This window comes from Capricornis sumatraensis, chromosome 9 (assembly GCF_032405125.1).
Source record: "Capricornis sumatraensis isolate serow.1 chromosome 9, serow.2, whole genome shotgun sequence".
NCBI lineage: Eukaryota > Metazoa > Chordata > Mammalia > Artiodactyla > Bovidae > Capricornis > Capricornis sumatraensis.
In genome coordinates, this window is record NC_091077.1 from 60,481,479 (window position 1) to 60,553,567 (window position 72,089).

At 38.1% G+C, this 72,089-nt stretch overlaps 1 protein-coding gene across 5 annotated transcripts; it reads right to left on the minus strand.

Moving 5' to 3' along the window:
• Positions 1–11,094: 11,094 nt before the first annotated feature.
• On the minus strand, positions 11,095–59,363 carry CSNK1A1 (casein kinase 1 alpha 1). Of its 5 annotated transcripts, none has more exons than XM_068980239.1 (11): positions 58,773–59,363; positions 58,053–58,159; positions 33,440–33,566; positions 30,243–30,341; positions 27,790–27,873; positions 23,807–23,946; positions 22,853–22,931; positions 22,057–22,131; positions 19,929–20,035; positions 18,787–18,899; positions 11,095–11,725 (listed from the first exon to the last, which is right to left on the minus strand). In XM_068980239.1, exons 1-11 carry the CDS (start codon positions 58,893–58,895, stop codon positions 11,718–11,720), a joined length of 1,062 nt encoding a protein of 353 aa, XP_068836340.1. In that variant the 5' UTR covers positions 58,896–59,363; the 3' UTR covers positions 11,095–11,717. The 5 variants fall into 5 exon arrangements, with proteins under 5 accessions (XP_068836340.1, XP_068836338.1, XP_068836341.1 ...); XM_068980237.1 differs by having other exon boundaries at positions 18,751–18,899; XM_068980240.1 differs by lacking the exon at positions 27,790–27,873 and having other exon boundaries at positions 18,751–18,899.
• Between the last annotated feature and the right edge of the window lie 12,726 nt (positions 59,364–72,089).

The following is a 72,089-nucleotide window of genomic DNA, read 5'->3' on the forward strand; positions in this document are numbered from 1 at the left end:
GGGCCATGGTTGTCCAGCATGTCCTCTTTTCCTTGCTCCACTGGACCATTTTCTATCATCCGCCTCAGGACGGGGAGTGCAGGCTTTTCTGGGTAGCCACCCTGGGGCAGGATAAGCTCTCCAGGTGTCCTCAGCATTTCCTTCAGCAGACGGGTAGGCTAAGTGCTGCCCAGACATGTGGCTACTGTGACTCACCCGCACCTGCCCCAAGAGCTGTGGAAACCAGCTGGGTTGGTCCCATCTGGGGAAGCAGCCTGTGCCCCCCAGCCCAGGCCTTGATGAGGGGCTTATGGAGATAGCGAACACACAGTTGACTGTGTGCTTGGCAATGCTGTAGCAAAATATAGCACAACTTTTGCCTTTCCCTTGATCCTGGGTAGCAGGAGAAGACAGAGTGAAAAAGTGTATCCAATTGTTTAGCTACAGTAATTGAGTGTCGGGAGTGAAGGAAGGCTAACCGGGGCAACTGTGGGTGAGACTGAAGTTGTGTAACTTTGGTCTTCTGTCTCCATCAGCTTCCGTGCTATTTCTGAGGCATCAAGCCACCTTCCAACAACACAGAGGATTCTGGTTTTTGTTTCACAGCAAAGGTTAAACCTGGAGGAAGTCACCAAGCCACCTTCCAACAACACAGAGGATTCTGGTTTTTGTTTCACAGCAAAGGTTAAACCTGGAGGAAGTCACCAATCTACACAGCTTTGATGTTGTGACTCCATCGTTATTAGAAATGGGAGTGAGCCAAAAGGAGGCCCTGGTGGAACCTGAGGTAATGAATGTGGTCAGAAAGGCACAAATCCAAATAGGCTCAGATTCAAAAGCAGAGCTAATGCCCTGAACTAAAACGCTAACAGAGGCAAGTTGGGGCCAGCACCACCCAATTTTCTAGAGTGGTTTAGTGAACTGAGCCTGCTACTTTCCTACATTGTGTAAGAGCTGATTGTAAATGGCTCACAAAGCTGACACTGAACGCTTTCAGCAAACTTGTCTTTTAAAAGACACATCATTTTGAACCTGGGAATTGAATGTGGTAGGCCAGCCTGCAGAGGCCATCTTTTGCTGGATGTTGTCAGCACCATCATTTTAGATTAGAGTTAATTTGCTAACTATACCAGTTGAATCTTTGTCCTGCATAGAGAGTCAGCTCAGGAAGAGGGATTTTAATAGTGGGAGGAATACAATCCAGGTACTCAGACCAAGAGAGTTTCAGGCACCAGATCCAGAGATTCAAACCTGGAGAGGGAAAGGAGTTAAGTGAGAGCCACAAGGAAACTATTGGTGACCCCTTGTGGGCTTAGGGCCTGAGACCTTGAGGGGAGCCCTGCCCTGGAAGTTTCCACTCTCATGGGCCTCCACGTCCTTGTGTGCATGCTCAGTCGTGTCCAACTCTTTGAGACCTCATGGACTGTAGCCCACCAGGTTCCTCTGTCCATGGGATTCTCCAGGCAAGAATATTGGAGTGGGTTGCCATGCCCTCCTCCAGGGGATCTTTCCGACTCAGTGATGGAACCCACCATCTCCGATGTCTCCTGCACTGCAGGTGGATTCTTTATCCACTGAGCCACCTGGGAAGCCCCATGGGCCTCCAACCAGTAGGCATACTGTAAAACTGCTCTTCCTTGTTCTAGAAGCTCCTTCAGGGGAATGGCCTTAGAGAAAAGAGGTTGCCATGGTACAACATTGAAGAAAGTTCTGAATTGTTCATTGCTTTTCAGTAAAAGATCTTTAAGTGATTTAGGCATGTATCTTGGAAAGATTGCAAAGAATTGAGTGACACCACAATAACAAAACCTCTTCCAGTTACATATAATTTTGTGAAGACTTCTAATAAACATTAAAAAATTTTTTTAATCCTCAATAACTAACATTTAACTCTCCATATTCGAATTGTTATCAAAATGCATTTAGGTGATTGTGATCAATTAGGTGTAATAACTGAATGGCAACTCTACCAGAATAAATAACACTTCAAGGTTTATGGTCACAAGAAATTAAAATCCTCACTAAGTGCCACAGCTTCCTAGAGCTGTTTGAACGGAACAAGCGGACATATTGGAGAAGAAAGTATATAAAGGCACAGTGAATGCTGGAAACTGCAAGTGAGTGTAGGGTGTTGGGATGGAGACTGGGGCTGGGGATAGAAACCAAGAGATGAGGCTGAATAGCTTGATGAGCAGGCGACAGATTATGGACTTTGGTCATTATCCTGAAAGTAAGGGGGGGAAGGGGTGGCACACTCACGAATGGAGTGGCTAAGTTATATTCCAAGTAAGGAGATTATATTAGATGCTAATCTAAGAGTTCAGAGGAGAGATGATACAGGCCAAATTAGGCAGAACCAATGAGGAAAGTGAGGAGATGGACTTGAGAGATGAGTCAAGATGGCTCCCAGGGCTGTTTGGGAGTTTCCATTCAAGGGAGAATTAGGGATTTCTCTGGTGGTCCAGTGGCTAAGACTCCGAGCTCCCAACGTGGGGGTGGGGGTGGAGTGGGGAGGGGCAGGTTCAATTCCTTGGTCAGGAAACTAGACTCCACGTGTCGCAACTGAAGAATCCACATGCAGCAACTAACCTGACACAGCCAAATTAATATTTTTTTAAAAGATTTTTTAAACAATTGAAATAGGTTTAAGGAGGCAAAGTAGTAGGTTCATTTGCAGACATGGTTAATCAGTCTTGACACTTGGTCCTTGCCATGCATGAATCCTGAACCTAAGGTTACACGAGAGCCACAGGTGAGCTTATCACACACTACATGTGGCAAATCATCAGGTACACAAGATTACCAAAGTAACAGGCCAGCTTTAGTGTGGGCTCTGAAGCCTAGTAGTAAACATATCCAAATAAGTTTTCAAGTCATCTTTCACAGTCTTTAGGAAAGAAGGGATAGAGGAACAGCAGGTTCTTAAGGATTAGGCAGGAGAAGGCAATGGCAACCCACTCCATTACTCTTGCCTGGAAAATCCCATGGACAGAGGAGCCCCGTAGGCTGCAGTCCCTGGGGTCGCTACGAGTTAGACGTGACTGAGTGGCTTTGCTTTCACTTTTCAGTTTCATGCACTGGAGAAGGAAATGGCAACGCACTCCAGTGTTCTTGCCTGGAGAATCCCAGGGATGGGAAAGCCTGGTGGGGTGCTGTCTATGGGGTCGCACAGAGTCGGACACGACTGAAGCGACTCAGCAGCAGCAGCAAGCATTAGGCAAACATAAGAAAGCACTTCGGTTTTCACGTCAACTTGAAGAGTTAGCACGGTTTGGAGGGAAAAAAAAGAACTAAAGTTGTCAGATTTAAGTAGGCCTGCAACACTGACCATTTGAAAACACACTTAAACACAACATAACACACACATACGTTCCAGATCAAGTACTGGTAAAATTCCTTTTACAGTTAGGGAAATTGTAATTCTATTAACCTGGTTTTTCCTGATCTCTTCTGGGAGTAGTATTGATTAATGGTGGAGTCATCTGAAGTCTTTGAATCTAAAATCATCAGCAGATAGGGTGTATTTTTTTTTTTGCATAGGTCCAAAATAGATGTGGTCTGGCAACAGATCTTGGAAAAAGAGATAATCCAGGTTTTAAATGACCACAAATTCAGCGAATCAAGAGCATTCTACCGCTGAAAGAAAGCTAATACTACCCTAGTCTTCATTAACATTCAACAGCGGTTTTACCAGCTATCATCTTGTTCTAAACTAGGAATTCGTGCATATGTGCTCAGTCACTCATTGGTGTCCAACTCTTTGCAACCCAATGTACTGTAGCCTGCCAGGTTCCTAGGCCCATGGGATTATCCCAGCAAAAATAATGGAGTGCGTTGCCATTTCCTCCTCCAGGGGATCTTTTTGACCCTGGGATCTTCTGTGGCTCTGGCATTGGCAGGCAGATGCTTTACTAGAGCCACCAAGGAAGCCCAAACTAGGAATACAAGGGAGGGGAAAAAAGTTATGGCTTCTGCTCTACAAGAAACTCCTTTTCTAGGAGAGTAGATGCATACAAACTCTCTTCTTCCTATGCCAACATGGATATATCTCCCAAAAAGGGCAAACAGCTGTTGGTCATTTATGGGAAAGTTGCAACGCTAAACCCTCAGCAAGTTTATTTCTTGCTGTTTATGTATTTCCTAGCAACAGTGACTTCATGGCTTGTTTCCCTATGTGACAATCCCTGAAGAGAGGCAAGGAACCCATGCCAGAGAAGCCATCAGAGTTTACTGGCTTCAGTTCTGGCTTCCTGGAAGATCTAGCCTGGATACCTAAGAGTACAGAGGCCAGTCTGGTGACACAACCAGCTTTCTCCATCACAGAACTTGCAAACCACCTGTGCCCCAGAGTTTATAAGCCTCCTCTGCAGATAGACTGAACCTGACCAGTCCTGGTCAATGGTCTGTAGGGAAAAGTGACACATGTCAATCCTGCTGAGGCAGTTCACTGCTGGTGTGCCTCCAGCATCCGGCCCCTGATGCATCAACCTGGGAGGATGAAGGCCCCTCTCCTCACAGAGAGCTTATCCTTGCATAGAGTCATTACTCCACACCTTGTCTTTTGCAGCAAGCAACACCAAGTACCTTGACTAGTAAACAATGCTGCTTCCTTTCGACCCCTCCATATGATCTTGATGAATTTCTGGATGTCCTCCTTTGTGACTGCTCCCCACTTTTCCTCAGTAACTCATTATTCTTTATACTTGTGTCGCCCCAGATTTCTGTCCTCAACCCTCATCACATTCAGATCAAAAGTTGAGTCCAAATACCTCTGGCTTGGGGCACTGCTGGCCTTAAAAGCTATTCAAAATACGTGAGCGCAAATGTGTATGTATGTGTGTGTTCATGCACACATGCACTCCTGCAGTGCTTTGAAGGATTTGAGGATAATTGTTTTAGATAGTGAAGTCCTGCTAAGATGTATAAATCAAATTTCTTTCCTAAATTAAGTTTCCAACGTGAAGAGATTCTACTACCTCAGTCACTAAAAAAGTCACCAATTTTAACTCAAGATCTGTCCTTTAACTCAAAGGAGAAAGAAACTTTACCATGTCACCAGTGTGGAGTGGTGAAGAGATGCAGCTGGATTCTTTCCTAGCTCTGCTGCTAATCACCTGTGACTTTGAACAAGGTATTATTCAAAGGAAGATCAGAGCACTTCAAGATTCAGTGACATTATTGTTAACTTTCCATGTTAACAATAACTGCTATTTTCTTATTTATCCATCTTAGCCTGCTATCACTGCATGTGTATTATCTAGAGACAAAAAAGCAGAGCTGGGTACCTCCAAATGTCACAAGCAGCAAAACATCCAAAAGACTTACAAGTGGCATTTTAAGACATTACAATGTATTTATCTTACAGGAACAGAAAAACCACCTTAAAATACTACAAAGACTTGCTTTAATATACAAGAGAACCTGGAGTCTTCACCACTACTAACTTATGACGCTGCTACTTAGCAACTGTTAGCTTTGTGCACAGAACATTGTAGCGGGCTGGACCCAGCGCAAGGGAACTAATTAGAAACCCTACTACTGTTGGGACTGCTCTGAAACCATCCTATCGACCACCCACGTGGCCCAATGCATTTCCTTACATGTTGCTGCTTGGACTTTCTCACAACTTAGCGCCCTCCTCTGCTTCTACCACTTAAGGTCATTTATCTTATTATTGTTCTCAGATCTCCTTGATGGTCATGCGAAGCTTAACTGTCTGGAAAAGAACATGGCTGCACGGAACTTCGCCTTCTCCCTAAACTTCTGTGTAATTTTAACTTTTTGTTTAAAAAAATTACATATGACTTACATACTTCCCTCAGGTATTTGCTTCATCCTTCAAGAGGCAATTCAGAGATTTATCTTCTCTGACTGCCACCTGTACCACTAGTACTGAATCCATCTTGGTTAACATCCCATATTGCAGTCTCATGTGAACTGTCAATGCCTGAATTCCCAGGGAGTGGCACAGTGCCTGGCACTGAAGAAACCCATTAAATATTCCTTAAACATTAATCTGTTTTCTAGTATAATTAACCCCTATTGTTTGTACAAAACTTGAACTTTTGTACACAAGCTTGTTCATATTTTTTGGTGGTCACACACTATCTGGAGACTAATATATTTCTTTTTACTGTCTATATCGAGACTAAAACATTACACTTTTAATGCAATCGCATGTTAGCATAGTGCAAACCAATTTTGCAATTAATGAAAAAATATTTACTTAGCAACTGTTGAGAGCGGTTTCTAAAAATACCCACCTCCCACCTTTCTTCCAATCCTAAAAATCTAATATAGCACTTCATCACCAAGATTTGTGTCACTGTTCACTGGCAGAGAACCAATGGATGGCTGCCTGACAAAATTGTTTCCAATGGTTATTCAAACTATTTCATATCCCTACATTAGTAAGGCTGACTTAATATGGTAATGGTGAGAAAGGGCCACATTTTTCTACCTAATACATTCTACTCCATAAATAATCAGACTACAAATGTACTATGGTACTAGAGGGTGAGAAAATCCTGTCAGTGAATATACTAATACATTAGAATAGCATACCTCTATAAACCTGATTACATGAAAATGCTCCATAATTGTAAATATTTACCATAGGTAAAAATAACCTGATCAAATTTCTTATTCAGTAGAATGCAGACTTTATTAATGCATCCTCCTTGTATTTGGTCCTAAACATGGACTCGACTAATAGCCCAAATAGCTGAAGTGGATGACTTGTTTATGAAATCCTATCTTATCAGTTTGGATTTTAATTCCTCCTACACTACTATCCTGTTTGATACTCATTTAAGACACACAGACCATAAATTATAAGGGGTATAGTTAGCTCTCACTTATGAAGCCAAGAGTAACGTAAATACCCCCTCCAATCCTTTACTTTCATTATCTTCAAAAGTAAAATGGAGACAACTTACCTTAGGGGAAGCTGTGACAATTAGGCATATCCAGGTAAAGTGCTTAGAAAAGTGACTGGCATACAGCACTAAATAACATTACCAATCTCAGGGTTTAAAATGGTGAAAAATGGTGATGAAGTGCTATCTTATTTTTAGGGACACCACAGTCCAACAGGCTGAAAAACTAAAGGTTATCAGGTTTAGGTCCTTGCTCTGCAAAATTTACTGAGCTGTCTTGCCTAAGGTAGTCCCACTGTCCTCAGTTACCCAATGGGAGCAACAGTAACTTTTTCACTGTTCAGAAAACTGACATGCTGCACCTAATTTTGAAAAAATCAAAGTTTTACATAAATTCAATTCTGCACTTTTATGTTTACTCATCAAACTTGTGCCTTCTCTAATATATCATTCATCTTTTATTAGCTTTGTACTCCTCCTTCTCATTTTTCTATCAATGTGGAAATCATGTGTCCTTGTTCAGTAAGTTAACTTGCTATCATTATTTTGATAATGTAAATGATAGATCTGGCCAGTAAGAACCCTTCAAGTGAGTCTTGTGTCCTTCCAACCCATACCTAACACTTTTTGAGATTTCTTCTCTGACACAATAGAAAGTTCCAGGTTCATTTTGTACATTCTCTGCTCTAGCCCTGAAGTCAGACATTTCTCCAAGCAGCCATGTTTTCTTTTAGTATTTAGAAACCAAGACTGAGGTCTTACATGTGCTGTGACTGCAGTATCATGCCTTCTAGGCCCTCAGTGAACACAGCTGGCAAGTAAAGGAAACATTACATGGATACACACAAATACTAAACTCATAGAAGATAAAGGGTAAGGAACTGTCCCCAGTTAAAGAATGCCACATACACAAACCAAAGCAGATACATGGTCCTTCTGTTGGATCCATGAGAGGACTCAGGAAAAGAAAGTTATCAAACATTAGGGTAACTGATGCAACTGAATAGACTGGCCTAGAAAGTTGGGTCAACATTAAACATGTCTCATTTCTTAGGAACTCTACACTTAGGTGTAAAGGATCATGATTCTGTAACCTACTTTCAAATAGCTAAGTATATGTTAAAAGAGCGAATGTACAAACATAAGTGTTAAATGGGACAATGTTAACAATTGTTGAAGCTGTTTCAAGAGCATTCTGCTTTGAATAATATCAAGATAAATTACAAAATTAAAATGCTTAAAAGCATCTCATCAACTAAAGGACCATTAACACAGGGTAAAGCCTTGATTCAGCTCATTAAGATGACCTAGCATTAAAGAAGCTCTGGCTTGTTAGTTTGAACAATGGCTATATTATTTAGTAGATAAATGGGTAATTCATCAATGAAAAGCAAGACACAATGAATCTGACCAACTTAAAATGTGTCTTGAGACAGTTGATTTCTCTAACAGCTCTGATATTGCTCAACATTTCCACTGTATACCTGCACATTTTCAAAAGCGGCCTAACAGGTCATCTCAGAATACAAAGCACTAAACAATATACCTTTTGACGACTGACTACAAAATGCATAGCATAGATTCAGGTCATGTTACACCTAATGCATTAGTCTTGGGCAGTTTCAAAAGATGAGAGGTGTACTAAAAGTCAATAAATATATTCCAGAGAAGAGTGGAAGTTATCTTTTTCTGAGGTGGGAGGGAATCCCTAAAATGTTGTGAGCAACCATAATGTGCTTATAGTCTCACTTCAAAGGGACCAGCACATCTCAGATTCATAAAATCATTGGTCAGTTATCACTGTCTAAAAAGTGACAAAGAGAAAATCTGAAAGTCAACTATCTCCCAGACTACCGACCAAGTTTTAGGAGCAAAGCTGAAAACATCTAAGATGCCCCTTTCCAAGGTTCACTCTAGTCAAGTTGCAAGAACATAATCCTGATATCTCAGCAAATGTTAGAGAAAACTAGCTCAATGGCTTGGCTTCTAAAATCCTTTTGCTTGGTATTTTTATTACAATGGAATTAAGTTTATAAAGTATAGTTTGCTCAAAACATTGCAAGGACTAGCAGAAATAGGAAAAAATCTCTTAATATCTGTTGATGGAAAATAATAGCAAAAGCAACCCTCCAAAATTCCACTCGTAGGCCATAGGAGCATGAGCACATCCATGTGGGAGGAGATAACCAGTCTCTCCCTTCATATATTTTTATTTTCTTGTTATACCTTCCCAAAACAGAGACATTCAACAGTAGTTAGAATGGCCATCTCCCAACATTTAAAAAAACTGCACCCCCCAATGGGTGAACAAAGTAAAGAGTAGTAACCTAGAGTTCAGCTGAGTAAGCCACTGCGGAGCCTTAAGTGGTGAGGTCTTCCAATTTCAGAGTGATGTGTCTTCAACTTGTATCATCATTTTAGTGGAAAAACATAATTTAATTTTGGTGAAATGAGATTCATCTCCCGACAGGATTAGTAACAGCATTCACTGAATTTCACATTCTTCTTCCGTGAACTGTGAAGAAAATGAATGGTAGCTAGAAGATCAAAGAGATTCCAACTCCAGCTGCAGATGGAACGACAATATACCAGGACAAAAACACCTATATTTTGATTTACAAAGCTAACAGCAGTTTTAAATCTGCAACTTAATTACAGACCAACTACACCACAACCTTTTCAAATGGCAAAAATACAAAAAAGTTAAGTGTTACAAAAATATTTCAGAAAAAGTGCATAGTCTAAGTGCATAGTAAATAAAAGCACTGAAAAATATCTTGCTAGAGGGAGTTCAGCTTGGAAAAGTTATTACCAAAGCCAAACATTTTTATTTTACACAAACTATACTCAAAAATAGCTTTATGAGACTGATTTCTGGCTAAAAGTATCAAAGGGTTTATTAGTCAAGAAACAAATACCTTAACCAACACGGGTGGATAGAAAGAAAACAAAGAAGCTGCCTACCCCAAAGTTCATATTCATTAAGATTTCTGCAGTATGATGGTGCTAATATATCCTTTAATGGCAGAATGTGGTAATCACTGAATTAATTATTGCTAATGTAGTTTTCAAATTAAAAAAAAAAAGGAAACAAACCTGACACAATCTGACCAAACACGTGTCAATTTACAATTTCAAGGTTATTTTTTACAAAATACCTACATTTACACAATAGGTCCCTGGCAGCATTTTTAGACAAGTTTTTAAATTTATTCTGACATGCTATTAATGAATAAATTACACTAACTTCCCTTGTGGCTCAGCTGGTAAAGAATCCGCCTGCAATTCGAGAGACCTGGGTTCAATCCCTGGGTTGGAAAGATCCCCTGGAGAAGGGAAAGGCTACCCACTCCAGTATTCAGGCCTGGAGAATTCCACGGATTGTGTCCATGGGGTTGCAAAGAGCTGGACACGACTGAGCGACTTTCACGCTACATTAACGAATTAGTCATGGAAAGCTTTTCTTTTTCTTGGGTCAGAAAAAGAGCCACAGTAAGACTGAGAGATAAACTGCAGATAATTTATAGAAATGGGTGGGGGCTGGGGAGGATCACCAATCACAAGAATCTCTCATGGTATGCTCTCCAAGATTAGGAGTCAATCTGCCCAATCAACCAGGAATTTAAAGAATAGCTTCATTTTATAGATAAACCCTTTAACGCTTTCATTCTTATTCAAAATCAGTCCAGCTGTTAGTCTGAAGCTGCAGAAGTTACAATACCAAGTCCTGGCAGCTGCTGCAGCACTAGGTATTGTGTCTGCAAGTCACTAAAAAAAAGAAAAATGAAAGAATGCCTTTCCGCTTCAGGGCAAAAAATTTTTTTTAAATAAAAAATTTGAGAAAGTTATGACAGTAAATCTAAAATGATTTGCAAAAGAATATTACATAACAAATGGTTTGAAGTAGTCTATTAAAAAATTGGGGAGATTTTGATTTCATAGTGAGTCAGCAAGGCATTTTTTTGTTTTTTAAAAAATCTCATTTCCTTACAGAAACAGTTTATAGTTTTTAATGAATTTGTAAACAAAAAAGCTCCCATTTCAAAATAAAAACAAAATCCCAGATCATATAGATGTTTACAGTGATTACATTTATCTAAGCAACATACATACATGTTCAGTTGTAAGATGTTAACTAAATTTCTGTGACAAATATGCGCGCTTTTTTTTAATACCGAGAACATTATAGTTAATGCAGAGTCCTAAGGATAATCTAGTAGTCACTAAGTTTTTCTTAAAGTCTTCACTTTAGATGCTGTTATTTCTAGCACAGGTAAGCAGGCAGAGTCTCTCATATGCTCAAACACTGGAATCTTTGGTTGCTACCATATCAGCTGGCTTGCAAACAAGAAGCCAACCATTTTAAGAATGTTTTAAGTGAACAACTTGCAAACCCCAGGGATGGATAAACCCTAAGAATGCACAATTGTGAGCATTTACAACCATCACAACTGTGGCTGAAGACTGTTCATGCCGTTCTTCTGAAATGAGATCTCAAAGCAGTATAGTTCAAAATAAAAGATTTTAACAAAAAATTGGCATATGCACAATTTCTCCACCAATTTGTGTGTGTCAACCATTTAGTGAACTTTTCCACTTGAAAAAATGCAATAGAAAACTGACACCATGTTTCACTATCTCAGTTAATATTCACAATTACAGCGGCTACAACTCAGGACACAGCATCCATCACCAATGCTGCCCAGAGCCAGTTTATACTGAAATTAAGTTCTTTACACCAAATAAATGGTTGTCCACAACCACTGGCTAGTGTACATATGAACTAAAATTTCTAGATTTGGGGAGAAACAAATGCTGCTCCGATCATCTGCTCTGCTTCTTCTGTTCCTTGATTCATGCTTAGAAACCTATTAAAAAAAAAAAAATCAAAACAGAAAAACAGGTTAAAATCCAAGTTAAGTACATTTTCTTAACCACACCCAAAGTAGGGAAATAATTACTTTAGAATGATACTCATGCTATTTTCATCTATTTGAAAATCAACAGGTCAGGCCAACTGTTTAAGAAAACAGCAAACTTCTGTTCAGGATGCCTCTAGGCAAGAGTGGTATACAGTGAATTAAAGCCTTCTAGTCCAGCATACAATTCTCAAGATGGAGAATTAGTGTTACTTCCAATAAGCCTATTCACTTTATTTCTGTGTTTTTAATACCTAGAATACATTATATGTGTTTGTCAAGTTAAAAAAAAAAAAGGTTGCTTTATCAACTAGAAAATATAGTTTTAATCACATTATGATTAAGAACTTTTCTGTACGTTATTTCTTTTATGAATGAGGGACAATAGGCTTTAATAACAAATGTATTAAAAGCACAATTATCTGAGTTATTTCACTGAATACAAATCTGGCAATAAGTATACGTTTTTTATACAGGAACCATAGATCTTTAAAAATTATCAGTTACATTAAAAACACTAGTTTTTACCACTGATTTGATGTGTAAAAATGAGTGACGCCTTCTGGCTTTACTTCAAGCCTCCCCACTATGTAAATATAACCCTCCTCTTTCACAAATTAGACCTTAGGGCTACTACATAAAGGCAGGCTTAAATAGGAGGAGGCTTCAGGTATCTAATTGCCATATTCTACCTACAGCTGAAGAGAATCAGAAGAAATAGGTCTACCTCTAATGCCTGTAAGCTTTACCTGTAGCTAAAAGGAATATACTATCTCTCAACATTAGGAATATCCCATCAGCACCTTCTCTCACCTAGAGGCATCAATGCCCTCTTGGTCCAATCCCTCCTCTTAAAGCCTATATATATATATATCATTCTAGCTTACTCCATTGACTCACTTCCTCAGCACAAATTGTTTTGCCAATCATAAGCTGGTTTTTTTTTTTTTTGGTACTTCTTTTTAGGACCATCTCCGACAGGTTTTGTGCGATAAATAAACAGTTCTGTAATTTACTTTTTCTACATACATGTCTTTGTTTTTTCATTTAAGGGCAGAAAGTCATCTTTATTCACCTAAAAACTAGATTGTGACAAGCTCTGAAGACAAAGATGTACTTTGTCTCTGCATAATGCCTAACAACAAAATAGGTGTGAAATAGGCGTTTGCTACCCATCCTAGTACTAAGTTCACAAAGTAAATGCTAAAAATGAAAGATAAAACTTTCTGAAAATGTAGTTTATCACAACAAATACCACCTTGCTGATGCATATTAAGCAGGATTAGCAGTATAACCACAAAAAGGCTGTCAGATCAAACCTGAATTAAAAAAAATTCTGACCATAAGCTTTAACTTAGTTTCAATGCTAAAATACAGAATATTTTGAAACAAATTGAAACTATGGGTTAGCTAAATAGCAATAAGCCTTATCCTGATGAGTACTTGATGGCTTCAAGTCTTGAAATTATTTTTTTTGCAATTATTGAAAAATACAATAAAAATGTTTTCACAGCCACTAAGATTGCTGGGTCTTCATTTATCATAGCTTCTTACACGATTACATTACAGTGCATAATTTAATTACCAGTGTCCCCCTTACTTTTCAAAAATTCACTGTATGCCACTTGATATAGGAAAGATCTACATTAGAACCTATTTTAACTAACCAGAAGAAATTCAAAGATATTTTGCTTTTACAAAAAAAAAAAAAGGCAAAATCAAAAATAGTGTTCAGTGTTTCACAGCTGATCTAGAGGCAGTATGCACCTTGAGTAGTAAGAATGGCACCACCAAGTTCTTTCCCTGGGAACTGCTCTCAGCCCTTAAACTGCCACAGCTCTGAACTGTGTCAGCTAGCATCTAAGCATTATCTCAATGTATCAGCAACATTTATCCTAAGCTAACTGTTTTTTCACTTTATGCCATTGTAGCTTTGGAAAAGCTTCAAGAACACCCTACTTTCAGGTAGAGGGCAAACCTGTACTATGCTGAATATCCAAACAGCTTTAAAATAAAAACCACTAACAAACTAAAAAGAAAAGTTACATCATCAGTCAAAATATTAGAAAACTCTTTTGTCTTTAATAAGGATAAGAATTATATCTGTTCATCTTTTTAATCTTATATTTGAAGAACTGTTGGGTTAATTAATGATTACAATTGTTTAGGGACTGGTTAAATGCTGGCCTAATAATATTCCTGGTAGAAGAGAGGAGTCAAATCCAGATTCAACTCTTCAGACGGGCCAATGGTAGGATGTTCCATCCAGATATAAATGTTTCTCCAGTGAATTGTCCTAAAATGTTACAGATGTTTGTTTAGGAAAAATCTCAATAGGAGCATTCAGCAGGTATTCAATCTTCAAGTATTCTTTTCCCCAGTGTGCATTAGTCCTTGGTTTGTCTTGTAGTTGTTCAGGTGGTGTCTCCTGGCTTCTGAAAGTCCAAAACCCATCTTCATTACAACAGTTAAAATAAGGAATGAATCCATCTGTTCCTAAAAAAAAAAAGAAAGAGGAGGAGGGAAAAGTTAAAACAAGGCTGGAGGACTGTGACAAATTCAGGAGTTAATAGCTACATTTAAGATTTAACAAATCTGCAAAACGAGAAAATATGCTCATTTGTATACAATTAACAGGAGAGTCTATCCCTCAGTCTGATATCTGAAAAGTATATATTTGATCCCATTTGTAAATTAACTTCATATGAACTTGACTTTGTTTTTCAATAGAATCACAAACTAGTTTAAAGAGATATTTATCTAATACTAAGGCTAGGAAGTTTGTGATGAGCTTTTAAAATTTAGAATTCTTTAAGACATTACTTTCAAAAATTGACAAAAAAACTGACTATAGTATTTATATTCACTATGAATGCCATTTATATTAATGAACTTTTTCCTTTTTCCTATAATACGCTTGTGTGGTTTTTTTTGTTTGTGCACAATCAGAATCAAGCTTGGAGAATTCTGAATCAGACTGACAGTATAGAAGTTAAAGAAAAAAAAAACTTCAAAGAAAGAAGAGCTACAATAATTCTTCCTTTTCCACAGAAAGCTAAAAAATGTATTCAGTTGGGAAAGATAAAGGACACATTCTTATTACTACAAACAAAATAGATGACAACTTGGTATAGAGGGTACACATCATCCTTACACTGCATTTTAAAAAGACTGATGATCTGATTTCTTGTCTTTTCTTTTACACAATTAATTCTGCTACAGATTTTGAAGGATGTGAATTTTAAAATACCTGTTACAACTGATTGCTTCCCCAATTGGTAGATGGTCTGCATTATACACCACAGAGTCGGCAGCACTGTGCTCTTCTAGGTCTTCTGACTGTTGCTCTAGGTCTTCTGTGGTTTCCAATCTGACAAGTTGAAAAGTTTGATAGGTCCAGCAAGCCTTAGAGATGTGGGCTTTAGATCATGTCAAATCAACTCTTAAGCAATCATCTTCATTTCCTGTTGGGTTATTTGGTTCTCTTTTCTCCAGCTTTATTGTCCACGGTGAAAAAAACACCTGATAAAAATTTCAGCAGCAGCTGAAACTGATGCAGCTCCCTGCCACTCCTTTGGGATTGAGAGTATTCAGAGCAAAGCAGTCTCTTCAGATATTTCAAGGTCTTCCCCTGTGATCTGGTTTACGTTGCTGAATGACCAGCCACGTTCCTAGCAGCAATTGGTGAAGCCAGAAAAAGTTAAACTGGACATAAATGGTAAGTGAAGCCCAGTAAATACTGGAAGGCAATTCAAGGAAGATTACGGACGTGTAGCATAATGTGATGGGAAAAGTATTTCTAATCTATTAAATGCCAACCATTTGACATCCATTTACACTATGATACAATTATGCTTAGTAGCCAGTGGAACAGTAAACAGATGGGTTAAGATGATGAGTATATTAGAATTCTGAGAGGATCCACCTTTGGCTTCACTACCTTCTGCAATTTTCCCCATCTCTGCCCTATACTAAAGAAACAGTGAACTTAGGTGAATTCTGAATGTTCTAAAAATATTTCTCTTTCCTTTACTATGTCTTAAATGTCCTTAAAAGTACCTTCCCTATAATCAATACAGTTGAAGAAAACGGAGTGAAAAAAAAAAAAGAAAAGGGAGTGGAAATGCATTTGGAAGTGTACCAGATGTAAATCTTTTCTTTTCCTCTATAATGTGTATAAAAACAGTAACTGTAGTCTTGTGGCACCTGAGCGCTTAAAAACAGCAGCAATCACAGTCAGCTTTACAGGAGATGCCTTGTTTCTTAGTCTTTCGATGGCCTTTGAAATGGAGTATTTCAAAAGATCTTTTCTTTACAAAAGTAAATAGAAGTCTACTACACATAGGAAGTCCATCTTAGCTAAGTCAGACTTTGAAGTCTTTGCACATTCTTAGGCAACTGCTAAAACAAGTTATAGCTTTTGATGGAAGAAATACTAGACGTGGATTTTTCCAATATTATTATATAAAACATATTAGTAAAAGCTACTATTTGGGGGATTCCCCCCCTCCCAGGAATGCATGTGCTTGCAATACAGAGATTTACCTAAAAACTTACAGTAGGGAATCCTAAGATAAGAGATGCCTTCAAACACCTTTATTACTTAGAAACTCCAGGCTTCACAGGAGATTTCTTACTGGATGACCCAGATAACGGAACTGTGGGTAGAGGTTAGTTAGGGGGAATAGAGTCTCCATTTCATGCCACCTTCAAACATGCGATGCTTTCATGGCTTTATATATGGATGGGTTTGTGTAAGATTTGGTTAGGGCACTAAGTTTTATATCCCAAATAAAACAAGTTAAAGAATTTTGTTCTTAGTAGTCTGTGGTGGTATGGGGTATGTTTTATGAAACATCCATGTCTGTGTGATATTTGTATAACCCCAGTGTCTAAGAATGCTATGAAATTTTTACAAGATTTTAAGTTGCTTTTATGAAAAATGGCTACAATACAAAATAAGGATCAAACTTCAGTTTAATTACAATTTTTTTTCCAAGGAAACATACTAACTCAGCGGATCCAACTTCTCATCTTTTAGACCTGGATAAGGCAGGACAAAAATTCTGCTTGTTTATTGAGTAAGAGATACAGTAAACTAACAACGAAACTAGCTCAAAATAAGGTTATTCTTTCTGAAGGCTGCTGAATGCCTGAAATAAGATGTTCTAGGTCAGGTAAGATTTCAATCTAATTTTAGTTCTAGAAACTGCAACTTGTGATGATCCTATTATCCCAGCTAGCTTTAGGCAAAAATTTGTTTCATTTTGTAAAAAAAGCACAAATACACTAATACACTGTAGGTGTCAGGTCCTCATTTAGAGAGTCTTTGTGGTCTTACCCAAATGGCAGAACCACTTCTTAGCAATACCAGCTAGCTAGCTACCTACCTCATTAAGAAACTGTTGACACTATGATTAGAAAGGGACAATTAAATCCCAACTATGATGCAGAGGCAGAGCACAGGTCGAGCACTGGTGTTTGCCATCTCTAAGAACTCCCACTACATCAAACTTTCAACTCCGGATCCTTCCCAAATACAGAAACATGGAAGTGAACTACCTCAACTTCACTCTAGTAGATGAGCTGCTGGGATGAGGATGACATCAGTTAACTATACTACTTGAACAGTATCCTCAGATTAGAGCCTGTGGGCTTCCCTGGTGGCTCAGAGGTTAAAGCGTTTGCCTGCAAGGCGGGAGACCCAGGTTCAATGCCTGGGTCGGGAAGATCCCCTGGAGAAGGAAATGGCAACCCACTCCAGTATTCTTGCCTGGAAAATCCCACGGATGGGTCGCAAAGAGTCGGACACGACTGAGCGACTTCACTTCACTTCACTTATATTACAAAATTTTTTAAATGCAACACTAATAACACAGACCAAAGAAAATCAAGTTCAGACTAGAGCAGTCATTCAGAAATTACGTAATTAGAAACAACAACAACAAAAAACCCCAAACAAACCTTACCCACCCACTACACTTTTAGAAAGTAGGCAGGTATCAGGAGTTAAGACCCAGAAAGGGGAAAAGAAAAACAGACAGAAAAACACAGGAATTGAACTGTGTGGCAACAGTGATAAGAAATGGTACTGTGTCCTAACAGTTCTACTCCTTAGAAGTACTAACAATGCCAGAGAAAGAGAAGGGAAATAGACTAGCGGCCAAGCGGCATTCGCCCCAGTTTTCCTTTTTTTCCAATTTGCAAGGAGTTAACTGCAGAATTCAGTTCTACAGTAGACCCCATTTAGATCTTGAATATTTGTACAATTTAAAAAACTGAAGCCCTAAGGAAAAAAATCATTTTAAGAACACATGTTGGTAAATAGCAACTAAAAACAAAAGAGATTTATTTTTGTGATGAGAAAGGATGTGTCGAGCTTTTCAGTTATTTGAGCATTTAAGAGAGTAAATGAGGTGCTCTGCAACTGAGAAGACAGACACTCCAGGGGCAATGCCAGACTCTCCCCTTGAAATTAGATCATGTTCTCAATGTTCCATTTTAAATGCTAAAGCATTAACATGCAGAAAATTCTTAACACTGTTAGTTGAAAAGTCAAAATACCATAGCTAACCAGATTCATTATTAAAAATCAACAAGTGTTAGGTCTAGGATTTTGGATTGATTGATTATACCATATTCCCAACACCGAATGTTTATTTTGGTAAGGGTTAATGAATGAGTAAAAAAGATGCAATTGTTAAAAAATGACCCAAAATCCCAAGAGAAATGATATAATATACACACATATATGTATATACAAATACATATACATATATATATGAACAAGGACATTTGGGATTAAAGTTAGTAGTCAAATTTTCCAAGGACGTCTTTTTTTAACAACAAAGAGCCAAATTTTTATGTATTTTAAAACCACCTCCTCGATCTAACACTGTTACAAATGGATGAATTACCCAATTTTGTGTTTAATTTTTTTTCCCTGTAACGTCACTTGGTTCTTGGCTACTAACCTTTCATGTTACTCTTGGTTTTGTCAGTTTGCTTGCCTGTGGGGGTTTGGGCCTGCTGACCCTGCCCACTTGAAGAGGCTGCCTGCTGTGCTGCTTTCTGCTTTAACATTGTCCAATCAAATGTGTAGTCATATTGGTGATTCAGGGTCCTAGAAAATGTAAAATTATATGTTAATCCATTAACAACAAGGTCCAATTTAAATGCTCTACTGAACTTTCAAAACAGTGAGAGCATTTTTTTTCTTTTGTGGTAGCTCCTGTAAGATTTCTTTCCCTATAGTTGACTTCCTTTTTGATTATTTTACTTTTTACACATTTTGATTGGAGGGAAATGTCACCACTTTGGTCTGCTGTATTCAAGAATAATTAAATTCTTCCCCTTTGCAAAAAGAAGCTGCTTTTGAACTTTTTTGAAAGGAGCAGGAGAGTGGGAATGAAGGGCAGCATGAGGGAATTCCCCAATTGTCCAATGGTTAGGGTTCCGTGCTTCCACTGCCAAGGGCAGTTCTATCCCTGGTTGGGAACTAAGATCCCAGAAGCTGCTCTGTGCGGCCAAAAACAGGAGGGCAGCATGAACAACAAAAATACTGAGTCAAGCTATCAGTTATCTGGGGGAATATTTATAACAGACGGTATCCCGTGAAGACAAATCAGAGTAGACATGGAACTGTTAAAGTTTGAGAGAGAGACGTCTATGCTGACTTTGTCCATGCAAGACTTTTGTAGGATTACAGCATTATCCCTAATTCTTCTCTTCCAACTAAGATTTTTGAGTCATATGTACTTTATTTTTCCCTTTTGTTCAAGATCAATTATAGGTTGTTTACATAGGGATCTGAGTTTGGGCCTACCTCTACAGTATCATAAATTTTGTCCGATATTTTAACTGTTATTCATTTTGGTATTAAACAGGATTCTCTACCAAGTTGGAGAGTCCCCAGTTCAACAACAGTTACTTGTATCTAATACTTACAATCTACTTTGAGCATGATTCAATGGTTTCTCCATCCGAAACTACAACACTTCAAGGACACTTAGAAATAGAAAAATGTCAAACTCAGTTCCTTAACATTTCATTACTACTGGTTAGATTGCTTTTATCTGCTACTTGTCAGAACAGGTACATTGAATGGATTGAACTAATTTCCCTCACCGGAGTTTACAGTCTTAAAACTGACCTGAAAAGAATGCGGAATAGCTGCCTCAGGTACATGTAATCTGGGGCTTCCTCAAAGCGCAGCCCACGACAATAGTTTAAGTACATGGCAAATTCTGCAGGAAATCCCTACAAGTTCAAGAGTTAAAACATAAAATTAAAAACAATTATATGACTTGTTATCCACATGAATTTAACAGAACTTCATCATCCAGACCACCTTATTATGTATAGGTAAAGGAAATGTATATCCTTTTCTTACAGTACCAGGTTCTTAAATAATTTAGATATCACACTTCTTAACCTATTAGTTTATCAATGTCCAGTAATTGGATGGCAACAAAGAATAACTAAAATGAGGCCTGTAATGTTCTTTGCCAAAACTGGACAATTAATGGGTGTTCTTTCTCCATTCTGAAATTACTTTTAAAAATAGTACTATAGACCTATATTAACAGAGAAGTAAAACCACCAAGAGTGTAATCAATCATACAGAGCAATCAAAATTATGATACAGATCAATCCAATGCTTCATCCTATGAATCAACTGGGTTTATATATTTTTTCCCATAACTGTTATCATATTGCACATATACATATTCTCCTTTCCATCAAAAGAAATCCATTAAAACATTCTTCTATATTATTTCCAACCTCCCCATGAACTATTTAGAAGTTCATAGCTGGATATTATTTGACCTACTGAATATATCCTAATTAACCTGTTCCCTATAATTCGACATTTGGAGTATTCCAGTTTTTCTCTATTATACTAATAAGTACATCTATGGATATAAACTTTTTCCATGTTCGGTTTATCAGCAAAGATTCTCAAAGATGTATATAAACATTTTTTAAGGCTATAAATATTAGTCACCAAAAGGATTTTGCCACTAGGAATGTAGAAATGCAAACTATTAAAACAAAAACTCCCAAGTCTCTTCCACATGAGTAAATGTGAATGGCGATGAGTTACAGAGGTAGTCTCTTCCCACAGCCTTATGGTTTTGAGAAACTTCTCATATACAGAAGGTAGGACTGAATGTGTATACCTACAACCTTTATTTTTATTGATTATACTGATAGAAACAAATTTAACTTTTACAAAGTGCTTTTATGCTATTTCATTTTTTGGTAGACAGTTAAAAATAAAACATACTGCACAATTTAATTTTTAAAAATCTTGTAACAGGGCTTTTCACTTTTTAATATACATTCACAGTCTGTATTAATAGTGTTCCATATTTATCATATGAACTTGCTTTTACAAAAGAAAACTACCAACGTTAAGTGTTACCTGGTAAGTTATTTGGGTGAACTATAACATATGAGTATTTTACTCATTAGCCTAAAATTTATTTCATAATTTAAAACAAAGACTCTCAGAAAGGGTCTTATTTTCTCAACCCATCCCCTCTATTCCTCCAGATATGCAGAAAAGGTGAAAGCCAATTTGTAGGTGGGGAGAGACATAAAGACATCACCATTTTATACCCTTCCACAAAGTACAATTTCAACTCATGCTGATTTTTCCCTTCTACCAGACAAATATATAATTATATATTGTTTCCTAATAAGTTCAGGTATGCAACTGTCACAAAGATGACCATGTGGTCTTCTTTCTATGGAAGAGACATCATGACACAAATATCTTTCTATTCTCAACTCACAAGCTTCTGTCTATAATGTTTGAGATTTCAGAGAAATGAGCCTGATTCAAACTACCATCTATATACTACTGGACACTTCCTATTTTTGGATTGTTCTAATCTGCTTGCCTTTGTTTCCCTAACTCTTCAATATGCCAATTGTGGATATTCTTTCTTCTCTGGCACCAGCTTAGGAATAAGGGGAATGTTTCTTAATTGAATTTTCTCACAGATCGGTGAGATTCCATTAGATAAGTTTACCTGATCTCTTATTTTTCCTCTAATTTAAAATGGATCATAGCATGTAAACCAGAAACAATTATTTAAAATGACTCATATGTTCAAGTCATTCTTAAAGATACCAAGAATCAACCAAAAGTAAAGTTAAAACAGTAAACAGCTACTCAATAGGAAGTTTAAGTTCTGAGGCTGGGAAATAAAATGTTCCTTTTTGGTTTTGGATCATTTATATTTTTAAACAAATCATCAGTGTACACTTACCTTACATAAAACTTCAACGGGTGTGGACATCTTCTTTTCGCTAATTTTTTCATATTTTTGCTTTTTTGTTGCAGCCTGTGGAGAATAAGAATCAAACCACACAGACATACTCAATATTATGAAAGATTCTTTTAGTTTAACTTGTTACACATAAAAGTAAATTTGAGATTCAAGAGGAATCATAACCTAGGGAAAAGAGGAATGAAAGCATAATACATTTAAAATTTTCCCCCTAAGCTGTTAACTTTTCATATGACTTTCTGCTTCAAGAATGTTTTTAGCTAATAGCAAAGAGTGAGTTTAACAGGAACATCAAAATGTATGATTTAAGTAAAAATAGGTGGGGTCAAATTTTAAATTAGATTTCTTAACAGATATTCAGCAAGGGCAAAGGTATAAGCAGATCAATACCAAACAAATGTGCTCATCATTTAGTTAACATTAACAACTGTTGTTACTTTTCCAGTGTAAAAATATTCACATTGGATAAAGCTATCCACCCAGCACTGAGCAATGTGTCAAGCTTACAGGTGCTCAATAAATATACAGACTATTTACCTTGAAAGAACCAATAAAGTACCTAAATAGTCATTAAATTCTTGAACACAGTAATTAATCATTAATTTAATAATACAAATGTAATGGCAAAACTCCTAATTAATGGAAACAAGTAATATGTTAGGACAATTAAATAATACAGAATTACTGGATAAACTAAACTGTACATGAAAGTAGACATTTTCAACATAATGGCAACACACTAAAACAAAAAGCAGGCAATTTGAATCTGGTTTACCTTTAGTCCTTGCCATGGCAGGCTGGTTCTATTAAAGTACATCAAAACATATCCTAATGATTCCATGTCATCTCGGCGACTAGAAAAGAAAATGTAAATTTATAAGCTGAAGTTATTATGAAGAACATGTGAAAGAAAGCCAGGTATACAAGGAGAAATATTTCCAAGCAAGGAGAGAGTAATTTGGTATCATGAGCAAGTTAAAGTAATTTAAAAAAGCTCCTAATGGGTTACTTTTAAACAAAATTTTCTCATAGAATCCAAAATTATAAAATCCAACATGATCCTGCAACTTAACTTTTATAGAGAAAAAAGAATTTAGCTAAATAACTTTCTTTTCATTAAGTTCCCTAACCTGGAAGTGTTTAATTTGTCATTTCTATGCTTATTTTAAGGGACAAAAAGAAAAATGATTGACAAAAGATGAAAGTAGAAGAAAAACTAGAATTCAAGTCAAAAAAATAGAAAAAGTACAGAAATTATGACCATGTTTAAACCAAATCCTTTATGTAGGGGTGGAAGAGGAGAACAGAGGATGGTCCAACAATCAAATTTTGATTCATTAGGAATCATGTAATATTTTCCATATAAAAATAACCAATATATTCTTTCCCTAAACTCAGCTTGCATCACTAATATATAAAAAGCACAAGATCACCATTAAGGAAAAAAGTATTGTTTTTAGCTGCAAAAATAAAGTTGCCTTTACACTTCTAACTTCCAAGGTGCAATATTTCTTCCCCAAGAGACAAGTTTCAACAAAGAAAACAAAAAGGCCTCATTTAATTGGCTTTTCTGCAATGTCTAAAGAAGCAGGTTAAAGGATTAATACGTGTCTTTCAAATCTTCAGCCAAGAGACATCTTTAGATATTGTAAGAAACTAATTAAAATATTTCAAAAACCCATAATGGCTTTTGCTATAGATTTGATAAATGCATTCATTCCAAACTCACCTTTGTTCAATACCAAGATGCGCATTGATGCTAGCATACCGGGCAGTGCCAGTGAGATTTTTATCTTCTCTGTATGGTATGTGTTGCCTTGTCCTGTTGTCTCTGTACTTTTTGGCCAAACCAAAATCAATAAGGAATAACTTTAAAAGAAAATAAAGAGACATTAGATTCCCAAGCTTACTCAGTCAAACTGCTTCTTATTTATTAAATGGCATTTATTCTATTTTGTTCAACCGTATCAAAATAAAGCATCGTAAGCAGAACAGATAATGAACAAACTTAACATTCCAATAAGCTTTTACTAGACCTCATCAATAAATCAGGTTTAAAAAAAATACAGTTACATCAAGCAGTTGATCCCTGTCAGCTGAACAATTTCACAGGCCCAAGCTCATTAGACATTCAAAAGCCTGTCTCTGGAACCTCCAGCATAGTGGACAAATGTACACGTGCTTGATAGCAGAGTTGCTGACAAGTGTGCTGTGTGCCATATGAAGCCTGGCATCCTGTTACTAGTGGTAAACAAGCAGGGGGTTAAAAAAAAAACCAAAAACTAGACATAAGCCACCTGGAACTCTTCCATTCTACAAAGGCCACTCTTCAGTATGCCAACAGAATGTTCATTATCTGAAATAAGACAACTCTGAAAGTTTGATATTGACAACAAAACCAGGATTTTTATTTATAATAAATGAGTACTTTAAAGCAAGCATACATTTCATTTTATTCCCAAATGACATTTACACATGTGATCAGCTTAAGCTTCTGGAAAATATAACAAGTTGATCTACTACTTAAGTCAAGGTGGCTTACAATTAGCAGCTTAAATGAGCTAACTAAAAACCAAAGTATTAATAGTATTTCAAAACAAAGTAACATTTAGTGCTGTTTCGTTTATATGATACACAGGGAATAAGATGTTCATTTATAACGTAGCTAATTTTTTGAAATAATTCAGGTTTATTCTCCATGATTAAAACTTTTATAAGAAGAACAAAAAAAGCAAAAGTATTTTTAGGGGAAAAAACCCAAAATATGTTCATGTTTACCTACCTTCTAACGCAAAATAATCTTAACTAAAAATTTTATTTAGCCTTTACCATAAAATCACTTATTTAAAGTTATGCCTACAAAATTTATTAAGCAAAGCAGATCTATGTGCTCTTATACTATGTGGCCCTACACTATTCTTTACCTCAATTTTGTACTTTTTCTTCCTATTAGGCTGACATTGGGCCCCTTCTGCTACAGTTTACAGTGTGTGATGTACTGGGAAACATGATCACCTAGTCTGTTAGGGTCTGCCTCAAAAAATAAATAAAGCAAGTTATTGATTTAAGTGGAAAAGATACCACCAAGTGTTTCTTTTAGAAAGATGAAAAATACTTATTGCAGGCAGGCACTATAATCTAGTCAGTTAGACACTGGGTAGGAAAGACTGAGATTTGTGGTTCTGTAACCATGTTAACATCGAAATACTTATTTTCATCTAGTCTACTGCAAAGAATAAAGATTAAATTATTAAATACAGATAATAATGAAAGTTCTTTAGTATGATTAAATGATTGAACAACTGAGTTACTATAAAATAGGAACAGAGAAGTTAATGCATTAAATCGCTAAGAGAAATAGGAGACTTAAAAGTATGAGCTTTAAGTTTCTTTTGATATGAAAACTGGCTCAGTACTCAAAATATTAAAATGAGCAATCTATACTTCTGTTAAGCAAAACAGAATCCATGACTAAGTTCTACAGATTCACACTGGGAAAAAAAAAAAAAAAACAAAGGAAAAACAAACACAAAAGGACGTCCACTTTCACAGCATATTAAAAACTATCTCTAAGAATTATGTGAGTTATGAATAAAAGGTGATTAGGACAGACTTTCTTCTAAGGACTATCTTCTGAGATTGTTTTCTTTAGTACTCCAAAATGGAGAAGAAAACAATAACCAACTCTGATAGGGTTAAGTCTGCCAGTTACATTCATGTCTAGATTCAACAGCTTCATGTGCAACTCAATAACCATTTTGTTAACTAGAAGACTCTGAGAGTTCTTTCCTTCCACAACTCTAAAGGACAAAATCTAACTTATCAAGGAAACAGAAATGAAACACTATCTTAACTATCTCAGTCTTAGTATCAAAGTAAAAAATTACAAAGCAAATGAATTTAAAATTTTCTCCTCCTATAAAAACTGAAAATAAGTCAGGGAAAGTAATGTCACTGATAAACAGGTATTCCATTTGAAGAGCAAAACAAATGAAAACTACTTAAAATTTTAAAAGTTTAATTCTCTTGATAATTCATTATCTAATGGTACCTATTCATGCATGCTTCTTTAGTAGCTCTCCATGCATTGAATTTAAACGAATAAAAACATACATAAATGGGAAATGTTTACATGAAACCATGTGATACCAAGGATACAACCAAAATAGCCACAGATATGTAAAAACCGAACAAGGAAAAGTCAATACCCAATGTCATAAAATAATGTATTTTTATAGGTCTGCATATACAAAGGAGACATCTAAATTCTTTGGTGGTCAAGCTGCCTTTTTGTGGATTTTTAAACTACATGTTCAAAAATTTGTGCCTGTTTTAAAGAAAGCAGCATATTCTTCAAAGGCATGTGGAAATGAGTTAATGTTGGGTATACTGAGATAACACATTTAGCAGAGGTGTATTTTCTTCAGAAATACTACTGCCAATTTCAGGTTTTAGTATTTCAACCATTTTTCTCTTCACCAGCAGTCACATTTCCTTGCCCTTTCAAGAATTCGCAGGAACACTTTTCCTTATAACCCAGAAAACCTATAAGTAATTATGCTGTAAGATGAGTAAAATGTGTGAATGTATATGGATAAAAAATAGGGCAGTAAAGTTGCCTTACAATGTACCTAATTAACCACCATTCTCTCTCTGCCCAGTCAAGACCTAGTTACCACAGTTGGTTATTTCTTTGTCTGTGAATAAAAACAGGAGAACATAGTTCCTGATATAAAGCTGGGCAGTTTGGAGAAGGATTAAATGAATGCCCAGATGATACATGTGGTTTAATAAAGAAATTACAAAGTATGCTCACACATCAAATGCAAATTTTTTCCTTTTTTGATACTTATGTCAACACTTACTTCTCAGTGTATACTACTGATAAAGATTCATTCATTCAGGAGTTTCAAAAATTAAGTACCTAGGTGGTGCTGATTTTTTAAAAATTTATTTTTCCTTGTTTATCTGAAAATTCATACAGTAAATAAAGCCAGCTTCCCAATAGTAAATGAAGAGTAAGTGAAAAGTTTCCTTACATTAAAAAAAAATTTAGAAAAATTGAGTGTTTTACCTAGCCTGCCAAACACAAATCATTAGGTTATACATCTGTTTATCTTATTTATGTGTTATTAATGGTAATTGATATCAATTATGTTATCATTGGAATGCAGTGCATTCTAGTTCCAGAGCATATAATGCTCTTTAAGCATTTTATGCTACTTGGTTGAAGATGAGAGAATTCTCATACTGAAGCAATCGATTCTAAAAAAACTAGATCTGAAATCTGATCTACACTTAACTCCTAAAGTTCATTAGGGAAGGGGAAGAGTTGAGGCAGAATATCAACATTCAGCAGTGATGCAACTCCAAATTATTTTTTAAAAATTGAACAGTCTATCTCAAATCTACCATTAGCTAAACAATATCAGTGTTAGACCAATATATCTCCTCTTGTGGATGTTAGAAATCTATACATAATTCTGTTTTCATTTAGGTTTTCTCTAAGTTTTACAAGCTTTAAGCAAAAGCCATAAAGAAATATCTTAGTAATGTTATATGTTTGCCAAGTATGTCTGAATAATGCCAACGTAAGAGTGCTTGAGCAAGATCTATATTCTCCAGAATTAATACAAACAAAAATAATCAAACAATAAGAGAGAAAAGCACATGAATTTGGGATTGAGGTTGGAATAGGAGACAGTTTCAGACCTGGTTTAATCCTGAGAAAGATGGGTCCTGAGAAGTACTAACAGTCATGCTTCTTTTCCTCTTCCCCACTGGAGATTCTAAACACTAAACAGACAATAGAGGTGGCAGTGCATCAAACAGTATTGCTTACATTGCAACAATGGCCGGCGCAGACAGGCAACACCGAGGCATTAGAGAAAGAACAGGGTAGCCAAATGCCATCCTTCTTCCACCAAGCACTGTAGCTTCTCAGTTTTCCAAATAAGAATCACATGCTTAAGAATATTTGAATTCTGGAAAGTACTCAGGTTTTTAATGCCACTATATTGTGTCACTGCCTGAAACAGGGATAGCAATGGTGACATTTGGCTCTTTAATTTTTTAATACAAAACAGGGAATTTGGATCTGCAATCTTTGGCACCACAATCTGCCCTTCCCCTAAAAAAAGATTGCACGGGGTGGGGGGAAATCTTCAGTAAGGAAGAGGTAGAAGGCATTTAGTCACCTTAAAATTTATTTTCATAAGCATGCAGGGCTGATTACTGGAAGAGTTGAGCAAATTCACTACGGTTGGAGTGACTACTCCTAAAATATCAAATTCAGAACAATTTTCCAAATAAGAAATTTTATTTAAAAAATCAACCTCAAATGCTCCCCCCACCCCCAACGCTACCCACAGATAGAAAACTACTACAACAAGCTGACCAAAGAATCCAGTCTCATACAACTGGCATATTTCAAACTACAATACAGAAAACACTAAAAACCAACTACATAAACAAACACTAACCTAAAATGTGCAAGAACAACATTCAGAATCTTAGGTAAAACACTGCACTTCTAACCCTAGGGTCTCTCTGAATCTGTGTAACAGCAAAGCAATTTCACAATCTTCTTTTTAGTATCTCTAAAAGAGGACACAAGATTCTAAAAAGGTTTACATATCACTGGGCAATCTGGATTTCCTAACACAACTAAGTGATGAATAAGCTATTTGGGGCAGGATGGGGAAGCAAAGACATTATCTGGACTATCATTAAGTTTAAGACAAACCATGTACTGCAACATCAACTTGCAGAACATGGATTACATGAGGATAGAAGGTCTTTAGCAGGAAGAAAAGGCTGGGAAATGGTCAAAAGATTAGGGTCATTCTGACAAAACTGCCTGCCAAAACTAAAACTAGCAATAGTTCAATTAAATTACCAGGTTTTAAAATAATAAGAACCTGGATGCTTCAAAGAGAGAAGCCACATAATATTTTTTAAAAAAGAAAAAAGATGCGATCTGGGAATGGCACGAAAGGTTACATATAGACTACACACCTTCTATCATTTAAAGTTCAGCTTTCAAGAAAAATAAAATTAAACTCTTAAAACCTGGTCAGACCAACAATGTCTCACGCATTAACAAATAACACCACTTCTAATGGTAATGGCTCCAAGTTGGCATTCATACAGGCAAACAAAGGTAAACATTTATAGCTAGACCTAAAAACATCAAACATTCCCTAATGACTGAATAAAATAAATAGGAATGTTTCTTCCAAAAACAAAACAAAACAAAAAAACCAAAAAAACCCCCAAGTTGTCCTGAAGTTGAGAATTTCTATCAGATCGTCAGATCATAACATGCTTAGTGCATTGCCAATGCTGCCTGTCTGCCCGAGCTCAACAATTGAAAACAAAAGCAATTCACTCAGTAAAACTAATCATTGCAGAAAATTGTCAACACAATTAGTTTCTAACTGCAATCATGCGTCACTAGCTAAAACCCAATCACCCCGTAAGTTCAACCATTCTGTGGCCCCCAATGAACACTAATTTCATTGTATGAAAGTTCATTTCACTTGTCTACACTTTCCTTTGAACAGGAGAGAAGAGGGGTGGCGACCCCACTCAACTTGGCACCCAAATAAACTGTCAAACTACTTTTGAAACAGGTCCAAAAGTTATCCTTTTGAATACACAAATCCAAGGACTGAAGAATTCTCATTATCAACCTTGCTCAGTCAGCAAATGTTAACGCCATGGTGACAGATGGGTGGGACAGTGGTTCCCACAGTGGCACAAGCACATATATTGCAAAAACCCACACTTCAGAAAGAAAGGTTAAAATCTGATATTTAGCATTCAGGAAGAAAAGTATATGGGTATATGGGTTTTTTTGTTTGTTTGCTATTCGAATGAATGAAAAATAGATACAATAATATAGATGATTACATTTCATTATAAAGCCCTTGGAATTTCATATTTCCATATAAATAACTAACTGGTTGGGTTAAGTTGGAGAGAATTTATTTCAAGTTACTAAGTTAATGGATTAGCCTTCTAGTACAATCTTTTAAAACAATTATCAATAGCAAATTCAACTATGACTTTTTTTAAAGACTTAAAAAGTTCACCAAAGTTCATCAAAGCAATTCTTGGAAGTTTTATTCTTTGTTCCTTCATGCAAAGAACATGTGACTAACCTTATTACAGTGACGCCCAATACCCATTAGGAAGTTATCTGGTTTAATGTCTCTGTGTATAAAATTCTTTGTATGCACATATTCGATTCTACTGATCATCTGGAAAAAAGAGAGGAGGAGAGAAAATCAAGTTAAGTGATTTGCACTAAGGAACAAAAGAAAGCAACATATTGTGTCTCAATTATTTCAATATGTCAATCATTTTTCCAGATCACAAGTATACTTTATTAACTTCATTTAGAGTTCAAAAAGACAGTGCTAGACAAAATTAAAAAGGACAACCAGGCTCTGCATTTACCTCCAAAATGGATATAAAGCATAACCAGCAGTTTCCTTTCAGTTTATCCTTTCAATATGAATGATTATAAACATGACAGCACCTAACCTGATAGAACTGTTTTTTTTTTAATTACAAAAGTAATAAATTTATAATTGTTCCAGCTGTTGAAAATTATATAAAGTAAACATCAATCCTATGCCCCTTGAGGTACCTGTGTAAAAACAGCCTGGTATTACTCGATCAATTTTTATTCTCTTTTATATGTACACACACAAACTTACATAGTGCTTCAGAGTATGCGGTGCTGACCAATTGACAGATACAGTTATACATTGTTATTGCTTTGAACTAAAATAGAGGTAGTCTACTCACTTTATTTTTGTTCAGTTGTTTTTAACTAATTCTATCCCAAACATTTCTCGAAGCTGGTACCATACAATGTAAGCATGTAATTTTTATACAAATGGGGACATATACATGCTGGGTTTCCTTTCTGGCATGCTTTTCCGACTCTCCCATGATTTTTCTCCATATTTGTATGATCATATCCCAAAACTAACAAACATGGCATTATAACAAGCTTTTCTTAATTTCCTGGAAATTCTGCCAAGTCAAGTGGTATGGTCTTACCATTCTTTTTAATGGCGATAAATATTCTATGGCATAGATGGAAGTACTCCCCAATTATTCCAACTCACAGTATTAATGCTCATTATTTCCAATATTCTCTCACCATAAACACTAATATACTTATATATCCTTATCAACTAGCACTTCTATTTCTATGGGTTGTAACTCCCCTATCATTGCAGGTGGAGTTGCTGCTTTGAAGGCAAACTGATTGCCTCTAAAAATAGACTATAACAACTCATTTTTTCAGCACTAGTGTTTTTTCCCCACTAGCAGTTATCTCAGTTTTTTCTAAATCTTGCCCTTTTTCACAGGTACTGACTTCACTTGTAATTTCATAACAGTTAAGAAACCTGCTCACTTTTACTGACCTCTTGGATTTAGTACTATACTGTGAACTGTCAATCCATACTTTTCCATTATTTTTTTGGCTTGTCCTTTTCTTGTCAGTTTTTAAGAATTCTTTGCATACAACAGAGAGTCTTTTATCAGTCATTTGTTATGTAAACAGCTTTAAATTTTTTCTATAATAGTTTAAATTTCTAAGTTATCAATTATGTCTACCTTTTCCATAAAATACAAGTTGTATTTGAAAATGTTTTCCATGTCTCTCTGCCCATATGTTTTCGCTCTTCTCAGTAGTGTACGTCAGGATTCTATTTTTACTTGCCTGCATTTTCTATAGAGCTTTTATCACCAAGGATATACATTCTAACTCTTATTCCTCTACCTGGGCAAATGGCTTGTGAAGGCAAATTGTAATCTCTGGCTTAAACTATACACTCAAGGAAGTAGATGTATACAATGTCCAAATACCATCTTTAGGTACAGCAGCAATTCATATATTAAATAAGTAAAACAAAACATCTGTCTCACTTTTGGTACCAGTCAAGTACATGAAATATTTGTTCTAGCCAAGTAATACTTATTCTTAAACAAATGCCTTCCTACAACCCCCTTCCCTAAATTACATTATTTCTCTGATGTTACCAGAGTGTCCAATATAGACTTTTATGACAGAAGCCATCCACTTCTCTCCACTAACTCTATGTTACACGAGGGAAGAAACTAGTTCTTATTTTTTGTACACTCCAGTGCTAAGTACAGTTCAGCTCAGTCACTCAGTCGTGTCCAACTCTTCGCAACCCCATAACTGCAGCACGCCAGGCCTCCCTGTCCATCACCAACTCCCAGAGTCCACCCAAACCCATGTCCATCGAGTCAGTGATGTCAACCAACCATCTCATCCTCTGTCGTCCCCTTCTCCTCCTGCCCTCAATCTTTCCCAGCATCAGGGTCTTTTCAAATGAGTCAGCTCTTCGCATCAGGCAGCTAAAGTATTGGAGTTTCAGCTTCAACATCAGTCCTTCCAATGAATACCGAGGACTGATCTCCTTTACAGTGGCAGACCCTGAATAAATGTTCACTGCATGTATGCCTATGTGTTACTGAGCCTACAGAATACAAACTCTTTTATTAAGATTTGCTCACATGTCAGTTAAAGCATATTAAGAAGTCATGTTTTATGCAAGGTCCTTGACATTTACCTGTTGTCTTTGACCATAATATCTGTTTCCTCAAGGTCTGTTCCTGACCCCATTCTCCCATCTTAAAATTCTTTAAAACTGGTTTTCTTTTTTTTATTACCTTTAGCTAAAACAAAACAAAACAAAACAAAAACCAAAAAATCTAGCCTTGGGCTTTAAAATAATTTCATCTAACCTCAATCAATGCATAAATCCAATTCATGACATAAAAATTTCCATGGTTTTGCTTAAATATTACCAATAGCTGAGAGTCCTGTAACAAGCATCTACTTGGTCAAAAACTGTTCATTAAATTATTTCAGTACCTTATTTTCCTCAAAAATACACCTTTCATAAGGGTTCAACACATAATACCATTCAATTTGCTTAAATAAAATTTTAATATATACATATTTATTTATATTTGCACACACACAAACACTCCCAAATCCCTTCTTCAAACAAAGTCTTACAAAGAAACCTGTTATACTCAACACTAAAACAAATATATGATGGGAGTAGCTCGAAAACTCTTAAGCCTATAGGTGAATATTAAACCAGTATAATTCATTTTTGTCTTATACCACAGGAAAACATCTACAAGACTTTAATTAGAGTAACAAACTTGAATAACTATACTTTTCAACCCAAGGATTTTAATACTCTGGTTTCTACTCTGAAATTATAGTTAAGTAGTTAATTATAGTTAATACTAAACAGCAGTATTTCTTAGCTTTTATTCTCATAAAAGTTTCACATACCTGGTCAGCTAACATAAGTACAGTTTTCATTGTGAACCTTCTTGAACAGAAATTGAAGAGGTCTTCAAGGCTGGGTCCAAGAAGATCCATAACTAGCACGTTATAGTCTTTTTCCTGACCATACCACCTAACAAAGAGGGAAAGAGGAAGGCATTATAAAAAGCTGATTATCACTTAACATCACCAAATTTTAAAAATGTAGGATTGTTTCCCTCTAGGTTTTTATTTAAGGTTGTTTTCCTCTATTTAGCTGATGACCGCACTTACTGACTACATTGCCCAATACAAAATAATGTATAAAGAGATTTTTTTCTATCAAGCAACCCACTGCCCCATTAAGTTAGTACTTGTGTGGCAGCCTTAATAACGCTTTTTAAGCAAGGCAGATGAATTCTCTATCCACCCACCATTAATTCCTGTAACCTTGGGCAAGTTTCTAAACCTCACCTGGTCTTACTTTTTAATTGAAAAAACGAAGGAGATTTTTATCAGTCATTCCAAAATGTTTCAGAGAGTAAATATCCATTTTATTGTAACTTCTGTTCCACTTCCTACCAAGTTCTATTTATAAGGAGTCATATTTTTGCTTTAGTTCCAGATTACAGAAAATAATCCTGTTACCACAAGGATGACACTCACTTTTTATTGGAAGGATCATGCTTTAATTATCCATTGCTGTATTTCTGTGGATATACATTTATCCACAGTAACTCTAGGAACATCAACTGCTAATTTCAGAGGCTCCAAGGACTAGGAATCACTGCAGTAAGTGATTGCAAGTTTCTATGTCTCTAGGTCAGATAAGGGTAGTTTCTGAAAAATACGCACTATCATTTTTATTTTAAACTTAGCTAAATTATGAATTTTGCTTGAGGGAATTCCCTGGCAGTCCATGGTTGGTTGGACTTCTTGCTTCTACTACAGGAGGCATGGGTTTGATCCCTGGTCAGGGAACTAAAGATCCCACACGCTGCACAGTGCAGGCAAAAAAAAAGACCAGCTTGGAAAAAAAAGTGGCTTTTATTTAAAATGTAAACAAACAAAAGAGTAAGCTATTTTAAAGCTGGACTGAAGTGATGTCTTTAATAACTCTAATAAGAAACTATACCTGGATTTACCATTTGAAAAGTTTGTGTTTTTAAAATATTCAAAGCAGGGAAAAAAATGCTTTAAAAAATCTGTTTTAAAAAATGTTTAGTGTTTTTGTTGTTATTCAGTTTCTCCATCATGTCCGACTCTTTGTGACCCCACGGCCTGCAGCACGCCAGGCTTCCCTGTCCTTCACCATCTCCCAGAGCTTGCTCAAACTCATGTCCATTGAGTCGGTGATGCCATCCAACCATCTCATCCTCTGTCAGCCCCTTCTCCTCCTGCCTTCAATCTTTACCAGCATCAGAGTCTTTTCAAACCAGTCAGTTCTTCCCATCAGGTGGCCAAAGTACTGGAGTTTCAGCTTCAACATCAGTCCTTCCAATGAACACCCAGGAGTGATCTCCTTTAGGATGGACTGGTTGGATCTCCTCACAGTCCAAGGGACTCTCAAGAGTCTTCTCCAACACCACAGTTCAAAAGCATCAATTCTTCAGTGCTCAGCTTTCTTTATAGTCCAACTCTCACATGCATACACGACCACTGGAAAAACCATAGCTTTGACTAGACGGTTTGATTTAGGATTAGCACTGACTGGTTTGATCTCCTTGATGTCTTATGTAAGTGTGGTCCCATATTCAGGTCCAACGAATACTATCCCTGGAATTTTATGTGAAAGACCACAAGGGGACTAGACTTAAAAAGCACACATTGTTTCCTGTACTTTTGTTTCACCTGTTCCTGAGGACTACTTTGCAAACAGGAAACATGAATAACTACCATCAAACACACAAAGAGGAATTCATTTTCATGTCTTTGCTGAAAAAGATAGCCTGGCTGGCAAAGAGTTTTTTTTAACTGTACAGAGATTGTGCCCACTCGCCTAAGAAAAGCAACAGAAGGGCCAATCTGCTAATGTCTGAGATTTTATCTAAAATCGTGTTCAAAGCTTCTGCAATTTTCTTATTTCAATCCTTTCTTTTCCATACAAGAATTCGACATTCTTCACATCCATTCCAACATTTACTTTGAAGAATAACTCTTTCACACATAAAAAAGGTCACAGTGGTGGGTTTTTGGAGGGTGAGGGAAAGGGGCGGAGGTGGGAAGAGATGGGTAAAACAAAACAATAATATTGAAAGATAAGTGATGAACAAAATGAAATATGGTTATGTTCTCCTTTCCTGATTCCTCTATTTTGTTTTCTTTTTCTTTTTTTTAATCCTTTCTGTACTTAATTGCAGAGGCAAATCTGTGCTGGGAAGCTATTAGGAACTTCAAAACCCATTCTTAACACTATAAATATCCAATACTAAGAATTATGGCAGATCTTTAATATAAATCTAATTTAGCTAGGTTTTAAAGAAAAAGAAATGACTCTAATCAAGAATACAAAGTATAGAAAATGCTAAGGAAGTGAGGGGAAGTCACTAAAAGTCAAAGGCAAAAGAGAAAGCAAAAATCAACTCTCATAAGACTACACCTCACACGTATATCAACAAATTTGTACCAACAGCTCCCTAACAAAATTACAATAAAGTAAATTTTACAAGCATCCAACCCAAACCACAAACCTGACATATCAAAGGCATAAATTCATACTTCACATGGCCATGAGAAGTCATATGCAAAGTAGGCCTTTAACAGAATATTCTCAGAATAATTAGAAACAAGGAAAAAAAATCAGATGAATTTAGAAATATACTTAAAAAAAAAAAATCAAGTCATCAGGTATTTTTCTTCTTATTGCTTTAAGTGTGTGAGTTTAAGCCCTGCTGGTTCAGCAGTAAATAATCTACCTGCAATAAAGAAGACTCAGGAGACTTGGGGGCCCCTGAGGAGAAAATGGCAACCCACTCCAGTATTTTTGCTGGGAAAATCCCATGGACAGAGGAGTCTGGAGGGCAAGGAATATATAACTAATTTCTTGAAACCTAAGACCTCACAGCCTCCCCATCTGTGTCTTCCACTTGTGCAATCCAGCCAGACCAGATTACACACAGATTAGGCGCCAGAACAGTCTTCTGCTTACCCAAATCATACTCACTCAGTTTCTGCCTTCACCTCCATGTTTTCCTTTTATTCTGAGAGCTTCTAACTCTCCATTTGCAATTGCAACATCCTAATATCCAGCTGTCAGAAATCTTTCTTAAGTAGCCTGTCTCACACAGATCTCCCATTTCACAGAATTCTCATAGCCACTGACTACTGCTTGAATCCAAGATCTAACCCCTTGATGGTACAAATATTCAGGTACTGTTACTTTGGTGCTTCTCTCTCTCTCTCCACCTGGTAACACAGGGCTTACTGTTTGTTTTTTATAAGTCTTCACAGAACTTGGGTAATGAGCAAGCACTAACCTGATTCTCTGAGATCATTTAAGTTTGCAGACTACCTGAAATACACCAAAGTGAAAGCCTCACTCCTGTTTCTGCTTTCAACCAGAAACTCAAGGTCCTATCTTTAGACATTTTTTAATGTATGTAACAATGTGTTGTTACTAGGTACATACACTATGGTAAGAGGCTTCCCTGGTGGCTCAGAGGGAAAAGAATCTGCCTGCAATGCAGAAGACCTGGGTTTGATCCCTGGGTGGGGAAGATCCCCTGGAGAAGGGAATGGTATTCTTTAGTATTCTTGCCTAGAAAATTCCATGGAGAGAGGAGCCTGGAGGGCCAGAGTCCATGGGGTGGCAAAGAGTTGAAAACTGATCGAATGACACCTTCACTTTCACTTCACACTATGGTAATGTGCACACTGTAGGTAACTCTGACAATTTATGAGATTAAAAAAAAAACTGGTTTGATTTGGACCTTATTTAGTTTCAAAACATGCAGAAGAATCAAATAATTTAATGGATGAAAGCAAAAACGAAAGTACAAGGTCTCGTTTTCTGTTTCAAATGTCTTTAGACTCAGTGTTGCCTGATCAATCAAGGAAACAGGCCAAAGAATGAGTCTGTAATTCAAAAAAATCATTACTTACTGAGACCATTAAAAAAGGTACCTTAAGGTCTGAAGAAAATTCTAGCAGAAGGCAAGGTCCATCTCTGATCTCATCTTGTTCTTCTAAACCCCTAGCCAAAGTAACTCTAGCTAAAAACTTAAGACACATGTAAGAAGCACAAAGCTAAGATCGCACATACATGTACAAGTCACTGGGGCTGACCAAAATGTGCTGCCAGAACTCAGAGAAGGAAAAAAAAAAAAGAAAAGAAAATCAGTGGGCTGAACTACATCTGTCCAAAGAAAGAAACCTAGTGAAAATGGTCTATCACCAGTCAGATCCTGAAGGAAGGATAATATTTCGATAGGGAAGGTAGAAAAAGATGTCTTAGGCAGGCGGCAAGAATAGACACAGGTTCGTATAAAGGGGAGAATCAAGGTGACTGATAGTTTGGAGCTATATTATAGACTCTTGAATGCCAGGCTAATGTGCTTTAAATTTTATAGATAGTTGGGAAAATATCAGTAGGATATGTCTAGGACCTAATATAATTAAGTCAATATTAAAAGCTGGCCTTGGTATCAGTATGCAATACGGAGCCTGGGGAGTAAAAGGAATGACAATGACATGAAGACCAATTAGAAGATTTGGAGAAGAGTTTCTTTCTTTTCCCTAATAAATCTCTACAAAAATAGAAGTACCTTAAAAAAGAATGAAATGAAATATTTTAAATATTGCTGTGAGACCCAACGACTTCCAAGAATAGTAAATCAGTGTAATCATCATAAATACTCAGTTCAGATTAAAGCACCTAAATATGTTTCATCCCTATAACTAGAACAATAATAACAGAAAAAGGAACATTTGTTTAACGTAGGCCTTCTCTTATGGCTTGATTAGTGTGATGGTTAATTTTATGTGTCAACCTTACTGGGCTAAGGGATTCTGGAATAGCTTGTAAAACACTATTTTGAGGTGTCTGTGAAGTTGGCTCCAGAAGAGATTAGCATTAGAATGACAGGCTAAGTAAAGATCACTCTCCCTAAAGTGGAGGACCTGAACTGAACAAAAAGGCAGAGGAAGAGAAAATTCCCTCTGCTACACTGAAATAATCACCTTCTTTATGTAGATATACTCCTAAGTATTTTATTCTTTTCGTTGCAATGGTGAATGGAATTGTTTCCTTAATTTCTTTTTCTACTTTCTCATTATTAGTGTATAGGAATGCAAGGGATTTCTGTGTGTTGATTTTATATCCTGCAACTTTACTACATTCATTGATGAGCTCTAGTAATTTTCTGGTGGAGTCTTTAGGGTTTTCCATGTAGAGGATCATGTCATCTGCAAACAGTGAGAGTTTTACTTCTTCTTTTCCAATTTGGATTCCTTTTATTTGTTTTTCTGCTCTGATTGCTGTGGCCAAAACTTCCAGAACTATGTTGAATAGTAGCGGTGAAAGTGGACACCCTTGTCTTGTTCCTGACTTTAGGGGAAATGCTTTCAATTTTTCACCATTGAGGATCATGTTAGCTGTGGGTTTGTCATATATAGCTTTTATTATGTTGAGGTATGTTCCTTCTATTCCTGCTTTCTGGAGAGTTTTTATCATAAATGGATGTTGAATTTTGTCAAAGGCCTTCTCTGCATCTATTAAGATAATCATATGGCTTTTATTTTTCAATTTGTTAATGTGGTGAATTACATTGATTGATTTGCAGATATTGAAGAATCCTTGCATCCCTGGGATAAAGCCCACTTGGTCATGGTGTATGATCTTTTTAATGTGTTGTTGGATTCTGATTGCTAGAATTTTGTTGAGGATTTTTGCATCTATGTTCATCAGTGATATTGGCCTGTAGTTTTCTTTTTTTGTGACATCTTTGTCAGGTTTTGGTATTAGGGTGATGGTGGCCTCATAGAATGAGTTTGGAAGTTTACCTTCCTCTGCAATTTTCTGGAAGAGTTTGAGTAGGATAGGTGTTAACTCTTCTCGAAATTTTTGGTAGAATTCAGCTGTGAAGCCGTCTGGACATTTCGCCAAAGAAGACATACGGATGGCTAAGAAACACATGAAAAGATGCTCAACATCATTCATTATCAGAGAAATGCAAATCAAAACCACAATGAGGTACCACTTCACACCAGTCAGAATGGCTGCGATCCAAAAATCTGCAAGCAATAAATGCTGGAGAGGGTGTGGAGAAAAGGGAACCCTCCTACACTGTTGGTGGGAATGCAAACTAGTACAGCCACTATGGAGAACAGTGTGGAGATTCCTTAAAAAATTGCAAATAGAACTACCTTATGACCCAGTAATCCCACTGCTGGGCATACACACCGAGGAAACCAGAATTGAAAGAGACACATGTACCCCAATGTTCATCGCAGCACTGTTTATAATAGCCAGGACATGGAAACAACCTAGATGTCCATCATCAGATGAATGGATAAGAAAGCTGTGGTACATGTACACAATGGAGTATTACTCAGCCGTTAAAAAGAATTCATTTGAATCAGTTCTGATGAGATGGATGAAACTGGAGCCGATTATACAGAGTGAAGTGGGCCAGAAAGAAAAACACCAATACAGTATACTAACACATATATATGGAATTTAGAAAGATGGCAATGACGACCCTGTATGCAAGACAGGAAAAAAGACACAGCGGTGTATAATGGACTTTTGGACTCAGAGGGAGAGGGAGAGGGTGGGATGATTTGGGAGAATGGATTTCTATCATGTATACTATCATGTAAGAATTGAATCGCCAGTCTATGTCTGACGCAGGATACAGCATGCTTGGGACTGGTGCATGGGGATGACCCACAGAGATGTTATGGGGAGGGAAGTGGGAGGGGGGTTCATGTTTGGGAACACATGTAAGAATTAAAGATTAAAAAAAAAAAAAAAATCACCTTCTGCTCTCAGACATCCATGTTCCTGGTTTTCAGATCTTAGGACTCAACCTGGGACTTAAATCTTTGGTTCCCCTGGCTCTCAGGCCTTCAGGGTTGAAGCAGAAATGCACTACTGATTTTCCTGAGCCTTCAGCTCATGTAGACCACAGGTCCCGGGACCTCTTGGCCATGATTGTGTAAGCCAATCCCTCATAATAAAACTCTATCTATAATACAAGCATATCTTTCTTTATTGCTCTTCGCAGGTATCACTTTTTTTTTTTTTTTAAACAAACAAGGTTTGTGGCAACCCTGTCTTGATCAAATCCACTGGCACCACTTTACCAACAGTACGTGCTCACTTTGTGTCCATCACATTTTCATTATTTTGATATTTTTGTTATTATTATATCGTTGTGGTGATCTATGATCTTTATTTTTGATGCTATTATTGTAAAAACTACCACTTGCTCAAAGCTCAGATGATAGGCTAGCACTTTTCGGCAATAAGGTATTTCAAAATTAATACACATACTTGCCAAAAAATGTGTGTGACTTTGCTTTATTGTGGTGTTCTGGAACTGAACCTGTAATAACTTTGAGATATGCCTGTATATAAGACTCATCAGTTCAATTTCTTTAGAGAGTCCTAATGTAATAGGAAGAGCCATTTTATGTCTTGTTCACAACTGTGTATTTTCAGCATCCAGCACAATGCCTTACAAGCAGGAAATACTCAGTAACATTTGCTGAATTAAAGAATAAAAAGCTGTATTAGAGGTTTTAAGAGGCCAGGGCACACCTGACATGGCAGATGAGAAAAACAAAGCAAGGAATAAAAAAAAATACTTCCTGTCACCAGGAAGCATCTGCTCATCTTTGACTCAAAGAAGCCAAATAATAAGTAAAGTGGGCTTTGGGAAGCATCCCTACGAACAAAGCTGGTAGAGGTGATGGAATTCCAGTTGAGCTATTTCAAATCCTGAAACATGATGCTGTCAAATTGGAAAACTCATCAGTGGCCACAGGACTGGAAAAGGTCAGTTTTCATTCCAATCCCAAAGAAAGGCAAAGCCAAAGAATGTTCAAACTATCGCACAATTGCAATCATCTCTCATGCTAGCTTTATTTTTCTGGGCTCCAGAATCACTGCAGATGGTGATTACAGCCATGAAACAAGAAGACACTTACTCCTTGGAAGGAAAGTTATGACCAACCTAGATAGCATATTCAAAAGCAGAGACATTATTTTGCCAACAAAGGTCTGTCTAGTCAAGGCTATGGTTTTTCCTGTAGTCATGTATGGATGTGAGAGTTGGACTATAAAGAAAGCTGAGCACCGAAGAATTGATGCTTTTGAACCGTGGTGTTGGAGAAGACTCTTCAGAGTCCCTTGGACAACAAGGAGCTCCAACCAGTCCATCTTAAAGGAGATCAGTCCTGGGTATTCGTTGGAGGGATTGATGCTGAAGCTGAAACTCCAGTACTTTGGCCACCTGATGTGAACAGCTGACTCATTGGAAAAGACCCTGATGCTGGGAAAGATTGAGGGCAGGAGGAAGAGGGGGACAACAGAGCATGAGATGGTTGGATGGCATCACTGACTCAATGGACATGGGTTTGGGTGGACTCAGAGTTGGTGATGGACAGGGAGGCCTGGAGTGCTACGGTTCATGGGGTCACAAAGGGTCAGACATGACTGAGCGACTGAACTGAACTGAACTCATGTTAGCAAAGTAATGCTCAAAATTCTCCAAGCCAGGCTTCAACAGTACGTGAACCGTGAAATACCAGATGTGGAAGCTGAATTTAGAAAAGGCAGAGGAACCAGAGATCAAATTGCCAACATCTGCTGGATCATCAAAAAAGCAAGACAGTTCCAGACAAACATTTACTTCTGCTATATTGACTATGCCAAAGCCTTTGCCTGTGTGGATCACGACAAACTGGAAAATTCTGAAAGAGATGGGAATATCAGACCACCTGACCTGCCTCCTGAGAAATCTGTATGCAGGTCAAGAAACAAGTTAGAATCAGACATGGAACAATGGACTGATTCCAAATTTGGAAAGGAGTACATCCATGCTGTATACTGTCACCCTGCTTATTTAACTTATATGCAGAGTATATCATACAAAATGCCAGGCTGGATGAAGCACAAGCTGGAATCAAGATTGCCAGGGAGAAATATCAATAACCTCAGATATGCAGATAACACCACACTTATGGCAGAAAGTAAAGAAGAACTAAAGAGGCTCCTGATGAAAGTGAAAGAGGAGAGTGAAAACGTTGGCTTAAAACTCAACATTCAGAAAATTAAGATCATGGCATCCAGTCCCATCACTTCATGGCAAATAGATGGGGAAACAATGTAAACAGTGAGAGACTATTTTGGGGGCTCCAAAATCACTGCAGATGGTGATTGCAGCCATGAAATTAAAAGACGCTTGCTCCTTGGAAGAAAAACTATGACCAACCTAGACAGCATATTAAAAAGCAGAGACATTATTTTACCAACAAAGGTCCATCTAGTCAAAGCCATGGTTTTTCCAGTAGTCATGTATAGATGTGAGAGTTGAACTTAAAGAAAGCTGAGCGCCGAAGAATTGATGCTTTTGAACTGTGGTGTTGGAGAAGACTCTTGAGAGTCCCTTGGACAGCAAGGAGATCCAACCAGTCCATTCTGAAGGAGATCACTCCTGGGTGTTCATTGGAAGGACTGATGCTGAAGATGAAACTCCAATACTTTGGGCCTCCTGATGCGAAGAGCTGACTCATTTGAAAAGACCCTGATGCTGGGAAAGATTGAAGGCAGGGGGAGAAGGAGACGACAGAGGATGAGATGGTTGGATGGCATCACCGTCTCGATGGACATGAGTTTGAGTAAGCTCCAGGAGTTGGTGATGGACAAAGAAGCCTGGCGTGCTGTAGTCCATGGGGTTGCAGAGTCGGATACCACTGAGTGACTAAACTGACTATAAAGTGACAGTCTTAACAAGGAAATGTCTTCCTATACCATTTATCTTCCCATCTTTAGATTATCAAATCAGAGTCCTCACTGGACAACTGAAAGTATAAGCACTGAATCAGTGCTGTAACACACCAATTTTCATAGCATCTACATTCTCAAGACACTGTATCTCAAACTCAGTCTCTTGCCAACTCATCATCATCTAACTTTTACCTTCCTTCTTATGAGGGTAGACGTTAAGGACCTTGTCTAGTACAATCTCACTCAACTCTAAGTAAACAAGCTCGAATTCCCCCTTTAGGTTGTTACTGCTAACAGTTCTAATCACCCTAGTCTCATGTCTGAATTTCTTTCAATGTTCCTATATATTAAATTTTGCCTTTCATAATATTATAAAAATTATAGACAGCTCTTCTTCCTATCCTTCAATAGCACCCAAATTACCATGGGCCAAAAAAATTACCTGCAGAAAATTCTTGTGCATCCTTTCCTGTATCTTCCTTCTTGCTTTTCATCGTAATCATGCCTGGCTGCCTTTTCTTCCCATGTTTTGTTTTTGGTGTGTGTGCCTTGGGATTAATAGTTCATTTACGAGTTAAGAAAAGCACTTCCTACTACCCCTGTCCTCCTAAATTACCAGAATCCCACAGGAGGCCGCCCTCAATTCTCAATTTAAATTCCCGAGTCTCAAGAGTTACCAGTCCTCCTGGTACTACATTCAAGTTGATTGAAAGGTAGAACCATCTATGAACTTCAGTCTTAAGACACTGTAACTCCTTTAACCTAAAACTGTTAGTATTTATAATGCTCTATTTTACTAATGGCATTTTTCATCACAAAAACAGAACCATAATGCACCAGTTTGACTATATTTTTGATTCATGGTAACTCTTCAGCCTTTCTGAAAGAGAACCAGACACAGGACTAAATGTGGGGCATCTCCTGATTTTCTATTAACTTGGTACATAAGACTGTTGTGTAACTATCATTCTCCAAAAGCTTCTCTGCCCTTATTTGTTCCTTAGATTAGCGGCTTTCATTTTACTTTGAATACAAGACACCTAAAATTTAATAATATAAACTTCTTTTGCCATCAAAACATCAATCTATTTCCTCTTCTCACAATTTCACATTTAAAACAATTCATATTTCACAAGTTCAGTAACATGAAAATTTTATTCACAATCCTTTGGACTTACAATTGCAGAAATACCTTTGAACTGGTTTGAGATCCAGAGGGCTTTCACTAGAGAATGACACTCTATGCTGCTATTTGGCTACTGTAAAGAACTGGAAAATCAAGTTGTTTTTTTACTTTGCTGCACTGCCACACAGGCAATTGGGATCTTAGTTCTCAGACCAGGGATGGAACCACACCCCGTGTACTGGATGTGCTGAGTCTTAACCAATGGACTGTACCAAGGAAGTCTAAAAATCAGGTTTAGTAAAGAAATTTAGACTAAAGTTTAGACAGAACAAAAGAAACAGTTTTAGAGGTAGATATGGTGATCAGAGGAATAATTTTGATATGATGATTTCAAGAAATTTTAGATATTAATTTTACCTTTTACTTCACTGAACCTTTCCCAAAACTTTCCCAGGTCTTTAACTGGCTAACTGTCCGATCCTTATAATCTCACACCAGTGAGGGAGGGTATTAACAAGCATGGAAGTAATTTAATAAAAACTGAACAAGACTAGATAGGGGAAAACAGTGGATATCCACTGAGACCAATCCTGCATCAAACAAATGTTTTTTTACTTAGCCACAATGAGAAAGAACTTGGGCTTCCCTGGTAGCTCAGTTGGTAAAGAATTGGCCTGCAATGCAGGAGACCCCGGTTCCATTCCTGGGTTGGGAAGATCCACTGGAGAAGGGAGAGGCTACCCATTTCAGTATTCTTGGGCTTCCCTGGTGGCTCAGCAGGTAAAGAATCTGCCTGCAACGTGGGAGGCCTGGGTTTGATCCCTGGGTTGGGAAGAACCCCTGGAGAAGAGAGCGTTTACCCGCTCCAATATTCTGGCCTGTAGAATTCCATGGACTGTATAGTTTGTGGGGTCACAAGAGTCGGATACGACTGAGCGACTTCCACTTTCACCAAGAACTTGCTCAAGCAAGTTATGTTTGGGTGGGTGGGAGTTGGAGTCACTAGTTCTGCATCAGGAGTTCTAAATCTTTTTTTGTTGTCATGGACTCCCCCCACACACCGCTGACTGTCTAACGAGGCCTATTGATCCCTTCTCAGAATATTTAAAAAGCATAATATGTAGCATTATAAAGGAAACTAATTTTAGAGCGATTCAGTTACCATAAAATTACTTCAAAATAAATCTTGATATAGTAAAATACATGCTCTTTATTAAAGCACTACACAATAAAATATAGGGGCAGGTCTAATTAGTAGTGTAATTTTGAAGTATGATGGGAATAAAGACTATTATGAGATTCATACAACAATGTGATACAAAAATATCTGTGATTTCTATTGGTGACAAAGCCACAGGTACTGTCCAAACTAGTGAGGTACTTGAAAATAACTTTGGAATTTTTTTTCATCCAACTCACTAACCTCTTGAAGGGAAGAAGGGATATCCCTGAACCAAGTTAAGAACCCTGCTCTAAACAGATTTTCTTTTTAAATTTCTGGTGGTGTTGGGTCTGTTACTGTGTGCAGGCTTTTCTCGAGCTGTGAGCAGGGGCCACTCTCTAGTTGCAGAGTGCGGGCTCTAGGATACCCAGGCTTCAGCAGCTGCAGCTCCTAGGCTCTAGGGCACAGGTTCAGTAGTTGTGGTGCTGGGGCTTAGTGCTCTGCGGCATGTGGGATCTTCCCAGATCAGGGATCGAACCCTTGTCTCCTGTGTTGGCAGGCAGATTCTTTACCACTGAGCCACCAGGGAAGCCCCTCTAAACAGATTTTCAAGGTAAATAGACTGTAGATTAAGATCTAAAACTTGTGCAGTGCGTTTCAGTCAGCCAATAACAATGTCAACTAACATGGTTCATTTTCCTTCTTCATCCTAACCCTCTTACCTGCTACTACTAACCCTCTGCTGACAATATGACCCCTAAGATCTTTGAATTATGCTGTAAGGTTTCCATTTCTCAGTCTTCCTGTTCCTTGCCCTCTGCTTTAAAACATGCATAGACGCTCCTTAACCTGCAAATTTTTAAAAACACAAACAAATGTGCCTTGATACTTGGTACTACCTACTATAAATGTTCCCATTCATTTACCCTTCAACATTTATGGTGGCTAACAAGACAAAACCAAGTAATTTTTACTCTCATAGTTTATACCACAGTCTGTGTTGGCAAATGATGAAAGAGAAACTGATGGTGAAAGATACAAATTATGGGGACCCAATCAATTTTTTAGAGGGAAGCGTTAGGGAAAACCTTTCCATGAACAAGTAAAGTTGATTCTTGAAGCATAAACAGAAGATGGTCAGGTAAAGAGGTGAGCAGGGGTTAGGAGTACACACTAAGCTTTGTTATTCACAAGAAACTGAAAACAGCCAGCACTGTTGGTACATAGCAAGACAAGATCACCCTACTTTCTTGTTCACAGGTAACTTGTTAAAAATCTAGTCTGTATCTGCCATCTTAATTTTTTTCTTGGTTCCCAGTATAATGGTTATCATTTTCATCTCATTATACTGCCCAATATTATATTTCAAAGGTCACAAATGGTTCTCGCTGTCACTGCTTTCTCTAGCCTTGGATATAATTGTACCGGAAGACAATATGTTAAGACCTGGAACCTCCAGGGGAATACAAGTATTAAAATATACTTTTCCACTGGGAAGTAGGACAATACATCTGTAGTTTTCACAATACCAATTATAAAGGGTTGATCAAATCTTTTTTAATACGCAAACATATCGAAAGTAGATGAGCGGCTATCTGGGCCTAGTACAATATGGAGAGCAATCACTAATGTGTTCAAGGTTTTTGGGGGACAGGAGGGGATGAAAGTATTCTTTAATTGTATTATGGTGATGGATGGCAGCACAACTCTGTACATATAGTAAAAACCAATGAATTGCATACTTTAAGTTGATGATGCTTACATACATAAGTCTCATTAAAACTGTTAAAAATCCTTTATTAAAATCTGCTCTTCAAGTCTGACTCAACACTTATTAAGCAGCTGCTCTCTGTGTGACACTGCCATAAAGGATGTCAAAAGCATCTTAAGGTCTAGAAGAACTGGAGACAAGTACAATATAAAAGCAACAATAAAGTAAATATGAAATATAGAGGAGTTAAGTAATTTACTCAGAGAAGATAAAAGGGAAAGCTTCTTAGAAAAGTTGTCATCTGAGCTAAATTTTGAAAGATGCCTTTCTTCATAGTCCCCTACTGTTTCAGTCACTCCTCTACAGTTTCGTGGTGCCCTTTCTCTGCTATGAAAATAATGTCCCTCTCCCACTACATACACCAAAAAAGCAGTTTCAAATACAATAAGAAACTCCAAAAATCTGGCCTCTGCCTGTCCTTTAAAACTGGCTTCCACTGACTGTAACATCCCATTATCGCAACTCTCCTCTTGCCTTGATTAACTTTGCATTTCCACCAAAGAATTCAGTCCTTACCTCTCAATTTCCTTTCTCTACTACCACTTCTACATTGATCTTGCTCAGATCTAAATAAACACCAGTCCTAATTCCCTAGCCAAAGTTTAGGTCTGTATCTCTGCTAACTTAATTATACAAGAGCTAAGACTAGGATATCCTATCACCTTAAACTCAACATGTCCAAAGATATAACCATCAATGCTACTTTCAAAACATCAAAATTAGGCCCCAGAGGGATTTCCTTGGAAGTCCGGCGGTTAGGACTCTGCACTTCCAATGCAGGGGGCATGGGTTGGATCCCTGGTCAGGGAATTAAGATCCCACATATGCATGGTGCAGCCAGATAAAACAAAACTGGGTTCCCTTTTCCTTCTTCCTAAATTAAATTTCAAATTCTCAAGTCTGAAATGACTTACCTCCACTCCTTAAGAGAAAGTATGAGAAAACACACGTTAAAATCTTAGGGCAAGTAAGTCCAGAAATCAAAGTATCTCTCAATACACTATTTAGAGACCAAATAGTGTACCATTTTCTTTAGAGTACTTTTAGCAATATAGGAATCATTTGTATTAAAGACAGTTTTACATATAAAGATCTAGGAGAACAAATAATTTTGGCTGGATGAAACATTCCCCCTCCACACACACACACACACACACACACACACACTACATTAATTAATTAATTTGCTTAGTAAATCCTTCGTTAAGTAGATTATAGATTTTAAAAATAACTCAAATTTCTCTACATTAGCAAATGAACATACACCAAAAACAAACAATTCCAAAGTTTGATATAATCTTTTAGAAGAAGTAATAGAAGAACGAACACAAAGTCTGGGCTTGATACGTTAACACAAGTATAGGAAAGGGGAAAATGGAAGAGGCAACACAAGTTACTAGAATGATATAAGCTGCAAGAAAAAAGTAATGTATAAGCACATGAATATCTTTCATAAATTGAATTCAATGTAAATCTAAGCTAATAATACAGAACTATGCAACATGTACTTATAAAAATGCCCTTCAGTGAATAAACAAATAAAAAGTGGCTCAATAAACCAGCAGTTGGACTAGAGAATGTTGAAAGCTGGCTAAACTCACAGCATATGCGATATAATGAAAAGAATAATGACTCAATCAATGGCCAAAAACACAAGTTCCAGTTCTTCCTTTGTCATTTTCTTACCTGCATAAGCCATTTTTGCTCACTGGTAAACATTTTTATACTTATCTATCAAGAAGTCTCCTAGTAAATATGAGATTATAAAAGCACTACACAAATATAAGGATTACTTTCATTACAAAAAGCAGTTGTCCAACAGTTATGAAATAACAAGACAATAGCATCTCCTTACAACAGTCAGAGCCCTCTCAACAAAATAATCACTAACTACCCCCAACAGCTCAAAACAATGAAGTGTCAAAACCTCAGCACAATATTTCTCAAAGTGTGGTTCTCTGGTCTTTAGCATGAATTATCTGAGGTACTTGATAAAAATACACTCGCAAGGCCCATTCCAGTACTGGTCAAACAAATCTAGGGGTGAGGCAGAAAACTTTACATTTTAAACAAGCTCTGAATGTAATTACTATGCACGGATGATGTTTGAGAAATGTTGACTAAGCAGGATTCACAAGGAGACATAATGGGGTCTCTACTGACCTCTCCAATCAAGACAATCTCTGGATAGCTCAGCCTGCTGTCTGATGTTAAGGAAAGGTTATATCCTCACAGTATGAAATTTAGATATCTCTGCCACTGTTAGCAAGGGACAAAGTCACAACTATATGTCAGGCACATGGTATATATTCAAAAAGAATGTAGGCCTCACAAAAATTATCTGTTCACTGAAATGTGCCCATTATCTGAAACTGCACAGCATACAGTTAAGTACTCACGTATACATGTATTTGTTGAATAAATGAAAAGAAATGTTTGCTTATTCTCTAGAAGGTACCGTAAAGTTCACTGACTCTCTCCAAGAAAAGAACTTTAATTTTCAGAGAAAAAGCCAACATCACTCCCTTCCTTAAGAAGGATACAAAGTATTAATATTATGAAGGCTCAAAAAATGAAAACACTAGGTTTTCAGTAAGTAGATATATGTGCTCAGATGCTCAGTCACATCTGACTCTTTGCGACCCTATGGATTGTAGCCTGCCAGGCTCCTCTGTCCATGGAATTCTTTAGGCAAGAATACTGGAGTGGGCTGCATTTCCTTCTCCAGGGGACCTTCCTGACCCAGGGATCAAACTCAAGTCTCCTTTATCTTCTGTATTGGAAGGGAGATTCTTTACCTGCTGAGCCATCAGGGAAATTTAGTGTTAAGAATAATTTCAATCAAGTGAGAACAAAAAAAAACCAAAGTAAGTATACAATAGAAAGACTTTGAAAATTTGGAATTTGAAACAAAATTTACAAAAACTTCATGCTATCACTTTCCAACAAACAAGGTAGCTTTAAATCAGATCGCATCCTCCCCTCACCATAAAAGCCACCTTACATGTAGATAGAATAGTCTGGCAGTGTAAGCAAGTACTCAGAGCAGCCTCCAGAGGACCTGAAATATAGGATAGCCTCAATTTCAGGTTAATTTGCAAACACTGTCATTGTACACTTAATGCTGGCACAAATGAAACGTGATATACACCATGTATGCTTAGTCACTGTCACCATCTTGCTTCCTCAAAAAAAAAAAAAAAAAATTCTCCTGTAGAAAAATTTCCAAGTGTGAGCCAAAAGAAGTTCCAAAAGGCCAACAAACCACTGATAAATACTGAAGCTGACAAAGGTCCACATTAGCAAGCCTTTACCCTGAAATTAACATATATTAGCATTTTGATATGTCAGTATCTCTACATCAGGATTCAAAGCTAAATCAACCAGTACAGCCATGTTTCCATTTGTTCACTTAAGAAATACTAGATTTGGTCCAGTGGTTAGGATTCTGGGCTTCCACTGCGGGGGGGCCCAGTTTCAATCTCTGGCTGGGTAACAAGGATTCCATAAGCCGCATGGTGCAGCCAAGAAAACCCCAAAACTAAATTAAACTAGAAGTCATACCCTCAAATCAATTAATTCGAAATATCTGAGGTTAGAAGCCAGGTGTCAATATTTTTAAGTTTTCTAAGTGATTACAACGTGCAACAAAGTTTGTGAACCACTGATACTGTTGAAAGAGACAGTAAAATCTATTCAAATATCACATTAGTTGTGTGACTTTAGGCAAATTAACTATTCTGACTCAACTAACAATTCCTGTAATGATTACATGAGACCATGGGCAATGCCTGGTATTAATTCCTTTTTTTTTTTGCACATAGATGGTTGCCACTAACTTATATAATGCATTTTAAAAAACTCAAGACCGAGATAGTCTTACAAAATCCCTTTTATAAAGGAAAGCTGACCTTCATGATAGAATTCATTCTAGGTTCAAATCTAGATGACACCACAGACAGAACCTAAGTATTGACTCTCAGTATAATGCTCTTTCCATTTCCTTTTTTATTGAGAATCAGAAAAATAAAATATAAAAATAAAAATAAGGATCAAAATGTAATGTCCAACTAAACATTTTTCTACAGCACTTCTGAAGTCCCTATTAAACATACCCCACTGATGACTATCAGACAAGGAAAAGGCAATATTTTAGTTATTCAGACAAGGAAAATAAGTAAAGATCTCAACTGCCACTGAGTATCACCAACCCAACTCAGTCATTTTAGTATGTTAGTATACATCATGGTGATAAAAATATTACTAACTTGTAGTTGTACATACTGACAAATCAACATCAAATCCAGAAAAATAAGGTTACAATAATTCAAAAGGTCAATTAAAAAATATATAAAACCTATGTTGTCACAAAATGTCGCCTACCAAGAATTAGCAGTATTAAAAAAAAAAAAATTCTTTATGTCAATAGGGAGTGTGGGTTACAGTGTATGAATTTGTCAAAACTTATTCAACAATACTGGAGAAGGCAATGGCACCCCACTCCAGTACTCTTGCCTGGAAAATCCCATGGACAGAGGAGCCTGGTAGGCTGCAGTCCATGGGGTCACTGAGGGTCGGACTCGACTGGGCAACTTCACTTTCACTTTTCACTTTCATGCATTGGAAAAGGAAATAGCAACCCACTCCAGTGTTGTTGCCTGGAGAATCCCAGGGATGGGGGAGCCTGGTGAGCTGCCGTTTCTGGGGTGGCACAGAGTCGGACACGACTGACACGACTTAGCAGCAGCAGCATTCAACAATACATTAATCTATATACACTACACTGTATGAAAATTACATCTCATTAAAAAGATTCCATTAAGACATGGATTAGTATATGTTATTACTAGTTTTTTCACAATTTTCAAGAGCCACTTGTATAAAAAGAATACAGAAAACATAATTTAGACTAGGTATTCATTTATATTATGAAAGCTATTAAGGTACTCATTTAGCTTCAGAAACCATTCTGTTAAAACTCAAGGACTGATCTTAAAAATAAAATGGAATACAGCTTCTCTGGTAGCTCAGTGGTAAAGAATCCACCTACCAATGCAAGAGACCAACGCAGGTGTTCCATCCCTGGGAAGATCCCACAGGCCTCGAAGAAACTAAGCCTACGTGCCACACACCACTATTGAGCCCATATGCTCTAACTACTGAAGCCCTCCTGACCTAGAGACCATGCTCCACGACAAGAAGCCTGTGCACTCTCCGCAACTAGAGGAAAGCTTACCTGCACAACAACGAAGACCCAGCACAGCCAAAAATAAACACACAAAATTATATTTTAAAAAATAATAAAATGGAATAAGTTAAAAAGATTAAATAGCTAACATTTGTTCCAAATTCAAATTCTCTTGTACAGACTTCTTGACACTGAAGTTTCTGCTAAACAGGACAGATCATGAGAAAACCTTAGCAAATCATATCTTTATATACATATTAAGTATTAGATATTGTTTTCTAGTCACTAAGTCATGTCCGACTCTTTGTAACTCCAAGAACCGCAGCCCACCAGGCTCCTCTGTCTATGGGATTTCCCAGGCAAGAATACTGGAGTGAGTTGTCATTTCCTTTACCAGGGGATCTTCCTGACCCAGGGAGCAAACCCATATCTCTGTCATTGGCAGGCAGATTCGTTACCACGAAACCAGCAGCCAAGCCCCACAGATTAAGTATACTCAGAAACAAAATGACCCAGCTCTAGAAAATGACTAAAGCCAAGGCAGTAAAATCCACAGACCATACAAATGTTTACAAGTATCACTCCATTTTAAGATACAAATCAATAATGTCCACTAAAGTTCTCATCCAGCAATCCATGGACTTGAACAGAAAGGGTTATAAGAATTATAAGGATCTAATGGGCTTCCTTGTGGCTCAGACAGTAAAAAATTTGCCCGCAATGCGGGAGACCAAGGTTCTATCCCTGGGTCAGGAAGATCCCCTGGAGAAGAGAATGGCAACCCACTCCAGTATTCTTGCCTAGTGAATCCCATGGACAGAGGAGCCTGGGGTGCTACAATAACACTTTCACAATTAAGTAACAGTGCAAACAATAGGTTACTTACATTTATCAGCTTTCCTGTATGAGACCAAATGCCATAAAAGAAGGAGGCACAATATGGGTCTGCAGCATGAAGTGAAAAGGTGTGGGGTATGACATAATTTGATCTTGACATAAAGGTGAAAACTGCCCCAAGAAAACTGGAAGTTAGCAGACATCTCATAAGAAGTACTGAAGAAGACTCAATTGTCTAATCTGTACCATCGAGTGTGGCTATTATTTCTCAAGGTTTTATCCAGCTCCAAATGCTATCTAAGCATCATTCCATTATTCCATTACTAGAAATCCGGCATAAGCCAATGTAAGTACCTTTAGCCTATGACAGATTTAGTATATCACAGTTACTCTATGGATTTAGTTACTCTATGAATTAAAATCACATTTCTCATGTATCGGGTGATCTGTAACATTATCTCTCTAACAAAGTCATACCCACTGTAGATGTCATCTTTGTTCTCTGATAACAGTATTAGAATTTATTTATAGGATATATGTTCAGTGCCAAAAAGCTAAGATTAAAATTTAAGCTGCTTTTAACAGTAAGGATTAACTAATACTTTATAAATATCTCCTAGGATTTCTGACATTCAGGGGAAATGTCAGGAATGTCAGAGGGGGAAAAAAAAGGGGGGGGGGCGGTTAAAAAAAAAAACAAAAAACCCCAGACAACCAAAATTATCCCATGCCCTTTCCCATCTTCTTTACCATATTTTCTATAAAACTGTACCCCATTAATTTACTTCCTCCTAAATAGTAACTGATGGTTTACCTGATGCAGATAGTATTTTTTAGGTCCTGAGTGGTATCTCACTAAAATATCATTCAAAGTTAAGATCTAGACTAAACACCAAACTGTGATGAAATGCTTTCTAGCTACCATCATCTGAAAATAAATCTTAAAATTTCATAGCCACAAGTCCTAAGATCAACTAGGCCAGTGACTTATTTAAGTAGGGAAACTTGTTTAAACAAAACCCTACCTGGGTTTTCCTGGTGGCTCAGTGGTACAGAATCCTCCTGCTAATGCAGGGGACACAAGTTCCATCCCTGGTTGGGGAAGATCCCACATGTCTCGAAGCAACTAAGCCTGCATGCAGCAAATGCTGAAGCCTACGTGCTTAGAGCCCAGTGCACCCCAATAAAAGATGCTGAAGTGAGACGCCTGCACACCGCAACCAGAGTAGCCCCTGCTCACTCCAACTGAAGGCCTATGCGCAGCAATTAATGAAGACCCAGCAAAGTCAAAAGAATAAAATAAAATAAATGCTAAAGACAAAACAAACCCTACCAAAAAGCTCAGTGCACAGAACTTTTTCCAAGAGAAGAGTAGGAAATTCTCCGAACTTTTCTTTCCAGCACACTTCTACCCCAACAAAATCAGAAAATTACCAACTTGGTAAAATCCTCTTATTTCAAAAAAGAGGAAATTGATATCCCCCCAAAGATTAAGGGACTGACTGATCCCAGATCACTCCGTCAATACCACATGGCAGATTTAAACTGAACAACAGATTTGAATTCAATTCAAAGTAGCACCAAAAAAGGAGGGTTGTAACAGAAACACAGTAACTTAAAATGAGTTCCCAGAGGTCAATTCACAAGGCCCAAAGGCTTTTAGTTTCTTAAACATACCTAAAGACTGAATACCATCCTCCCCCTTTTGCTCTTTCTACTCAGCTGTGCTTCTGCACAACAGATCCCTTAATAAGGTCCTTATAAACTAAGGACTTGATAAGGCAGACATGCTATAATATATAGGCCCGGTAATTTTCAGCCTTTGTTTTAGAATATCCCATAGAATCTTAAGACAATTTTCAGGGTGAGGGTGGATTGAGGGAGAAGGTAGATATTAGTGAGGTCCAGAAATTTTGGTGTCAAATTCCTAATACAATGGGGAATAGACTGCCTTATTTAATTTAGCTAATAAGCAATCTAATTTATTATTTCCCAAGTAAATATTTATTGAGTGTATTTATTGGGCTTCCCAGGTAGTGGTAAAGAATCCGCCTGCCAATGCAGGAGATGCAGGAGACACAACAAGAGATGGGTTTAATCCCTGAGTCAGGAAGATCCCCCAGAGCAGGAAATGGAGACTCGCTCCAGTATTCTTCTCTAGAAAATTCCATGGACAGAGGAGTCCATGGGGCCGATAGAGTCGGACATGACTGAGCAACTAAACACAAACACACACGCATATAGTTAATGTGGAAATAGTGGGGAACAAACTAAGCAGAACAGATAATGTTGCCACCCAAAATAAAGAAAGCTTATGCGTAAGTCTTTCTTATCCTTCCCAGATCGGGAGACAAACAGTTCTCTCTCATACTTTAAAACCAATGATCCACTTTTTGTTTCTATGTACCTGGACTATACCACTCCTAAAACAAGTTCACTCTTTCCTCACCCTCATTCAATAACTACATTCTGCTTTAGAAACTACTCCCAGTAGCCAGACTTCACTCTTGGACAGCCTCCCTGACCAGTTCACCAAGCTTTCTTCCTTAAGAGTCAGTCAGATCCTGAAATCCCATCTTCTCTCCCAAGAAGTCTTAGCTTGAAAGTCAAGTTAATCTCTTTAGCTCCACCCAGTTTGTAACTCCACAACTCCCTCTCTCAACTTCTTAGAATTTTACTCACAGGTCAATTTCATTTATTTATGTGGGTAATCAGCATATTAACTACTGCCCTCATTGGTCTGTATAAGTGCTGTTCTTAAATAAAAGCTACCAAATAAAACTCCACGTACTTAATTTGGAGCTAGCACTGAAAATGCCAGGTACTTACTGCTTTTGTAAAAATGATTTTACATTAAATTCAACCTGATTTGTGAAATTTATAAAACCTCCCAACCTCAAAAGCATTAGGTTAGAGAAGCCAGACACAAATGACCTCATACTGCACGATTGCATTTCCATTTAATTCTAAGAAAAACTAGTAATGGGAAGTAAATCAGCAAGGGCCAAGGTGAAGAGATGAAAATATATGCGAAAGGAAAGAAATTTAAAATTCTTAGGCTAACACAAATTTTTTTATTCTGTGACGAAAAAAGATAGTATTTTAATCAAGGTTTTTCATTTTTCCACAGCAAGGTTTTTTTAATGGATGAGAACCACTAAAAATCTCAAATCTGATCATCTCAGATTTCACATTAATCTTTATCTTGTAAGAACCTGGTATTTTCTTCCTAATAATTTATTCTGACTTCCAACCAATAGAAAACTGTATCATTCAATTTCTCCATTAAAAATGTTTATGACCATTGAAAAATTTTTTAAGGATAGTGTCTCTCTGGTTTTTACATCAGAATTAATGTATATAATCCAGTTAATTAAAGATTTGAAGAATAAAAGCTAGGATAGTAAAAGAGGCTACAGTAAATACCATTCCAGTTATATACATGGATCCACTGTATCTGGATCTTTTTGCAAACATTATTAAATAATTGTTGGAAAAGGGCTGGGTCTTAAACTGTTTTAGTCTCTATCCTAGGAAGATATTCTTTAATCTTAAAAGTCGAACTTTTCTAAAATCCTTTAATAATTTAAAAGGACCCAATGTCTTCATCTGGTCATCATCTATCCTTATTACTATTTGCCTTCACCAATATCCCATCTCCAAAAAAAGCTACAATTTCCCAGATGTGAGGAGTTACTGACCAAGTAACTCAACAGGTTAAAGTTACTTGTCAAACTGCGGTTACATGATCAAGCTTCCTTTTAATACAACTGAGTCAATTTCAACATAGTGTTGCTCAAACTGCCTTTGTCATTTCCCACAAAATTTCATACACAGACTGAAATGCAACAAACATTACCATTCTTCACAGGGTTAATTAACACTTCTGGAAAGGACTATGAGAGATTTTGCATAGTAAACTTAATTTCACATCTCATCTGCTGCAGAGATCACAAACAGGCTGTCACTATGCCATCTCTTTCCTTGAACCTCACCACTTCCTGCGGCTTTATTCTAGGCTTTTCAAAGGTTTAATCAACTCGGAGCTGCCAAAGACGGAATCCAGGAAGCATAACTTATGAACCCAAGCAGTGAAAAGGGCAGGAATATGTGCTTGAGTCACGTCGTTCCGCCATTTTCTAAGCGGAGGAGGAAGACATGTTGGAACAAAAACACAACAAAAGAGCAGCCATTTCCCAAGCCAGCTCCAATAGCAACCCGAACTGGCCCAGCCCGGTCACTTCGGCACCCTCAAATCCACTTAGCTGGACAAACCTAAGGGAACAGCTGAGGTGAAAGAAAGAAGTAGGCAACCCTTCCGCGTTGGGATCAAAGATGACCCGCATTCTTTTCACTGCAAATGAAAGAAAGCCTCGGGAAGAATGACGGAAGCTAAACGGGGCAGAGTGTTAACAAACTGAAATCCTAAACTAAGTTGGCAAACTAAAATCTACTGTGATTGTGGTGACTTACGCTTCACCGGAAACCCAGGTAACGCAAATGCCAAGAGCCGGATTCAGCTGGTCCCACTGCCTGCCTCTTACACATTTTCTCCCATTCTGTACTTCCCTCAGAAGATCGCCTGTTTGCTCAAGGATTCTTACCGTATGTGGGGGATGCCAACCCCACCTTGAAGAATCTTATAGAGTTTGCTCTCGTACAGCAACTGGGGATGCCTGGCCTTCTGGGATTCTAGCTTCACTGCCACCTCCTGCAGGGGAAAGAGGGGATGATGGCATCAACATCCTTATGGATTCAATGTCACTTGGCAAAAGAGGGGGAAACGTGCACATCTCCAACTTTCGGCTAGAAGGTGGTGAGAGGCTGGGAAGAGAAAGATCTCTGTAATTATAAAACGAGGCAACCAGCCTCAAAGGCCTCTTCAGGGGGCAGTGACGAAAGCGGCATGTCCTCTAAAGTATAAGAAAATGATTCATCCAGAAAACGTAATGAGAGTTATGAAGAAACCAGGCGATCGGTGGCTGGCCTAATGGGAACAAGAACCCCAGTCAACTAAAAATATAGGAAGAAAACGAGGGGACCCCAGAAATAGGATTTTGCCGTTCTCAACTTAAACAACGGTTTTTTAAAAGTTCATTAAGGTGTATTTTTAACAAGCTAGGAAACTTCCTAGTACACCCAACCTTTCTCTCGGGTTCTTTCCTTTTAGGGAAAGAGAGCGGGGGAGGTTCCTAAGACAGGAAAACTGGCTCCCTCTGGACTTCCCAGTGCGTGAGTGCGGTGGGAAAAGGCCCGAGCAGTTCGCGGGGCGGGGGAGTGAGGACAGGCGCAGCGTAGTCGTGAACCCCACCCCAGGTGATTACCTCGCCGTTGGTGATGTTGATCGCCAAATAAATGTCCCCGAAGGAGCCAGACCCGATCTTCCGTACCAGTTTATACTTCCCTCCGACAATGAATTCGGCCTTGGAGCCGCTGCTGCTCGCCATCCTGAGAGACGAAGATGGAGGCTGGGGCTAAGCCCCGACACCTCTAAGGGGAGGATGGAGGCCTCTAGGGCTCGACCACGGAAAGGCTGTGGAGAGCGGCAGGCAACAGAAAACGATGGCTCTTTTTCGGCGTTACAGGGCCCAGAATCGGCCAAGGGGAACCTGATCACCGCTGCTGTCAGGTTTTTTGGCCAGGCCGCAGATTGTTGAAGGAGTTCTCGCGGTTACTAGGCTGAGCCACTTGTTTCTGGAGGCCGCCGCTGCCTCGCTTTCCCGGCGACGCCGCGGGCTGGAAAAGGAGAGCGGTCAAGCTAGGGCGGCGATACCGCTGCCACCACTGCCGCCGGCTCCCGCCCGGAGGGACCCCTGTCACTCCGCCGACGCCGCCATCTTGTTACTCCGGCTCCAACCAACACAAAATGCCCCCAGTCCCCGGGAGCCGCTTCTTCACAGCGCAGAGCACTGTGGGAAAGGGATCGCGAGCGCTAGCCCCGGAGGGTAGACAGCAAGAAGGAGGGCGGAACCGGATCCGTGAGAGTCGCGGCCCACGCTCTGAACGTCACTCCGTCACCGCCCAATTGCGCACGCGTACTGCCACCCTGCTTATTGCGCAAGCGTGCCGTGGTTTCTTCTAATCCCCGCCCGGGGCCCATTGCCACTTCCGGTCGTCGACTGTTGCACTGTGAGCTACCTGTTAGTCACGTCAGACCCGCCTGGTTTCTGAAAGGCTTCGCGGCCCCAGGCCTAGAGAGCATATTAGGGAGGAGTCACCTTCATTTTTCTTGGAAGATGGTGCGTCAGGCCTTAAGAGTTGGGTATTGACCTTTGCTCTTTGTTTGAGGCGCTTTTTAACCTTTTGATCTTTACTGGGGCTACTCCCCCCAACCGCCCCATTCCAGTTCACTATCTCTTTTGAAAGAGGCTGTCGCCTCTGGTGGAAAGAAAGAGAAAAGCAGGCCTGTACGGGCTGGATTAGTTCAGGGCTCGGTGTTTTAGCAGTCTGAGGAGTCTGACTAGAATTCTGCGCTTCAGGGAGTGTTGGATTCCCTATTTTAACAGAGAGGGAAAGCAGGAATTAACCCTGCCCCTCTAAGTCTTTGTGTTGTTTACCCACTGATACTTGATACCCAAGGCAGGGGAGAAATCCGAGTAATGTTAGTGGCCAATATATAGTCAATAGAAAATAAGATTTAGAGCCGTGAGAAAACTTGCACATACAAAAGTTACCCTCTTCGCAACCCCCACCCCGACAAAGAAACGTGGAAAAATCGTATCTTGGTCTTGTTGAAAACTGCAGTCTTGACCCAAAAACATTCGGTAGAAAGAACTTCATTATAGAACTATGTTTAAAACTTTACACAATAAATTTTTTTTTTTACTAAAAATTGGTCAGAGAATCAAATCTTGAGCACAATTTCGTTAAGAAAAATTTGAACTGGGAAAATTGGGCTTGGTAGTAATGATAATCTGAAAAGAAAGCTGCATGATGGTGTTTCATTTGCAATATGAATCAAGCCCTGATGGATGAGTGAATCAAAGCCTCGGTTGTGAAAATTTACATAGAAAATCCATCCCAAATAAGATAATTTTGTAAAACCTGACAAAAATGTAGACTTAGTTGTAGCCTCGATAGCTGATCAAGTAGTAATGGGGTTCATCCTGGAAGATATCTTAAGTGGAATTCCTACATGGTACTTTATTTCTGGCTTAAATATTTGTATTCATAAAGCTCTGACCTAAATGTCTTGAATTTGATAACGGAGAAAACACTAAGGTTTAACGTGAAGTTTTTGCACTAACAAAACCCAAGCCACCTGACTCCCAAATCAACACTGTTGGACAGCCTCCTTTGGTGATTCTAAGTGTGTCTGGCCTACTTTAAATTCTCTGCTGTCATGATTCTGGTGTTTGTTTGCTCTTAAGTCAAGTTTAAGCATCCTGAATTTTTCAAGTTTCCAAAGATAGCTATTATTCTGCTGATTTTTTTTTACCACAGCCATCCAAAATTTAATGGATTCCTCAGCTTGAAGAGTTCCCTATATAAGGGGTGGGGTATACATTTAAAGAAATTTCCCCCCCCCCCCACCCCAGTAGTGAGGACACAAATGCTCAGCTGTGGGTTAGGGTGTAAGGGTATGTGTGAAGTGGACTAAATCAGGGATTCCTAGAGGTCTCTGTGTGGACAAGGGCAAATCTAACAAAGTTTTTCATGAGATACCTAGAAAAGAGCAGGATAATGCATTTTTACATTTATCTAATTTCAAGTTATGCTTCTGAGATTTTACCTTCTTATGTATGTGTTGTTAAAGTGCCCTTTTATAAAATGGTCCTGATGATAGATGGTTGTTTCGTTAATATCCTTGTTTGGCAAAACTAAATGTTCACACTTTATGTCTGCCTTACCCCACCCCCTTTTAAAAACTTTTATAAGCTTTTGAAATGCCATACTCTGGGACTCCCTAGTCTAAATAACTTTTAGAAGCCCTTTCACCTGGAGAGTCATATTTTATGTGTATATTTGGTGTGTCTCCTGACTTGTTGCCTGCCTTCTGTAATCACTATTCCAACATTGACACTATCCAGCAAAATGTGCTAAAATATTGCCAGTGGTTATAGCCTTTTAGATGTGATTCCTTTTTTTTTTTCAGATGTGATTTCAATTGAAAATCTTAAGATTTAAATTTATTAGGTTAAGAAGGGCAAAAGTTGGGGTTTTTAATGTAGAAATGGAAGTTTTAGGTGTTGGCTACAAATTCAGCCTTCTCATAAAATGAAAGTGTTGTTTGTGGTAACTTTCAGCCTCAGTAATTGAAGGATTACCTGTTTGGGTGCTATTTTAGTTACAAATAAATCATTCTTTTGTTTTGAATCAGTAGCAGTTTTAGTGTAATGGAGGAAGTCTTCTACAATGTGCCAAAATGTAATTCCTAACTCCTGGGTCAACTGAATTCACCAAAAATATAGTGTAAAGTGGGCTTCCCTGGTGGCTCGGACAGTAAAGAATTTGCCTACAATGCAGGAGACCCAGGTTCAATCCCTGGATTGGGAAGATCCCCTGGAGAAGGGAATGGCAACCCACTCCAGTATTCTTGCCCGCAGAATTTCATGGACAGAAGAACCTGGTGGGCTACTGTCCATGTGGTCACAAAGAGTCAGACACCACTAAGTGACTTATCACTTTCACGTTTTCATAATTTATTTAAGACCTTGAATGAAATTTTTGAGATCACCTATTTCAATAATCTTTTTTTTGTTTGTTTGTTTGTGCATGCCATGAGTGGGACCTTAGTTCCCTGACCAGGGATCAAACCTGTGCCTCCTACAGTGGAAGCATGAAGTCCTAACCACTGGACAACCAGCTAATTCCCAATAGTCATACTTTTAAATGTTTTGCAATCTACACAGTGCTTTCACACATACTAGTTGTGCCCAACTAGGATAAAGTGGCTTGCCCCAAGTTGTACAGATCTTAGTGGCAAAGGAAGGATTAGAACCCCAACCTCTAACTGAAAGAAAAGAATTGAAAGGGTAGAAGGTGAATTGGGACAATCATGCCCTGGTGATTTACTTCTGTTTTCAGAGAGATGTCCAAATAAATTGAAAACTTTTTAAAACCACAATGTTTATGCAAAGAAAGGTCACTGGTAACCAGAGTATGTTTTAAGTAAAGTGATAAAGATAAGCATAAGAGGTGTAGATTGCTGCAGTAAGAAAGAAAAACATAAGGGCGAGGACTTCCTGGTGATCCAGTAGCTAAGACTCTGTACTCCTAATGCAGGGGGCCCAAATTCAATCCCTGGTCAGAGAACTAGATCCCACATACCACAACTAGAGATCCTGCATGCCATGACTAAGACTACTGTGCAGCCAAATATTTTTTAAAAAGGGGCGGCCTGCCCATCTCTAGGGTTGTTTGGTACCAATAAGTAGAAAAATAGAATGGCTTAGAATATGTCAAATGCTGCTTCAGGTGTTTAACTGTTACAGAGCTTTGTGCATAATCAGTATCAGATAAGGGAGTTAATGAGGTGACTGGACACTTGAGAACATTAGAAATGTCTTATTGGATCTATTCAGTCTTTTTTCTAGTCTTTGTCAATGGCAGCAATTTCTGTCTTCCTTTCTGGTCTCAGTTCCTATTCTCCCCTTCTGCATTATTCACAAGCTTTTGTGAAAGTGTATAGCTGCATCTATGATAGCAACTTCAAACACTTTTGAGACTTTCTGCAAACATTTCTTTTTATGGTGTTATTAACCATAAATTTATTTAGATTAACTTAATTCTTTGAACACATCTGTGCTTTTGACCCATATGGCTTCAAGATTCTAAAGTTTGTATCTTTCATATATATGTTACCCAATGAACTTTTACACATATCAAATGTTGAATTCTCTTTTCCTTATAAAAGTGAAAAGTATTTATTTGAAAAATTTAGATAAATCAGAAAAAAAAGAAAAACTTATAGAGATAATGATGAAATGTTAATTTGCTGTATATAAATGGCCAGTATTTGTTTCTATGTGTGTTCTGTGTCTTTTTATATGTATCTTGAATGTGTGTACATTTATTGATACACATGTATAGTACTGAAGAATTGATGCTTTCAAATTGTGGTGCTAGAGAAGACTCAAGAGCCCCTTAGATTGCATGGAGATCAACCTATCAATCCTGAAGGCAGTCAGCCCTGAATATTCATTGAGAAGGACTGACACTGAAGCTGAAGCTCCAATACTTTGGCCACCTGATGTGAAGAGCTGACTCATTGAAAGGGACCTTGACGCTGGGAAAGATTGAGGGCAGGAGGAGAAGGGGGCAACAGAGGATAAAACGGTTGGATGGCGTCATCAACACAACAGACATGAGTTTGAGCAAACTCCGGGAGGTAGTGAAGGACAGGGAAGCCTGGTGTGATGTAGTCTGTGGAGTCGCAAAGAATCAGACACGACTTAGCAACTAAACAACAACAACAACATGTGTACATACGTATATTTTATTTCTAAAAAAATTGCAACAAGTAGTCATAGTGCACATTCAGTTTGGAGATGGGATTTTCACTTAATGATTTGTTGGAGACATATTTCTCTATAACTAGTCCTCCAAAATATGATTTTGTAAGAACTTTGTAAAATTTTTAATTGGAGTATAATTGCTTTACAATATTATGTAGGTTTCTGCCATGCATCAACATGAATCAGCCATAGGTATACCTGTGTCCCCTAAAATATGATTTTTTGTGTCTCGTATTAAATATGTATCATATTGATAGAACTGCATTTACCAATCCTAATGGAGTATTTTAGTTATTTCCAAAATCTTGCTAGTATAAAAATTTCATTGAATATTCCTATAGATAAATCTTTGCCCACATCCAGAATTAATTGGTTAGAATTTGTTTTTAGAAATGCTAAAGTATTAAAATCCCTTATATCATAAACAACAACTCCTAATTCTGTTTTTGTCATTTGTGATGAATAAGTAATGAATAAGTATTTGTGGGCTATCCTATCTTTTCATTATTTAGATTTATCTTAAAAGTTTAAATCCTTATCCTTGAAAGAGGTTGTAAAATTATCTTTTCTGACCAATCATTGTTATTAATTAGATCTCCCCCCCCCCCCCACACACACACAACTTCCTTACTCCCTTCCCCATCCATTTCAAAATCTCAAGAATTTTGTAAATGTGTGGTTTACAAGTCTGTGCTCATAAGACTGAAAATGTCCCTTTTATGGACACAGCCAGCAGGACACATTTGTTCCCCTTGGTGAAGCAATTGCTTTCTTTAGCTATGTAGATTCATTTGAAGGAAGGGGGCAAATTAGTTTCCTGTAAGAGCGGCTAAGTCGCATCCGACTCTTTGCAACCCTGTGGACTGTAGCACGCCACATTTCCCTGTCCTTCACTCTCTCCTGGAGCTTGCCCAAACTCATGTCCATTGAGTTGGTGATGCTGTTCAACTGTCTCATTCTCTGTCGCCCCCTTCTCCAGCCCTCAATCTTTCCCAGCATCAGGGTCTTTTACAGTGAGTCGCCTCTTTGCATCAGGTGGCCAAAGTGTTGGAGCTTCAGCATCGGTTCCTCCAGTGAATATTCAGGGTTGATTTCCCTTGGGAGTGACTGGTTTAATCTCCTTGCTGTCCAAAGGACTCTCAAGAGTCTTCTCCAGCACCACAGTTTGAAAACCATCAATTCTTTGGCACTCAGCCTTCTTTATGGTCCAACACACATCTGTACTGACTACTGGAAAAACCAAATATGAGTGTGTTAGTCACTCAGTTGTGTCCGACTCTTTATGACCCTGTGGACTGTAGACTGCCAGGTTCTTCTGTCCATGGGATTTCCCAAGCAAGAATCCTGGAGTGGGTTGCTACTCCCTTCTCCAGGGGATCTTTCTGACTCAGGGATCAAACCTGGGTCCCCTGAAATGCAGGCAGATTTTTTACCATCTGAGCCACCAGGGAAACCCCATACATGACTACTGGAAACACCATAGCTTTGACTATCCGGACTTTGTCAGCAAATTGATGTCTCTGCTTTCTAATACCTTATCTAGGTTTGTCATAGCTTTTCTTCCAAGGAGCAAGCGTCTATTAATTTTGTGGCTGCAATCACCATCTGCGGTGATTTTGGAGCCCAAGAAAATAAAATCTGTCCTTGTTTCCACTTTTCCTCATCTATTTGCCATGAAGTGATGGAACTGAATTTAGAAATAATGGCAATCAAAGGATCCTCAAAATCAAGAATATAGTTAAGTATGAAAAACAGGATAATCTCATATATATTCAAATCTCTAATATTTTGCATGAGTTCAAGTATTCCCACAGATGTAAAAGTGTATTCTCACAAAAATGAATATGCAGGTCTTAGAGATGGGGAAGAATTCAAATTGTCACTGTTCCAAAAGTGAGATTAACGCAGACTTTAGTACAGAGGTATTGTAAATGCTTGAGTTGGGCTTCCATGGTGGCTCAGACAGTGAAGAATCCACCTGTAATGTGGGAGACATGGCTTCCATCCCTGCGTTGGGAAGATCCCCTGGAGGAGGGCATGGCGACCCACTCCAGTATTTTTGCCTGGAGAATCCAAGTATGAAAAACAGAATAATCTCATATATATTCAAATCTCTCATATTTTGCATGAGCTTAGGTATTCCCACAGACGTAAAATTATCCTCACAAAAATAAATATACAAGGTCTTAGCAATGGGGAAGAACTTAAACTGTCACTGTTCCAAAAGTGAGATTAACCCAGACTTTAGTACAGAAGCATTTTAAATGCCTGAGTTAGGCATTTCACTGTGCTTCCTTGGAAGAAAATGCCTCCTTTGCCACCTATTATGAGTAAAATGTTGCCATCTACATTTCAGAGTAGCCAGGATCCTGAAGTTTTCCTAACTTTAACAAGAGATCCTGGAAACAATACTAGAGTAGTGGACCCTTATTTTATTCTTAAAAAGTAATTTGGGTTGGGACAGGAGAAGCCAGATTGAATATCCTTTTATTTGGCTTTTGAAGGGCTGGGTTAAATACTTTAAGGAAATGTATCTTGATCTGACCTAAGTATTCAGAAGAACTGAATCTTATTTGTGATTCTACCTTAAATGTTTTCTGAGGCTTCAATGTTGTACCTTCTAAAAAGAGAAGTCAGATACTAAAGTTCTTTATAGGTTTAAGAAATGTTGTACTATTTACTAAATTTGACTCCTGTATTTTGAAGTAGAAGAAAGAAATTAACATGCTCATCTCCTGTCATAGCTTCTTAAAATCCAGATAATATGTAACATCCTGATGGGCAGGTCCTTACCCGTTTTCCTTAATATTTGTCAGAAAAATAAAATTATCTAACAGTGAAACACATGGCAATGGATAGATAGTTAGAAACTAGAAGAGATCCCCAAATTAGAAGAGTTTGGGAAATATCTTTTATTTGAAATATTTAAGAAAGAGAATTAAATAATTATCCCTGGAGGTGGAGGAGGAGCCTTACTTAAATGACCTCTGTAGGTCCCTTTTAGTCTAAAAAAATCCCCACTTAGATTCTCTTCAGGGAAAGCACAAAATGATTTAACTCTTCCACACAGCCTTATTCTTGGCAAGGTTGAAATTCAACAGTGAAAATCAAGGAAAATTTGTTTCATATTCTCTTTAAGACTGTTTCCACTAGCCCAGCCCTTCCCTCTCAGAGTCACTTTGAGATAATGCCTGAGGCTTTAACTCATTTGTCTGCAATGAACATTCTGCAGTGTAATAATTGAATGCCAGAGATGTGTCCTGACAGGAAATTCAAATCATTGATGTTCAATGCACAGGTTAAAGACCTTACCAAGGCCAGGCCTTGAAGGGCACTGTAAAAGCTGAAATGCCTAGGTTCCCCTTGAGTTCCCCACTTCACCCCATTTATCTTGTTCTGGTCAGTCTATCTGACCTAGCAGTATTTACCTATCAAATTCTATTTTACAATTTCTATTTTAATAACAAACTATTAATTCCTGGACACGCACTGTCATGCATGGCATTTGGGGATATTTGTGTAGCTACCTTTTATTTGTAAGAATTTCTTCAGCGTTTTGGGGTTTCTGAGGTTGCTCTGTCCCTTTTCTCAGCCTTTTTTCTTTTCCCTTGCAGTGTTCATTAGCAAGGGCATGAAACCCTGCTCCCAATGACTCATTATTACTCACTATAGTAATCTACTTTTATTTGTGAAGCTCAGTTCGGAAGATGCTTGAGTTGCCATTCTTGAGAACAGGTCCTAAGATCACATCCTGTTAACTCTCATCTCTCCATGCTAATGCCAAGAAGCACTGATACTGATCACAGAAAGTGGAACAGCTGCTTCATTTGATCTTGGCCAAGCCTGACACCACTGCAAGACTTTCTGCAGTAAGGAGAGACTAGGGTCTGATGGGGGGGAGGGGGGGCGGGTGGGGAGGGGAAGAATTCTGGATTGTAGGCTCCTAATCCACAAAGCAAAGGAAATCAGGGTGTATTTATAGAGCCCTAGAAAGGGCTCATAAAGTTCATAAAGTAATTTGTCATACGCTAAATTGTACTTTTCATGACCAGTTTTAGAGATAGGTTAATCATCCCTTGTTATATTTGAAACTGAGGAAGGCCCTGTGGAGCTTCCAGGCACAGAGGACCTTTTGTCCCCTGTTTTGTATAGGCAAGATTCCATGACCTTCCCTGAGTTCCAAAGTTCGATTCAAACCAGTTGCCAATTAAGGGAGGAGCGGCCAAGAAACTATTTGAATCAAGATTAAAGGGACCAGAGAATCTCATCAACGTTAGAGACTGGACCACCTGAGATGAGATTAAGGGAGTGCAAACCCTACTGTCATCCTAATCTTGTCAGAGACCTCACCTTTAAACCATTGTTATAAAACCTTTATCATATCCTCCCCAGGTTGAGACATAGATTTTTGAGGCAGAAGCTCAGTGTGTCTCCCTTTGCCTGCTAAAGCAATAAAACTGTCCTTTTTTACTTCACCCAAAGCTGTCTCCAAGATTAGATTCGGCACCATACAGAGAGACTGAGCTTTCAGTAACATGTTCTTCTTGTGTCTGAGAAAGCTGAAGCTCTGGAGAGGTTTGTTGACTTACCCAACAGCTCTAGCTTTTGTGAACTCGTAAGATCCATAGTAATCCTTGTTCTTTCTCACACTTAGCATGTCCTGTTCAGACCCTGGTGCCTGCTCTAGATCTGGATAGGGACTATATTAGCAGTCACTACCTCAGCGGATGTTCAGTTGACTTAAATCATCCCCCTCCAGCTGATTGACCCAGCCCATCTTCAGCTCAACTGACCTCTCAGTGTCAGAATTCTGTCACTTGAGCTCAAGCAGGATCCAGGTCCTGACTTCCATCTGTGTCTGAACTACACTTTTGAGGGCTGACACCCATCTCCTCCATGTCTGATGTTAAGTCTCGAGGATCAGTGAACCAGCTGACAGCTCAAATCCTATAGTCTTTGGCTGTACAACTGGTTCATTGACCCTGGCTGCTGCTGCTGCTGCTAAGTCGCTTCAGTCGTGTCCGACTCTTAGCAACCCCATGGACCGCAGCCGACCAGGCTCCTCTGTCCATGGGATTTTCCAGGCAAGAGTACTGGAGTGGGGTGCCATTGCCTTCTGTGCCATTGCCTTCTCCGCCATGACCCTGGCTACCTGACCTCAATTATTTACCTCCAGTCATCCCTCCTTGACAGCGCTGCATACTTTTACCTCACTAGTGTTAATTACTTCTGCCTCTCCCTCTTTCATATTCTAAAGCCAACTGACGTATTTAAATATTAGTTCCCAATCATACTTTCCAGACCTTCTTTACTTTCTCTCAGACCCTGAACCTGATCTGAGCTCCTAAGACTGCTTCTTATCCGTGTTCTTCTAGGCTAGGGAAATGATAGACCCTTCTAACCTATATGAAACTTGTATTTTTAATATTTTCTTTTGTTGCTTAGAATTTCAAATTCTTGACCTTCTTAGCTTATATTTTCTTGGCCCACACTATGTCACTGGTTACCATACCTTCTGCTTAGTTGAAATAGGATATGTAAAACCACTGTGTTTAAGGCATAAACCTTGTACAAATGTACCCTGCTGTTATTATTAGGCAATTCAAGTCAGAGGTGTTCTAACCTTTCTGGTGGAGGAAGACAGGCTGTCAGCTGAAATAGGAACTTAACAGTTATCGCCCAAACCAAAAATAAGACAAGTGTAACAACTATGACACTACCCCAACTGAATTCTTTATGTAGTTGATTCCTTCTGACAAGGTCGCCAACACAGGCATTTAAGATGTGTCATAGAAAACAGAAATAAAATATTCCAGGCTATTCTTAAGGTCTCAGAATCTTTCCTCTAATCAACCTGAAGATACTGAGTTATTAGATGGCACCTACTCTGATTGACTTTCCCATGCCAAGGTAATAATTACTTTCAATGTTTACACAGCATTGTATACAGTCTTCTTCTTACCCATCTTATCTTCTGCCAAAAAAAAAAATGTTTTTCTAGGGAAAAAAATTTCATTATTTTAAATTTTTAGGTGGTGTGACTGAGTCCCAGAGATTTTAGTTAACTTGCCTAAGTGCACTAAATGATTTAAGAGTGCATTTTATACTTGAACTCAGATTTTTATTCTCACTCTAAAGAATCTGCTTTTTTTATTTCTCTAGGCCATGCATCTCAGAACTGTAAAACATCCTGGGAAGGAAACTACTCGTTTATTTCAAGATTAAGTGAAGATATAAAAGCAGATATTCACTTAACAGATCACATAATATGCCTCAGAAAGGTATGTTCAAGTATCCACACCAGATTATGGTTTTCAATAATTAGACAATGCTGCCATCTTGTGGATATGCTGGCTTCTATGGCCCAGAATCAGCTAGTTGGATCTGAGCATTCAAATGTTAAATGCCCAGGAAAGGGCTGGAGTTGAGGAACTTAGAATAACATTTGAGGGGCTAAGTAAGTGTTAGGAGTTTGAGCAAACCTATTGTGCTTTCTGCACAATACCAGGGGCTTCCTCTGTGACTCAGTGGGTTTGATCCTTGGGTTGGAAGGATCCCCTGGAGGAGGAAATGGCAACCCACTGCAGTATTTCTGCCTGGGAAATCCCATGGACAGAGGAGCCTGTGGGCGACAGTCTGTAGAGTCACAAAGAATCGGACATGACTGAACACACACACACATTGTGCTTTCTGAACAAGATCAAGCATTGTTAATATTTGAATGCTATGGACACGACTGAATGACTAACACATATGATATAAAGTCAGTGCATCTTATATTACCTGTTAAGGGGATAAGAGAGAAAAGAAAACAAAGATATACCTTTTTCTTATGGATAACCAGTTATTCTTGCATCACTGGTTGAAAAACTTTCTTTTCCTTGTCTTAATTTGAGATGCTATAACAAAATACCATAGATCTGGAGGCTCTCACAGATCTGGAGGCTGAAAGTCTGAGATCCGGGTTCCAGCAAGGTCAGCTTCTGGTGAAGGCCTTCTTCCAAGTTGGCATGCTTATATTTTCACATGGCAGAAAGCAGTTATAGATTGTCAAGAAAAGTAAACCTCACACAAGGACTTTGCTTCCTCTCTGAGGAAACAGTTAACATGTTTTCAATTGCATGCAACATGTATCATGGTAGGTGGAAGTATGACCATGATATTGTCTTTATTTGGAGATAAGTATGGTTTAAGGGGAGAAGGCAATGGCAACCCACTCCAATACTCTTGCCTGGAAAATCCCATGGATGGAGGAGCGTGGTAGGCTGCAGTCCTTGGGGTCACTAAGAGTCAGACACGACTGAGTGGCTTCACTTTCCCTTTTCACTTTCATGCTTTGGAGAAGGAAATGGCACCCCACTCCAGTGTTCTTGCCTGGAGAATCCCAGGGACAGGGGAGCCTGGTGGGCTGCCGTCTATGGTGTCACACAGAGTTGGACATGACTGAAGTGACTTAGCAGCAGCAGCAGCATGGTTTAAGGAGATGCATGTGTGTGCCAAGTTGACAAGGGATGAACTTGTGATAATAAATTTTATGTGTTATCTCAGCTGGGCCATAGTACCCAGATATTTGCTCAAACATTATTTTGGATGTTTATGTGAAGGTATTTTTGGGGGATGAAATTAACATTTAAGTAGGTGGACTTTGAGTAAAGCAAAATACCCTCCATAATATGAGTGGGCTGCATCCAGTCCTTTGAAGGTCTTCATAGAAAAAAGATTGACATCTCCCAAGCAAGAAGGAGTTACAGAAGACAGCTTTGGAACTCTTTGCAACCCTTCCCTGGGTCTCAATCTGCTGGCCTACCCTGCAGATTTTGAATTTATCAAGTTTTCACAATCACATGAGCTAATTCATTAAAATAAATCTCTCTCTTTGTCATCCCCCCACCCCTCCATCCCATCCTACTGGTTCTTTTTCTATAATGCATTCCTTCACTTTATTCAGGTCACTGCTAAAATGTTCTCTTCTTAGAAACACGTTTCATAACCAAATTATTTAAAATAGACCCTTACACATACACCCTTGCTACACCTAGTTACTTTTCTGCTCTTTATTTTCCTTCAAGCATTTACTAGTCTCTAAAATTAAATATATACATGTATATATGGAAGAAAGTGTGAAAGTGTTAATTGCTCAGTCATGTCTGACTCTTTGCGACCCGCCAGGCTCCTCTGTCTGCG

Excerpts from the sequence above, each read along its gene's own strand:
- CSNK1A1 (XM_068980237.1), bottom strand. The coding sequence starts at position 58,895 with ATGGCGAGCAGCAGCGGCTCCAAGGCCGAATTCATTGTCGGAGGGAAG. Across the intron at positions 58,160-58,772 it reads TCAACATCACCAACGGCGAG|GAGGTGGCAGTGAAGCTAGA; the intron begins GTAATCACCTGG and ends TTTCCCCTGCAG. Across the intron at positions 33,567-58,052 it reads GTTGGCATCCCCCACATACG|GTGGTATGGTCAGGAAAAAG; the intron begins GTAAGAATCCTT and ends CCTCTTTGTTAG.